This window comes from Asparagus officinalis, unplaced genomic scaffold (assembly GCF_001876935.1).
Source record: "Asparagus officinalis unplaced genomic scaffold, Aspof.V1 AsparagusV1_Un546, whole genome shotgun sequence".
Lineage (NCBI taxonomy): Eukaryota > Viridiplantae > Streptophyta > Magnoliopsida > Asparagales > Asparagaceae > Asparagus > Asparagus officinalis.
In genome coordinates, this window is record NW_017972810.1 from 1 (window position 1) to 53,115 (window position 53,115).

The 53,115-nt window shown below is 38.1% G+C and overlaps 1 protein-coding gene across 1 annotated transcript; it reads left to right on the plus strand.

Moving 5' to 3' along the window:
- Positions 1-6: 6 nt before the first annotated feature.
- On the plus strand, positions 7-35,042 carry LOC109827912 (kinesin-like protein KIN-7E, chloroplastic; the record flags this gene model as incomplete). Its single annotated transcript, XM_020394934.1, has 25 exons — positions 7-74; positions 155-252; positions 2,078-2,167; positions 2,416-2,468; positions 3,658-3,723; positions 3,812-3,865; positions 5,220-5,279; positions 7,812-7,890; positions 8,927-8,994; positions 10,456-10,518; positions 10,645-10,749; positions 13,164-13,268; positions 13,482-13,589; positions 13,665-13,811; positions 16,552-16,734; positions 17,603-17,773; positions 24,561-24,800; positions 31,619-31,759; positions 31,923-32,048; positions 32,442-32,492; positions 32,567-32,614; positions 32,698-32,904; positions 32,991-33,668; positions 34,656-34,745; positions 34,974-35,042. Coding segments are annotated over 25 exons (3,120 nt in total), but the record flags the coding sequence as incomplete, so codon positions are not given.
- Between the last annotated feature and the right edge of the window lie 18,073 nt (positions 35,043-53,115).

Genomic DNA, 53,115 nt, shown 5'->3' on the forward strand with positions numbered 1-53,115 from the left:
CCGGCTAGTCCGCCTGATATTGTAGCGAAGTCAAAGGAGAACGTTACTGTTACTGTTAGGTTTCGGCCTCTGAGGTAAGTTAGTGATTTTTGTGGTTTTTTGTTGCTTCGGCTGATTGATCGAGCTTGTGTTTGTTTGTTTGTTTTGTTTGAAGCGCCCGGGAGATCAACAAAGGGGATGAGATTGCGTGGTATGCTGACGGGGATTGTACTGTGAGGAATGAGTACAACTCGTCCATTGCTTATGGTTTTGGTGAGTTGTCGTTGATTACTCTTTCTTGAGAGTTAGTGTTATGTTTATTACCTTTCAAATGTAAAAGAAAGTTGATGCACCCTATTACTTTTGAGAAAAAGGTTTAGTTTTCTGCGGATAATGCGTAGTGGAGTTGAATGGCAATGGATTCTTCAGTTTTTTTTGGGCCAGCAAATAATGGAGTATCTTCAATGCATTAAACAGACGTGCTAGAACAATGCAACATCACCCCCCCCCCCCCCCCCTCCCGTTGGGATAAAATAGAATATGGATACGAATATGAATACGTAGTGAAATATCCATATCTGAAATATCCGAATATGTGTTGTCATACGGTTGAAATTGTTTTTCAGTGGACTTGAGGTTAATTTTGATGATCGAGACCTAATCATAGCATTTCTCATATAATGAGCATATTAATGGACTCCCTTGCATCATATGACGGGGTATGACCTATATTTTTTCAATCTTATATGCTCTTCTCATATCCGTTTTATATCCGTATACATTTTCTCTTATATTAATTGTTTCTATTTCCCATTTGGGCGGATATGAACATGAGTTTTCCTTACTGAGACATATCCTCCTCCATGATTGGTAAGCGGATATGGATATAGTAATTAGTAAATATCGTATCTGATTTTTGCACCCTTACCTTTAAGACAGTTGTTGTTAATGTTTTGATGAAGTGGGAGGTTTGGCTGCATTCGGTTGTGTAATGATGGGAAGTGAAATTTAAATGGTGAGGGAAAAGAGGGGTACTACCGTACCAGAAAATAGACACCATAGTATTGGGTGTGGGTTCTTAAATTTAGCCCCTCTAACCATTACACTAAAACCCTAAAGTTATGGTGCAGATTGAAAATTATAGTTTTATGTTAATTCTAACATGCCCCCGCAAGTTGAACGCCTTTTTTATGGGCTGAAAACCTGTACTCACGAAGCGGTAACAATTTTTTAAAATCCCCATTAAATTCGTGGCCAACAAGATTCATACCTGGGTTGCTCTAATACCATTTTAAATTTAGTCACTCTAACCATCAACCACTGATACCATCTTTAATTTAGTTTTTCTAACCATTACACCAAAACTCCGAAGTTAAGGTGAAGATCGAGAATTATAGTTTTATATTAATTCTAACATGGGTGATTTTACGTGTGCGAAGAATATAGTAATTTTCTTGGCTATTTTCCTTCAATTTTGATTGGTAACCTAAAATGTTCTTAGAATACTTTATTTGACTCAAGGTGGGTCCCTGTGTTCTTAGTGTTGTTGGAATATTGAACCTGAAAAAGTTCAGTTGCCACGAAGATGTCGACTATGAATATTTTATAAGCATATGCTTTCGACAGTTTTATAGTTTGTTATCCCTTTTTTTTTACTAAGCTGAATTCCAACTTCACATAATATTCATCCTTTTTTTTGGTGATTTGATTTCCAGCTAGGAATTGGAAACTAAGACGTGGTTGTCATGAATATGTTGACTATGAAATTTTTATAAGGATCTGCTCTCGGCAGTTTATAATTTGTTAATAATCCCTTAATTCCAACTTCACATAATATTCATCCATCTCTTGGTGATTTGCTTTCCAACTAGGAATTGTTAGCTAAAACTTGGTTATCTGCTTTATACACTTTGAAACATGGAATATAATACATGTTTGAATCACCAATGAAGTATAAACCTTTCCTATGCAGTCTGATGCGATGATTTTGTTGGACTGTAGTTTGATTTGCGATGAATCCATTTGTCCTCTCTTAGAATATCTTTATTCAGAGCTCTCCTCTCATAGAGAAATATCTCATGCATCCCTTGCTTTGCAGATAGAGTTTTCGGGCCAGCGACTACAACTCGGCATGTCTATGATGTTGCTGCTCAGCATGTCGTAAGTGGTGCTATGCAAGGAATTAATGGTAATATTTCTCAGTTTACATTTAGATTTACTGGCTATTTAATATTTACATTAATTAAGATTCTTCCTGTACATTGTGCAGTAATTTATTTATAAAATAGTGCTAGCATATCTGTAGGAGGCTAGGAGCATCTCCAAATCTTTTAATGCATTGTTTTCTATTATATGAAATATTGCTCTCCCCCCCTCTCGGTATCAAGTAAATGCTTGTTTGGATGCTGTCTTGCTTACTTATTTGGATTATCACAGGTACTGTATTTGCTTATGGTGTTACTAGCAGCGGAAAGACTCACACCATGCATGTAAGTTCTTAAAATTCTCAGGCATAAAAGGAAAAGCCTTCAATAATTTCCTAATACAGGATTTTGTTGCATCTGTGGAGTATCTGTTTGGTGTATTTCCTATGTGATTACTGTTTTATGTTTTGTTGTAACTCTTGGCATTGCAAAAAATTACGACTTTGGAATTTGAGTAGAAACTGATTTATTGTGCAAAATCTTAGTGGTTTGAAATTTTTTATTATGGATCAGGTAATCTTTTTGATGTATGTTTGACTGAGATTTTGTTTTACCTTTCATACATGTAAATCAGTAATTTTTCTATGCTCTATGTAGCTGTGAACTATGTGCATTTACTTAAAATTTGAGGATAGGTACTTAAGATAGTAGACGATAGGTACTTTGTCAGTGATACTTGCTGATTGTCATGAAAGACATGATCTCTATATGCCAAAGATTAATTGCATCTGATGGTTGTTTACAAATTTGCTAGGTTTAATGCTTCGTCTGCTCTTAAAATAGGGCATGAGTCAGAACCTTATCCTCTCTTACTGATTAGGAATCAAGTTTTCTTCAGCTCATTATTAGATATGATTGTCTAGAGTGGAATCAGTGTGTTAAATACACTACTTAAAGAACATAGTGGATGCATACTGTAGGGGTGTGCAAGGCATGGATAGCAGTCAAGTAGCATATGATTCACGATTCAGAAGGTTTTTAGCCGATACCTGTTCCTACCATATTCACCAACATTACCCTATGCTAGACTATTCAGTCTATTTCAAAGTTTTTTTTCCTTCCTAATTTACTTTGAGCATAGTTAAGTTTGTTGTTGAGCAACCATAGTATCCAGGCCTTCAGTAAGCATCCCTCCTTTCCATCAGAATGCAAGAGAAAGAAGACATAACAAGTTAACATCTCCTTATTTCCCTCACTTTTGTTATGGATTTAACCAATTGAATTCTCTATTTATACACGAACTTTCTAGAACTCAACCAAATATATGAAACTTCTCTTACACAACAACTCTTTTCAAATAGAATCTTGTTGTCTGATTTATTTTTTTAATACACGTCTTATCTAATTTTCATGTCTATGGTTGGCTTCAATTTATTAGCTTTTGCATGAGAAGTATCTGGTTTTCTTAATGATAGGATGCTATTTCTAGATGTAACTTTGCTTGTGTTTACATTGTGTCTTATTTAACTTTCAGGGGGAACAAAAATCTCCTGGGATTATTCCATTAGCAGTGAAAGATGTATTTAGCATCATTCAAGAGGTAACATATGCTGATCTTCATATTTAATGAAATTTTGCATGTCTTCCTTGTTCTTCAACTTAATCTTGTCTTCTCTCTTATGTTTCAGACACCGGGGCGAGAATTTCTTCTTCGTGTTTCATACCTTGAAATATACAATGAGGTAGCAACAGAACTTGAAGTAGTGATAACTTATAGATTAATTATATTTTATTGTCATGAAGGCATATTAAATGCTTTGTATTTATGTTGACTCATATTCTGACTACTGTTCCATTTATTCTAGTATCCCTTGGCAAATTATAAGTTGCTTCATCACTCTGGGGAACTTAACTAGAACCTTGATGGGCTGTTAGTGTTTACATGGAAATTCAAATAACACATCATTTTGTTTGGAAGGGTGGTGGTTGGAATCATTTCTTTCTTTCTTTATTGTTTTTTTCGTGTTGGGGTGTTTTTTCTTTTTTTTTTTTGGGGGGGGGGGGTGAATCATTTCTTTCTTTCTTTATTGTTTTTTTCGTGTTGGGGTGTTTTTTCTTTTTTTTTTTTGGGTGTGTGTGTGTGTGTGTGTGTTGAGGGGTTAAGCCTCAACTCTTCACTGAAAATAAGAAGGAACATCCACCAGTTCTGCAAAGGAATTCTATGAATAGATGTGCTTCAAGGCTCATTATTGATAGTTTTGTTAGTTTTCATAGGTGAAAAGTGAATACGAGTCCAGTCTTAGTTGAAAAACCTAATGAGTTCAATACTGTGGTGAGAGAAAGAGGTGACAGTTTGAAATTTCATATGTCACAGGACAAACTAGTTTTCAAAAAGTTCCTTGAATTTTAATGGTTTACTGAAGTGTAGGCAAATCCTATTATTTTTCACATCCTTATGATCTGCTGCCTTGTTACTTCTGAAAATCTTCCTTCTTTGTATATATGATTAGATATTGACCATTGATTTAGGTCAATACTAGACATTTGTAATTTCAAGGCATCTTTCGAACTGGAAGAGAACGGAGCATTATAAGCAACTATTTCCCATTTTATTTTTTCAATCCCTCTCATGATACTGATCAGATTTATGCTCTATTTAAAAAGATGTGGTCAAACAAATTTTCTTGTAAAAGGTCTCGACCAGTAGGTTATGAAGCTCACAAAAATATGATCAAGCGAATTGATTTCCTGTGTATAACCCTCTGGTTGCATTCAGTCCTTATTTAATTTCTTCATTGTGGTTGGTGTTTTATACTTTTTTCTGCCCCCTCGTCCTCTTTATTTGCTGGAGAACAGGTATCTCTTGAGCTTCTTCTCTTTTGGCTGCCGTCTAGTTCTAAATGCAGTTCTAATAACCCATCCTGTTTTTTAAATGGAAACCCAATTACTAAGCATTATCTGTTTCTATTTCCGGGTTATAAGTTTGCATATTTCAATTTAATTGTACATCACACAAAGCTGTTTATCTATATTTTGCATGGAGTAATGGTAATTAATTTATGCAATTATTGACTTAAATACTCTTTTCTTCCTCAGGTTATTAATGACTTGCTTGATCCAACAGGACAAAACCTTAGGATAAGAGAAGATTCACAGGTAACATAGAATAGCTAACCAGGATTACCTTACTTGGTAGTTCATGACTTTACGTTTTGTTGTTTGTCTCCATAAAATGCAGTACATCATTTGTATATGGGAGAATCCTCTCATATGGCTTATGATATTGAAGATTTGTATAAAAGGCTTTCCCTGGTTAAGTGTTTTGATTGATGAGTAAGTTCTGTTGGATCTAAAACTATACGATGTGGTTCTTTGTATTACAGGTTTAACAGTATCATATGCAAACTATAAGATATAAATATTTTTCCCAGTGGGACTTTATAGAGTGATTATTTTCCCCTAGTTACACTGTTCATTATTTCATGTACTTACTTCAATCTCAAACATGACATGTTTATGTGTATTTATTTTATTTTTGCGTTTTGTTTTCCTACTTGTTGAAATGCTTGCTTGTCTTTGCTCTGTTTAAGCGCTATTCTTGGTTTGGTTCACCAAGCCCAAGCCTAATGTCTAAATCAGGTTCATTTATCTTGTTTTTTATCACTTGGTTTTTTGGACAGTTCTATTTGCCAATTGTATGTTACGCCTCAGATACGGGTATGATCCTCTATTTAAAAAAAAAATTCGTTACTCCTAACTCTGTGAAGACTTTTTTACTGTCTAGAAAAATCTGTAAATTGCATTTGGTTGCATGGGAAACTGTATGGCCCATTGGGGTTAGGTTCACTAGCTGCCAGCTGTTTTTTTCCCTTTTTGCAAGCCCCTCTTTCATCCTTCCTTGATTAGCAATTCAGCACCAATTCTAGGGGTTAACATTTGTTAAGGAATATATTATGTAGATCTATGATGTTATAGTTATATTAGGAATATATAGTTGAGAGATATTAGAGATGTGATTGAGAGAATAAAAGGAATATGCAAAAAATATGTTTAGCATATTCCTAATAATATGTAACATCTATTTAATTCCTGTTAGTATGAATATAAGAGGTCAACATAGAATTGAGTCTCTGGTTTCCCTTAGGATTAATTTCAACATGGTCTCAGAGCCAAGCAAATCCTAGTTTCTACTTTCTACAAAACCCTAGATCCTCACAAAGCTGTAGCCCCCCAATTCCTCAACATTGAACTCCTCCCTCTGTCTTGCCACCTCCTTTCTTTCATGTACTGTTCACTGTGAACAGTACCTCAGTGACTGTTTGTAAATACTTCCTCGGTGACTGTTCATAGAACGGTGAGTCTTTACTGTTTATAATGAACAGTGTCACCTTGCTCGCCTCATTTCCCCCTCCATTGTTGATGGTCAAGAACGCCGTCATTGATCGTGATAGTCATCCCCAATGGACATGCCCTCCTCATTGAAGTTGGATCTTGATTTATAAGTGTTTGGATTTTTTATCTTTGAAATTGGATATGAAGTTATGAAGTTTGTTATGTATTGGTTGGCTTGGTTAAGAATGGAAGGAAGGTGTTTGGCATTTGGTTGGTTTGAAAGGATGCTAAGGCTGTGCTAGGCTTAACATATTTTGTGATTAATACAACGAAAATTGTTTTGATGGTTTGGTTTGGGTTTTGGAGATTGGTTTGGTAGAGATTGTTCCGTTGGTTATGTGTTAAGAGATTGGTGTAGTGAAAATTATTTTTTATTTTGGAGATTGGTTCGGTGAAGATTATTCGCTCATCTTCATTTGTCTAGTAGATTCCTAAATAGGGATCATTCGTTTGGCATATATCTGTTTGTTAGATGTCAGAGAGGATCATTTGGTTGGTGGATCCATAAGAAGGATCATTTGTTTGTTAGATCGTTGAGGATCATTTCAGATTCATTTGTTTGGTGGATCCGTGATGAGGATCATTTGATTGGTGGATCCCTATAAAGGATGATTTGTTAGGTGGATTCTAGAAAGGAGCTTTTGTTTCATAGAACCTGAGAGAGGATCAATTGATTTGAATTTAAGTGGAAGATTCGAAGATCAAGACTACTGCAAAGAGGTCACATACTGAATAGTTTGACTTTTTGAGCTATGTTACAGATTAGAGTGTGCACTTTATTTGTAATAAGCCGGACATATATGATATACATGCTCCAGCTTAAGGGGGAGTGTTAAGGAAAATATTGTGGAGATTGATGTTATAGTTATATTAGAAATAATATATTAGGAATATATAGTTAAAAGATATTAGAGATGTGATTGACAGAATAAAGGAATATGCTAAAAATATGTTTAGCATATTCCTAATAATATATAACATGTATTTAATTCCTATTAGTTTAAATATAAGAGATCAACAGAGCTCCAGAGTTGAGTCTCTTGCTTCCCTTAGAATTAATTTCAACAACATCAAACTGAGCTTGTTGCAAAAAAATATCAAGTATGTTTTACCTTTCGGGTCTTCACCGCTACTTCTTTGCTTTTGGGGTTACTTCTTTTTTGTGTGGGGATGGGGGTGGCTCTGTTGAAAGATGGTTGATATCACCACATCTAGTTTCATCTTTCTTTACATCTATTTCTCTGGACGTTTATTTACTTGTCTATAAGTTCTTTCTTATGTTGAAGTATGATGTAGGGAACATATGTTGATGGAATTAAAGAAGAGGTCGTTCTATCACCTGCTCATGCTCTTTCTTTAATAGCATCTGGAGAAGGTATCAGCCCAAACACACTGAACTTCATCGTCCTATTTACTTATTTAATAATATTTGCTTGCTTTGTATTATGCTGTCAAGGTCTTTGATTATTGTAATGCGTGGGGTAGTTTGCCTCTCTTCCCAACTTTATGTCTTCATCCCTTTTCTGCTTATTTGCTAGAAGGAAGCCTGAGAATGAACAAGTGACATGGTGCCTACCTAAGAATGCAATGTGCTGGACAATGTTGTGAGGCAATCCCATTCCTATATAAGTGCCTAGGCAGTTAGGTGTTCTTAGATACACTGAGCAATTAGTTCGTCCAATGATGTGTAGTAGTGCCTGGAGGGATTAAAGAATAAAAACTCCCTACCTATTTTACTCTGTTTCTCTAAAAACTGTTCAATGAAACACCCTACAGTTTGGCTGGAGAGGGTGTGGGAGGGGAGGTGGGATCTTCCTGACATTTCCTTCAAAAAGAAATTTCTTATTTTTCTTTTCTTGGGGCTGTACTATTTTTTATTGTCTCTTTTCATGTCATGTCCATGGCTTGCTGTTTTATATGTTTTCTATGGAGGCATATTGCATTATGTTGATGTACATGATAAGCTAAACAATGACCAATAAAAGATCTGTATGGTTTTTCTTTTGGAAAATTTCCTTAAACCATTCTCTCGCCAATTTATATTAATCCACCAAAATAATATTCAATAATTCTTGCTCAAAAATTTCTTTGAAACCACTTCAGATGGAAAAGCGGTAACATGTTATTTTTGTTATCATGTATAACATTCTACTTTTATGTTTAACATATATATTGTGTTTTCTAAGTAACCATTTGGAAAGTTTTGGCCATTTGGTAAATGCACAGTTTTTGGGACTTTTGTCAAGTAGAACTGTGTAGAGTGTGAACTTGTTTCTTTCCTTTTTTTTTTCTCACACTCTTCTCTATTCTTCTTTCTGCTGTTTTTTTTTCCCTATTGATGTGATTAACTTCCTGTATGCTTATTTTTGGAGCCCTTGCTGTTTTTCACCTCCTATAATCTGTGGTTGCAGAGCACAGACATGTGGGTTCCAATAACTTTAATCTCCTCAGCAGCCGAAGTCACACTATTTTCACCTTGGTAATTATTTTTCTGTCTCCATTAGCAAGTCTTTGATGTGTTATTTGCTCAAGTTTAACATCTTTTGTAGAGTTTAAGATTCTGTACGCTGATATCTTTACTTGATGAAAAACTTCTTTGTGCTAAGGCACTGAACTTTTTGATTTAATAGTTTGCGTGCCAATCTCAGAGCTTTGTTACCCTTTGAATCATTTGAGTGTCTGCTGGGCTTATAGTCTCTTTGACTGTTTATAGTTTCATGGACAAATGGTCCATTATTAAAGGTAATTATGATGTTACTTGGTGATTTATTGTTGGTACATGACCATACCTTCAAGATTGTTTCTGAAACTTTTACTGTTTGAACGACCAAGAGATTATCAACAAATGATTAATCATTAACCTTCACGGAATCACAGTTGAAGTTCCCTGTAACATGATTGTGAGAACCTCACATAGAAGAATCCAAACAAGTCGTGACACGAATTGGCATGTGTGTCATATAGAACATGCATGGAAACTCTAATAGTAAGTGGGTAGAAATTGTCAAACTCTTACTTGATCCCATTACAAGGATGCTGTTAGTCGCTGACATAACTTGTTGTATACATTTCTGGGATTATTTTATGAATTCTCAATTGTCATCTGTTCATGTCATTGGATGATAAAGTAGAATAATTTTTTTCTTAGTTTTGTTCTGTGTTCCTCTGGTGGTTCTAAGGCTTCTATCGACCATGAGAAGGGTAAAATTATTGTGTTTCAAGACACATCAACCTTGTACAAAAGAAATATAAATATAATAGTACTCATAATAAATCATGCCCTTTTTCTTAATGGATGAATATTTTTTATGGACATGGAAATTATGGCATCTCACATTCCTTTTTCTCATAAATGCTGTTAATAATCTGGATGGAATTTTAAACCATGCAAATTTAAGTAGAATGTCTTATGGTCACTTCTCACAGCTATCTGAATATGCTGTGCCATTTACAGACGACATGTCAGTTTTGAAGCATTATCAATTTGAAAAAATTCTCATGAGATGCTTGTGAGTTCTGATGTTATATTATGTTTCTTCTTTCGTTATGTGTTACCAATTGTCTATTTGAACTAACAGTGATATTATATTGGCACTTTGCTGGAGATGGTAAATAAAAATATTTCCATTTCATGGTATCATTTCCCTTTGGAAAAAGCACATGCATAGAACCTGCTTGTTTATATTCCTGGTTTTGGGTCGTACGTTTAGTTTCGAGCATCTGTGGCCCTTTCTTCATTTCTAAATTTTGCGCTCTGGTTGGATTAGCAACACTTTTCCATGCTACTGTTTGTAGGCAATAAAAATTGCCTTAATTCCTAGCAAAGAAGCTCAAAACTGACAAAAACGCTAATATCAATTTTTCGACCCTACAGTGTTTGACTTAATTAGCCCTTGTAGTTGATGAATAATACACTAATAGTTGATAATAATCTCTGCAGACTATTGAAAGCAGTCCATGTGATGAAAGTCATGGGGATGAAGATGTCACCTTGTCCCAATTGGTAAGGTCGTTTATGTGAGAAGTCAGTTATATTCATTCTGCGCTTACCTCCATTAATATCTAAATTATGTCCCTGTACTCTGTGATTATTTTTGGTCAGTTCTACAACTAAAGTTCTTTTTTTCAGAACTTAATTGACCTTGCAGGATCAGAGAGTTCAAAGACTGAAACAACTGGGCTGCGGCGTAAAGAAGGCTCATACATTAACAAAAGTTTGCTTACTCTGGGGACCGTAAGTTGCTTTTCCTCTCATTGCATCAGCTACCTTTTTCCTTTTATAAGCTAAAATGAACAATCCATGTCAGATGTTGGAATGTCTTTCTCAAATTTACCTTTTAAATATCAGTGCATAGAGGTGTCCTGACAGGCTGAACATCCTGTTTATATTAAATGATGAACTAATGAAATCCACCAGAGTTGGAATAAAGAGAGAGAGGATCAAGGGTAGAAGCAGTATCAAGACTTTTACAAACCTCCACTACACTTCAAGCGTATAGCTACATACTTGGAATCATTAGGTTTCCTAAATTTTGACATACTTGGAATCATTAGGATTCATAAATTTTGACAAGTGTGGTAAAAGTTCTTAGGACGACTTTTCCATGCGCGCGCTCATCTACACACACACACACACACACAGACATATGGGTTATTTAGATATTAGTCCCTTAAATCTTCAATAATTCCGTATTAGTCCCTCAAATCTATGAACTTGCTCCTTAGTCCCTCAAATCATAGGTTTATTGCAATCTGGTCCCTCAATGGCTATATCTAACCATTTAAATAAAACCAATATTAACTGTACCTCTCTTGTTCAACCATTTAAATAAAACTAATATTAACTATACCTCTCTTGTTCAACTTGCAACATTAGTGGAGAGGCTGGTTAATGTCAGAGAGGAGTTCTTGTCCATTGGCAACTGAAAAACGACTTTAGGTCCATTGGCGAGATTGACAAAGGTTTTGACAGCGACTGAATATTATGAGTCCGGTTATATGATGAGAGGGAAAAAGAGGACAACTGGATGCCATTGGTGAAATTTGATATGAAATACCTATAAAGGTATGGAAAAGAAAAAAAAAACGGACAACGGGATGCTGCTGGCGAGATTTGATTTGAAAGATTTATAAATGTATGGAAAAGAAAAGAAAGACTTTATCATTGATTTAGCTTCAATAATAAGCTTTTATCCAAATGTGAACACATTCATTTTTGAGTGAAAAGGTGAGCAGACACACAAATTCATTGATATATCAAATTATCAATCTAAAATAAGTAATACGTTGTCCTGTCCATTTATATTGAGAGACAAGAGAGACAGGTCCGAGAAAGGAAAGACCACAGAGACAACACGATCAGAAAACAAAACTAGAGATACGCTGGGTGTGGGGGGAGGGAGGGAGGGAGAGAGAGAGAGAGAGAGAGAGAGAGAGAGAGAGAGAGAGAGAGAGAGAGAGAGAGAGAGAGAGAGAGAGAGAGAGAGAGAGAGAGAGAGATGTGTGCCAGAATTGGGGATATTAGATTTGATTATTCTTATTTAAAGATTTTTTTATAGTGATCGTTGGGTTAAAAATGGATGGCTACGATGTGTGAATCTCATATCCTACAGGAGACTTGCTTGCATACACACACATATACATATAATGATAGTAATGAGGTGGCGATTCATTTTGCTAAGTGAGTTACCAAGAAATAGAGTGGTGAGATCCACACCTTTTGATGTGACTAGCAAGGTGCGCGTCAGCACATGACTATCTCTTGGTAGCTCATTTAGCAAAATGAACAGTCATCTCATCCATTATTTCCATACACACATATGATCTATTGCAATTAGCTGCGTTGCTACCCTGTTGCTTCATCGACTGCCCTGAGGATGCTTACGATCATCGTGATCTATTGTAATTAGCCGCATTGCTGCCCTGCTGCTTCTTCAGCCGCACTGAGGATGCCTACCATCTCGATATCATGCACGCCACTCTCGCCTGGTGCCTCATCCCCACTATATTTGTCTTTGCAGCCATGGGCTCCATCCTCTTACTCAGTAACAAACCCTGTAATCATTCAGTAACCTACCATGTGCTCACTTTTAGTGCCGTTGTCTGCTTTTGCATCTCCCCTAGGCCTTATCTGTGTCACCTTCTACTAGGAATGCCAGCTGCTCTGCCATACCCTTCACTTACTGGTTTCTACTAAGATATAGTCTCATAACAGCTAATGGGGAAAGATCAACAGAGGTCAATAGATTATGAACAGGGCAGATAAAACCTAGTATCGAGACCTAGAAGTTAGAATGTTCACTTTGGTGCCAGTGGAACGGGCATCTGGATTGTTTGGTGAAGGGAAATTCAGCGGGTATTCACCGTTGTCTTCGATACATTGAAAAAACAAAATTTGGAGCACCTATAAACCAATGCTACTGAAAAAGCAATGTTTTGACCCCCAGAAAAGGGGTCTGTGAACAGAAACAAATGTTAAGAGTATAAAATACTATTCCCTCAACCTGCAGCACAACTTCGGAGTCTATAGTACTGGGGACTTCAAGACATGCTCATTCTTTTGCTCCAATTCCATTTATTTAGAATCTCTCTTTTGTCCAGTGAAGCTCCTATACGTTTCTAGATTTTGTTTTTGTTTCCTTTATACAGGTGATCTCTAAACTAACGGATGGTAAATCTACACACATCCCCTTCAGAGATTCAAAACTCACCCGTTTGCTGCAGTCTTCTCTTAGTGGACACGGGCAAGTCTCCGTAAGTGTCCTTTCCTTTTATCTTCAAAATTTAAAGCCTACTTTGGTTGCTTTATTAGCTGTATGCATATCATAATAAAAGTTGTGGTTTGATACTATTAATTTCAATTACCACATTTGCGTACTTAGCTATGGTCTTTCAGAAGTGAATGACTTGTCTTCTATTTACAAACTTAAGCAGTTAATTCATCTCTCTCTCTCTCTCTCTCTCTAGCTGATCTGCACAGTTACACCTGCTTCAAGCAACAGTGAAGAGACACACAATACGTTGAAGTTTGCTCACCGTAGCAAGCACGTGGAAATAAAGGCGTCTCAAAACAAGGTGGTAGTTGTTCTATTTGTATGTGGTAATTTATTTATTTTTTACAAGTAGAACTGATTCACCGAATGGTTCTAGATAGTGGACGAGAAATCTCTTATAAAAAAATACCAAAAGGAGATTTCCTGCTTGAAAGAAGAGCTGCAGCAGTTGAAGCGTGGTATGATGGAGAAACCCCATTTAGTAGCTTCCGATCAAGAAGATCTTGTCAATTTGAAGCTTCAGGTTTGTTTTTCCAGCTAAATCAAATTAAACATGGTTAATACCTTATTACTACTTACTGCTCGACTATTTCCCTGTTTCAAATTTCTCACCGCAGTTTCTTATATTTCCTTTCTTTTGGTTTCAGTTATACCTTCTTAATTACCCATTTTGGTGTGTAAACTTTTGTACAATTGCCTCTACTATTTCACCGTGAAGCCCAACAAGTTGTGGTCGTGATTGTTTTGTCTCACAGCATCCTCCACTAGGGCAATTGTTCTCCTAGCTTCATTGATGTGACTATTTATACACATGATGATGCATCAACAGTTTAACACAGTTTCTTTAGATACTAACCCAAGTTTTCAATTTTTTAAGCTAATGAATTTGCCACTCTCCCTTACATATAATATCATTTCCTCTGGGGATGTAACAGATACAAGCAATCATATTCAAATTTGATACAAGTATCCAGATCTAGACAATATGGATATTTGTCTTACCTGTGTGTAAAATATGGATATGGAAATGAAAGTGCTAAACTGTAGGATATGGGGAGGTTTTGTGAAATTAACCCTGTACATTAAGGTTGAACTCATATTTTCTTCAAACTTCAGTCATAATCAGTAATCTTCTGTTAATATCTGAACTTAGTTTGAGCACAAATTATTTTCTATCAAATGTGGATAAGTTTTCTATTTCTACTAGGGTAATATCCATATCCGTATTTGTATCTGCTAAATGAAAAATGGATACAAATATGTGTAGCAATAGTTGCTCCATATACACTCTTCATGTAGAAGGATTGACGGATACATCCAATGTGAACCAGAGGTTTTTTTTATTTGTCCAGTTTCAATTTTCTTTTGAATGAAGGCTATAATCTGAACCTATGTTGCATGGATGCAGATACGGGACACAATAAATTTGTAAAATATAGGATAGGGGGACATGACTATGTATATAATATTGGAATTAATAATATATATGAGATCGATATTATTTTTTTATTACATATTATGAGAACTAAAGTCCATATTACAGGCAGCATACCCCCTCTCTTAAAATATGGATTTTATCTTCTAAAAGAAGTTTTAGTTATTACTTATTGGCAAATTAAAGCAAAGTTCAGGGTTTTTTTTGTGAAATTAACCCTATACATTAAGATTGGACTCATATTTTCTTCAAACTTCAGCCATAATCAGTAATCTTCTGTTAATATCTGAACTTAGTTTGAGCACAAATTATTTTCTATCAAATGGGGATAAGTTTTCTACTAGGATAATATCCATATCCGTATTTGTATCTGCTAAATGAAAAATGGATACAAATATGTGTAGCAATAGTTGCTCCATATACACTTCATGTAGAAGAATTGACGGATACATCCAATGTGAACCAGAGGGTTTCTTTTTCTTTGTCCAGTTTTATTTTTCTTTTGAATGAAGTCTATAGTCTGAACCTATGTTGCACAGGTGCGGATACGGCATACAACAAATTTGTAAAATGTAGGATACGGGGACACGACTATGTATATAATTATTGGAATTAATAATATATACGAGTGATATTATTTTTTATTACATATTATGAGAAGTAAAGTCTATATAACTTATATTTAAATTCATCATTTAGAATCATACTTATATACATGATATGGGCTGAAATGTTCCCGATCCGAGTCCAACAAGTTGCAGAAATTTGATGTGAAGTGTAAGATATACATCCAAGAAGGGTACCACGAGTGTTTTAAACTATCACGAGTGTTTTAAACTAAAACATGTATTGTATACTTGGGCACATGTCTGCATAAATGTATGTATATACTCAAGAAGTGTCCAAGGAGTGTCCGACACAGACATGTATACGGGAGACAAGATGAAGTGTCTGGGAAACCTAGGCGGGAACTTTTACCTGCGCTCTATTTGATCCAACTCCAACCCACCCCTTTACCTATCAAGGTTTCAATGGCCATAGTGTTTGAAATTTAATGCAGACACACCTTTATTGCCTAAATAGTATAGTCAAGGGAAGTCATAACCATATTCACATGCGTGTGCACACACACTTTTGTTGCCTAAACAATATAATCAAAGAAACTCGATCTCCATATCCAAAAGAACCTGTCACTTGCATTTTGGAAAAAGAAAAAGAAATCGTGAACATAATGTGTTCTTTATGTAAATAACATCTGTTCCATCTAATTTTCAACTCCACAATTATGTCAGATATCTACCCTTCTACCTTTACCAATGATAGAGCACCTTTTTTTTGAGATTATGGATGACGATAGTGCACATTTTGTTCTAAGGGACCTTCTAGTTTTTAATATTCATTCTTAATTCTGAAATCCGGACTGATCAATGTGTGTTGTAAAGCCTGTCAAGCTATTTTCTGGGCAAATATATCTCTGGTTTTCTCCCTCAAAATGTTATCTTACATTGCTAAGGTTTATAAACAAAAATATGGCACATAAATACCCTTTCTCAAGAAATAATCCATGCATAATCCCCCTTTATAATGTATGACTATTTCCTAGTATTCCTAAATTGGAGTGTGCTGAAGATTAAAGATGTTTTATTAATGAACTGTAATTTTGCTTATGCACTGTTCTATATGTTTCTCTGAGCTTCTTGTGCTGTTGTTTTAAATGATAGTTTTGCTGCAACAGAACATGATCACTGTGACAGACTGCCTGAATTTGTTTGTTGTTCCAAGTGTTTTGATATTTTTTTCCTAACCTTTCTTTTTTGAATTATGAAAGCTTGAAGCTGGGCAAGTCAAGTTACAGTCCAGATTGGAAGAGGAGGAACAAGCAAAGGCAGCTTTAATGGGTAGAATTCAACGGTTAACGAAACTAATATTGGTCTCCACGAAAAATACAGTATCTTCAAGTATTACAGAAAAGGCTGGGCAAAGACGAAGACACTCTTTTGGGGAAGATGAGGTGATCATCTAACATATACTTTGTTTCTATTATCTTATGTACGTGAACACATGTTTATGGACTCCTTGCGCTTCTCATTAAGGATAAGTTGGGATTGTATTGTATTATTTGAAATAAATGATTTAGACAGTATTTTGATTGTTTAGCAGAAGAAGGTTCTTACACACACACACACACACACATACACACACACACATACATACATATATGTATGTATGTATGTTTGTATGTACACACACACGAGTTAGGATTTTGGAAGCATTAGTGAACAGTTAAAAGGAAAACGTAATTTTTTTTCATTTGTTTCTCTTAGTGGTGCTACACTTGCTGAAAAGGAAATTTACCTTCCAACTTCCATGTTAGGCTTGCCTCTTCTGCAAAGTAGCCTTTGTCAAAATCTTGACGATAGGTAGTAATCATCTTGGCGTTTAATCAAGAACCTTAGTTTTTGGTGGTTATTGCCTGAACTTTTGAACCTGACTCATGTGGATGGGAATTTGCATGTTAGTTTATTTCAAATCTATTTTGGTGTAAGGACTTGCCATGGCTGATTGTGCTGATCTTCTGTTAATGGAAAACAGACTTAAGCGTAAGTGGGAACCATCTCTTCTGGGAAATTTAATACAGTAGGGGGTGTTGCAACTTCATGCTTTCTTTTAATCAAGCTTGCTATGCAAGCATCTCTAAATATACATAGCTTTGAACTGATTAAACTTCTAGTCTTGCCTGGTCATATATGGCTCCACTGGTCCAGCATGGCATAGGTCATGATGCATACACCAAAATCCACTTATAATGGGACATTTTTTCCCAAGTGTACTTATGATTATATCTAATATTATTTTATATTTTTTCCTTCTTGTTGCAGCTTGCTTATTTGCCTGATAGGAAACGGGAATACACTGCTGATGATGATGCTGTTAGTCTGGATTCAGAATTCTTGGCAGAAGGAAGATATGATACCAGCGGCCTAGATGATAACCTAAAGTTTGATAAAAGAAACCGGAGGCGAGGCATGCTTGGCTGGTTCAAATTGAGGGTGCATGCTCGAACCTCATTTGAAAAACTGAAGTTTATAGATTTCGTTGCAAAGAGATTTTGCTCTAATTCTTCTTATTGCATTACTTTTATAAGAAATGGCTGCATGAATATCAACCTATAAGTAGTTTGCATTGAGCATAAATCAGGGAAGCATCATTTGATATCATTGTCAATGTGCAACCTGGGCCCGTCATAGTGTATGTGTTTGCACGTCCTGCCACTAACCGTAGAAAGCACATAGTCTACCAATTAAGTTCAGCACGGATGATTTAGTGCAAATTCAAATTCAATTTTCTCTTGTTCGGTAGAGAGTCAAAACAAGGAGTTTAACAATCATAATGTTGCTTTTGTGGATAATGCGCCCCCCTCCCGCTCCCCCAACGCACCACACGTGGGGGGGAGCTACAATGCGTGTGCCATGTGGCAGGCGGGGGGGTTGGCTAAATGCGCTTGCTTGCGCGTCACTTTGCATTACCTTTTGAGGAATTTCGATTTACGTGTACATCTTGATTGTCGAACTTGGTATCTTGAGACTAGTATCTGGAGCATCGTCCAGGAGTATCTTTGATGTGCTCAAAATGAGCGGTCTTTATTGTTCAATAAACGCACAATTTTTAAAATGTTCTAACAAATTGTAACTTTGTTAACAATTAAAGAGCCCACAATTCAAATTTCAAAGTGGTTTTTTGTTGATCAAAACTTCTTGCAGGCTATAAATCTGTAACTCACAAGGTGATCTTCTGTTGGTGAAAAGTTCTCGCAGACCATAAAATTTGAAATATCTCCTCGAATATCTGTATTTTGATTTTACGAGCCATGTGGCTGCTGGACTGGAAAGGTTCTCTTGAAAATTAACCTGATTCCTATCACAAAAACAAATTTCTGGGTCAATCAATGATTGTTCCAATTCCAGCTTAGCATTTCTGTTTAAACTAGGCCTCCAATTTCATCGGATTGGCTTTTTCAATCCTGACCTATCCTTTCCAGCTCGTGTTGGCTCTTCATTACTTGATATGGAAGTCAAAACTGATATTTTTAAAGAATATATAGTCATCTAGGCCCTTATGTTTTCAGGAGAATTATGAAGTTAGCAATTCCACCTATAGATTGGTAACTCTTAACCAAAGTTGATATGGACTGATGTGTTTTCTAACTTTTCTCCAAAAAACTTGAAAGAAATCTTGATTCCTCCACAACTTCCCTTTTTTTTTGTGTAAACGAAAAATTCCATTGTGTTTCCCCCCTAGAAACTAAAAAATCTGCACAAGAAGAGAAGAGAATTGTTAGAATAATTGTTGTATTTTCTTGTGTATTTCTGTTGTACAATTGCTCCACTATTTATACACAACTTAATCCTTCATACAACTACAAGGAATCTAGAGTGATTTAAGTTACTGGTTACAAGTACTAATTACAGCAATCAAACCATGGCCAAACCATGTGCTAAGTGTGTGATTCATGAGGGATTTTATGCACTAATCACTGCAGGACAGCCATGTGATAAATCTATCAAATTTCTGTCCTTCCATCTTTGGATTCATTGCCATTTGAAGCCACACAATGAATCTGGTCAACACTCTCCCGCAAGTTGATGGGCTGTTCACAAACCATCAACTTGGATGTAAGTGCGACAAAACGAGATGTAGAAAGCCCTTTGGTAAAAATGTCTGCTATTTGATTAAGAGAGGCAGTAAAGCTAAGATTAAGCTGACCCCGAGCCACCCTTTCACGAACAAAGTGATAGTCAATCTCAATGTGTTCTGTGTGAGCATGGAACACTAGATTGGCTATAAGATAGTGGATATGTTGTCACACCATAAAGTTAGGGCAGTTGGGGGACGAACCCCTAATTCGTGAAGGAGACTTTGCATCCACATGACTTCACATGTAGCATTAGCGAATGCTTTGTATTCGGATTCTGTATTTGACCGGGCAACTGTACGTTGTTTCTTTGAGCTCCAGAATATCAAACTAGAACCAAGAAAAAACTGTATCCAGTATCCACCAGTGGAGCGGCGATCATGAGGATCATTAGCATAATCCGCGTTAGAATAAGCATGAAGGTAAGGAGAGTACCTCATTGAGAAAATCAGGCCATGATTTATGGTGTGCTTGAGATAGGGAAGAATTCTTTTCACTGCCATCTAGTGTAGATCGGTAGGAGAATGCATGAATTGACAAGCTTGATTCACAGCATAGTCGATGTCTGGACGAGTTAATGTGAGATATTGCAAGGCTCCCACAATACTCTGATATTGTGATGGATCAGAAAAGAGATCAACATCATTAGAGGATGACTTGTAACTAGGAGCATTTGATGTAGAGATAGGCTTTGCACCATCCGTATGACTCTGTTGGAGGTGCAAAATGTATTTGGGCTAAGGACTAGGTCGGAAGGAGTGTTGTGGGTTTTAACTCTGAGAAATAAATTTAAAGGACCTAGATCTTTCATTGCAAACTCCCGTCCAAGAGAATTTATAAGCTCAAAAATAGGTGCACTAGGACTGCCCGTAAGGATTGAACATAGACAAGCATGAAGACGATATAAGTAAAAGTGTGCTGGATAAAAAGAGAAGCGTCAGCACGAGAGCTCACAAAACCGATGTCTTTAGAAATGGACTGAGAGTCTGAGATGATTGAACCATGCATGAGGAGCTTGTTTTAAGCCATATAGAGAACGTTGAAGACGACACACCATCTATGGATGCTCTGGATCAATAAAATCGGGAGGTTGTTTAAGACTTCAAGTGCCACGTAGGAGCTTTAGAAATGGACTGAGAGTCTGAGATGATTGAACCATGCACGAGGAGCTTGTTTTAAGCCATATAGAGAACGTTGAAGACGACACACCATCTATGGATGCTCTGGATCAAAAAAAATAGGGAGGTTGTTTCATGTACAAGACTTCAAGTGCCACGTAGGAGGTTGTTTCATCCAGTGCCACGTAGGAAAACATTTTTGACATCAAGTTGTCGAATGAGCCAACCACCAAATATAGCAAGAGAGCACAATCCTGATGGTGACTGGTTTGATAACCGGTCTGAAAGTGTCGTGCTAATCTACCTTATCATGCTGATTAAAGCCTTTTGTAACAAGACGAGCCTCATATCGATCTATTGTCCCATCTGGCTTCTTTTTAATTTTGAACACCCACTTGTAACTAGTGATATTGCTATCCTCTAGTTTGTGGAACAAATGTCCATGTTCCATTGTTGATAGGACTAGGAGCATTATATTCTTTAGCCATTGCCTCACGTCAACGGGGGTCAGTGCTTGCTTGAGAAAAGCAAGTTGATTCAACATTATCAACTTGACCTGAGAAGACTATTGGGTACCGAGAAGCAACCAATACACGAGGGTGAAGAGTCCCATCTTTAGATCTAGTAATCATTGGATGAGTTGAGCCATGAGAAACAGATGAATCTGGGTTAGAAGATGTTGCAAGTTGTTTCTGGTCTTTGATTAGAAGGACGAAAAGAATACACCAACAATGGTTGTTTGGAAGTTGCATGTGCAATTGTAGATTCGTTCTCTAGCAGGCTATCCTTTTGTGGACTTGTATCACAATCAACATTATCTGAAGAAGATTCAATATTAGTTAATGAATAATCTTATGGATTATTATTACAATCAACACTATTAGAGGAAAATGAGAATTTAGTCGATGAGTCTTCGGGCAATGGAGGTACTAGAATATTAAAGGAGGGAGGTTGTGGGAGGAGAAGATTTGTAAGGAAATGTTTTTTTATTAAAGAAAATATTACTAGATAGAAAGATACAACCTGTTTGTGGTACTAGACATCTATATCCAACATAGCCATTTGGATAATCAGGAAAGATGCATGGTAGATAACGTGACTCCAACTTATTATTAGTCTATGGACAGAGATAAGGAAAATACAAGGAACCAAAAGCACAGTGATTATTGTAATCACGAGTGTGAAATAGAGTTTTTGATGGAGTTGAGCCCTTAAGAGTTTTGTAGACAGACGGTTGATAAGATATACACTTGTTTCAAATGCACAATCTCAAAACTTCAAGGGAACTCCACAATGATATAGAAGGGCTAAGCCAGTTTCAACAATATGGTGATGTTTGTGTTCGGTTGTACCATTTTGTTAAGGCATATGTGGCCATGAGATTCTATAACCATTCCCATGGAAGATGAGTTCATTTTGAAAACGCTGAGAAAGAAATTCATCAGCACCATCAAACTGAAAATCTAATCTTAACATTCAAAATGTTCTCAATATGGATGTGAAATTCGGTAAAAACATCATACATATCAGATCGATAAACAAGAGGATGGAACCACGAGAATTTAGAATACTTGTAAAAAATGAACATAATAGTGAAAATCATTATTTGATGTTATAGGAGCAGGTCTCTAAATGTCACAATGAATTATTTCTGGAGGAGCACTAGTAGTGGATTTGATAAAGTAAATGACAATTAATGACATGTGCTCATAATACATGATGATTAAAAATCATTATTACTAGTGCAAAATAAAAAAAAATTGCGTGAGAGAATTGTTCGAACAGTAGGCATTGCAACATGTCCAAAATGATGTTGCCATGTTGCAAGGGAGGGTGACTCAGATGTTGAAGCTAGGAGAGCAATGAGTGATAATCTTTAGAAGGTAGATAGTAGAGATCGTCATGAAGTAGTCCTTTAAGAAGAATATTGTCCGTGCGATAGTATTTCAGAAGACAAAAATATGGGTGAAACTTAGAAACAATTATCGTTAGCAAATTTGGAAACAGAAAGTAGATTTTTTTTATATAGACTTATAGAGGGAACATGTAAAAGTATTAAGAAGATAAAAGCGACGATGATTGGCAACAAAAGAGGAAGTGCTCGTGTGAGAAATCATCAAACCCGAGCCATTACCTATTTTCACTTGTTCAGTGCCACTATAGTCAGATTGAATAGAGAGGTTGCCATGACCATATGTAACATGATGTGCTGCTCCAGAGTCTAGAAACCAGTTATAAGCATTGTTGATGTTTGAAGGAGTAGGAAGAAGAGCCACATTAGGTTGTGGAGTATTATTGTGAGGTGAGCTATGTTGGTAGGTTGTATAGTATCGATGATGGAACACAAGAGCAGTGTGGCCAAATCGATTACAAAATCAACACTTGTTCCCTCGATTTCCATGACCGTTTTTATTTTTGTAGAGTTGTGATGGTTGAAAGAATTGTCGACCATTTAGTATCATGAGTGCAGATTGTAGTTGAGAACTAGAGGATGTTAATGAGGCTCGAGGGTGGAAGTTAGTGAGATGCGCCATTGGGGTTGTTACTGAATTTTTAGAAGCATAGGTCAAATCAAGTAGCAATGAGGCTTCTTGCATCAACAACACACCATGAAGAGAATCGATCATGTGTGTAATGCTAGAAGCATTAAGTGCCATGCGAAATTGAGCATACTCCTGGCAGCCAAGTTATCAACAATCATCTTTGAACTATTGAGATACTTAGCCTTGGGGAGAGAGCCTTTGGTAAGTTGGCAAAGTTGAGTGCTCAACTGCATCCTATAGGCTCGATTTTGTTGCGAGTAATGATGCTCAAGAGTCGTTCAGGCGTCATGAGAAGTATCAACGCCAATTTGTCGAGAACGATAGAATCATAAAAATTTTGAATTAAAAGTGAGTCCAGGTAATTGATTGCAATAAAAAACTATTTAATGGCGATTTACGTATAAATTGACAATCAAATGTAGTTTCCATAGGATGACCCTGTTTTAAAGATGATTTCTAGGAATAAACCCAATTCCATTCAACTAAATAGTGTTAAGTACATATCTAGCTAAGTCTTACTTGAATTTAAAAAAACACTAGGAACAGAGTTTATTCTATATACATCATGAAAACTACTCATAACCTTCACAAAACCAACTCATCCTTATAGGATACAAACCAAAACAGCTCACAAAGACCGAACCCACTACTGATACCTTTAAAGAATTCTACAGCTATAAAGGGAGATGAACAAAACAATTTGGATATACTTTGCCAACTGACCTGGTTGTCTTTTCTCCTTGCCATGATCTCAGAAATTTCTTTCTTGCCAAAGAGTATAAACAACTGCAGCAAGGGCAGCTCTTTTCATACTCCTATCCTCCACCATCTCACTAGCCAAATGCAATCTTATTATTTTAGGTACTAGTCTTATTTGGGCCATTGACAACAAGACCTTTTTTAGCACTTGCCCCACATTGAGTTTCAAGTTGCTCTTGCAGATCCCAGCCTTAACAAGACCTTTGGTGAGTAACTGGTTAGTAACTACATGATATGGATTATTTTGTCGCTACATGACGAAGAAAGATTGGTTTCTTAGAGACAATTGACTTGTCTATCATAACTTATTTACCGTAGGAAATTTGAACCTACCTATTTGTCGTGGCGGCTTCTATAGAAAAAAAATTGGTTAGAAGAATCCTATGTCTATGCAATTTTAATTTATTTATGTAAAACAAAATTCTTCTAGAAGTGTGTAGCTTTGCCAATCACTCTTTTTATCTTCACGAGTTGGTTTACACTCATTAAACATGAACATGTACAATAGTACCCATCCTGATATGGATCTTCATGTTCTTTCACATTTGCTAATGTATCTGGTTCCCTATAGGCATAATTCGGTGGTGCCTAATCAAACTTCTACTGATTTTTCATTCCGTTGCAAACTGAGATTTTAGTCTTATTTTCTTCTTTTAAAAGTGACTTGCAATATTTCTGTTCATACCAATAAAATAGATACATGACATAAATGCATTTGATGCAGAAACCTGAGTATCTTTCTGGATTTTCGCCTAGTGCTGATAGTGAGAGTTCTACTAGTGGATCCCCATCCTGCTCACAGTCATCACATCAAAAACATAAGTCAGTTGACATGAAAGATGGACGGAGGAGATCTGTAAGTATAAAGGGAGATGATCCTTCTGTAGTCATTGATACATTCCCTCAAAGAACACAAGCTGGCGATCTATTTAGTGTAACAGTCAATGGACGTCGACCCCCACCGGTGAGGCTCTTCTCTGGGGTTAATATTTGTAGCCTAGTAATATAACTAGTCTATGATGAAACGTCTTGTCCAGATTTCATCATGAGACTTGGTTTTCTTAATTTGTTGGTTTGGTTCATCTACTTGTTCTGGCTTGGCGTCCTATATCCTTCTCACACTAGATAATTTACATTACGGTAAATCTCTGAATGCAGTAATAGTTCTTTTTTTGCTCATGTTTACTGCATTGGAGTTTTCTCCCCCATCATCTGAAACATTTTAGATGTAGTGATGGAATATATAACCATACATGCCTTTAATCTTCATTAGTTACTGGTTCAAAGTTTTTTCCATGATTATATTGAATAAATTATTGTTACTGACTCTTTCTTAGCTCTTATCTCCTCATAATTATTGCTGATGCTATAAGCATTTCATATTGCTACTTGGCCTGCATAATGTTGGGAAATATCAGTTTCAATGTAACTTGATCTATTTTTGGTCTTTCATTTTCCATTTTCTTTATTATATTACACCCCGAAATGTTGGGACTAAAGGTGAAAGAGACCGAAAAGCACCGGACACAAATGGGGCAGGGCAGTGGAGGAGAAATAGTTGGATAAGATAACATATTCTTATTAGTAAATACAGAACATTTCCTGTCCATTTTAGTAAGAAGCTTGAGAATTCTTTTTTTATATGGATAAAGTATGTCATTATTGTAGAGAAATAGAGAAGACAAAGTTATTATTCATGTAACCCTAACCTCTTTTAAATGGAGACTGGGAGGATATTACAAAATAGGCATGAGATAAAATCACATCTTTGTATCTCAATAATATCACATAATATCTCTTAAACCTAAATACTGATAATATCTAACACTCCCCCTCAACCTGGAGCATATATTACTATGTATGTCTAGTTTGTTACAAATCTAAATAGAACAGCTAGTTGCAAGAGTTTTGACAATGTCATCTTTATTCAGAATACTTGAAGACGTTAGTGAACGAAAAATTGTAGTAACATGTCAGGAGATGGAAATCAGTTGATTGAAGGAAGAGAATCAACCGATTTAGAGATAGGACTGATATGTAGGATAGGATTGATACACAAAGGAATAAGAAGCAGGAGGGCCGACATGCAAAGTGAAGAGGTTGATATGCAAAGTCTATTAAATAAGGGTCATTTGTAATAAATGTTTTGTTCCAGCTCAAACTGCTTCAATTGTTTTCTGTTAATACTGTTTGTGCACGTGTACATTCTTGTAACTCTGGATTTGGTATAAGTAACAAAGTGTAACATCAAAAGAGGATTATGAATGAAATAAGTTGTTCTTCTCTAAACTCTCAATTCCAATCTCTGTTCACCTTCTCTCTCAATTCTCTCCTACGCAAGCTCTCCTTGTTCGTTTCAGGCTCATCATGGCTAGAAACAACACCAAAAACATCGATCGAGGTTTCAGAACCTCACAATTGGTATCAGAGCTTTATCGACCCCAATATCAATTGAGAGCAGCAATGAATGAGTTGTCTTCTCAGTTTCAGATTTTTGTCCAAGAATTCAGGAATTCCAAGAATCTGGACCAAAGAATCGTGGGATAAGAGAAGAACTCTCATAGACAGAAGGGTGCAGATCAGGATTCACAACCCAATCGAATCCTCTTAGTCACTATTCACATAATGCTCTATTTTATAACGATGGAAGTGCTGCATCAAGTGTTTCTCCATATGAATTTGTAGAGAAGATCGTCACCTTTCAGAAGTCAGTTGGCTTTCAAGCTCTTATACAATTTCAATCACAGCAAAATACGGTGGAAGCAATGAATTCTCTACAAGGGCGCAATATTTATGATAGATGTTGTTAATTAGCCATACAAATTTCCAATCTCAGTGAGCTGCAAGATAATTACAACAATGAGCGATCGCAAGGACGTGATGATTTCAATGAAGAATTTCAGCCATCTTACAGTTTTGATGGAGGTATACCAAAAGCAAAAGCTAAGAATGATGTTGCTGCTCAAGACGACAAGAATTGGCGAACCCTCGGAGACATAGGCAATGTAGTTGGCGCTCGTCCTGCCGTCGTCGAAGGAAAGCCATTACATCAAATTCGCGTCCAATTACCAGAAACTTTCGTGCTCAACTCCTTGCGAATACTCAAGCTGATGCTGTCAAGAACAAAGAAGCCAGTGGTTCTTGCTGCTGATGGAGATACAAGAAAAGCCCTTATCAAAGAAGTTAAGCAAAAGACAGTTACAGTCAAGCCTAAGCCTACGATTGTAATTGAGATCAGTCCTGATACCCATAAGACCTTGAAGGAGCGACCTGATGCAAGGATGAAAAAGACGAAGAAGCCACAATCTTCTCGTCTCCACCAAAAGTCAAAGCTTAAGAAACCGCCATGACCAATCTTAAGCAAGAGGAAGCCAAATCTCAAGAATCCGTCATAGTCAATCTCAAGTAAGAAGAGGAAACTGTCGCCGCGTTCAACTGGGAAAAGGGTCCAAGAGTCTCGTCGGAGCGGAGTCAGCCTCGGGCCGATGGGAATTTACTGAAATTCCACTCCGTTACGATCACAACAGAAGCCCAGCTCCAAGAAGCTTGAATTCGCTTCTAGCATCGGAATAGGCCACGGGGAACTCGAGATCGTCATCAAGAGTCTCTCAGCATTCCAATTCATCGAGTCGCATGGTGTAAAGAAGGACAAATGATTGTTGACGGAGGAAGCGAAGTTGTATGATTTAAACGGATCGTCGGAGGCTCAGGTTTTTTCAGCGGTGCCTCCTGAGGGAATTTCGAGGGCCGAGCTCGAGGAAAAAGTTGGTGGTTAAATTTTCAAGATTGGTTTGTCCCAAGCAGTCAAGAATAATTGGGTGGAGATTGAGAAACAATTGGTCTCCATAAAGGTGGGAAATGTTGAAGATACCCTTAAAGATTTGCTCAAAAGTATTGAATATGGAATGATGGCTGAATTGAGCAAGAATGATCCACGAAAGGAACAAACTCCTCAATCGCAAGGACGTGCTAATGTCAATGGCAAATTGGTTGGTGGCCTATGAATTTCCAGAAACAATCATGGTTTTTATGAGCATGCACGTTCATTTCTTGTGTAGCCAAAAGAAGGCTTCGCTGCTCAAAACCATTAGGAAATCTGCTAAAGAAGCTGCTGGTGTAGATGTTGTGATACATGTTAAGGTAAAGAATAATGATGGTTCTACATCAATAGAACAATTATTGGGTGTGATTTGTTCTCAATCGGAAGATTCAGTTGTTGGTTATATAGCAAAAGAGACACCTGAAGGGAAGCTCCTAGAGACATGGTCAGAAAAGCTAATCGGCTCGGGGTTAAAGCTTACCAATGTAACAAATGGGTTCGCTGAATTATTTGTTGTCAAGGATGCTACTGAGCTTACCTGTGTGAAGAAACCTGTCCATTTAACTTCATCAATGTTTAAACATTTTGTAGTCCCGCAACTCGAGAGAACTATTGATAAGGAGAAAAAGGTTAGTCATTCATCGCTGATGGGTGCCGCTGAGAAGGTTATAATTGATCCGACCAAGGTCGAAGTGAAGCTGAAGGCAGGAAATGTTGATATATGTTACCCGCCAATATTTCAGAGCGGCGGTAAGTTTGATCTGAAGCCAAGTGCATCAAGCAACGATGATAATCTGTTCTATGATTCGGCTAGTGTGATCATATCCGCAATTAGATCACGATATAGCAGCTACTGTTCGAATATTACCAGAACTTTTATGATTGATGTAACTCCAACTCACACCAAGGAGTATGAGGTTCTTCTCAAGACTCATGACACTGCAATCGCCATGCTGAAACCCGACAACAAGGCTGGTGCTGCTTACCAGGCTGTTGTTTCTGTCGTGGAGAAAGAAGCTCCAGAATTCCTCCCAAATCTTACCAGGTTTGCAGGAACAGGGATTGACCTTGAGTTTCGTGAATCTGGGTTGAACTTAAACAATAATCACCTTTTAAAAGCCGGCATGGTTTTTAATGTGTCCCTTGGCTTCCAGAACCTTCAAGCTGAGACAAAAAATCCGAAGACTCAGAACTTCTCTCTTTTGCTGGCTGATACAGTCATTGTTTTTAGTGAGAAACCTCCAGAGGTACTGACTGCAGGGTGCTCCAAGTTAGTTAGGGATTTGGTTAAAAGGTTTCCTACATTTGACCTTGAGACAAGGCCCAAATTAAGGAGAGGGAATTGTCAGGAGCTAAAAATCAGTTGATTGAAGGAAGAGAATCAGCCGATTTAGAGATAGGACTGATATGCAAGATAGGACTAATACGCAAAGGCATAAGAAGCAGGAGGGCCGACACGCAAAGTGAAGAGATTGATATGCAAAGTCTATTAAATAAGGATCCTTTGTAATAAATGTTTTGTTTCGGCTCAAACTGCTTCAACTGTTTTCTGTTAATATTATTTGTGCACGTGCACATTCTTGTAACTTTGGATTTGGTATAAGTAACGAAGTGTAACATCAAAAGAGGATTATGAATGAAATAAGTTCTTCTCTAAACTCTCAATTCCAGTCTCTGTTCACCTTCTCTCTCAATTCTCTCCTACTCAAACTCTCCTTGTTCGTTTCAGCTCATAATGTCCAGAAACAACACCAAAAGCATCGCTCAAGGTTTCAGAACCTCACATAACAGCCAGTAGAAACCCTAGGCGAGTCAATCAATAGAGAGAAGCCTTAGACGGGTTAGTCGGTAGAACTTCTAGACGGATCAGGCGGTAGAAACCTTAGGCTGGTCAGCCAGTAGAAACATTTGGTCGTTTAGCTAGTAAAAATTCTAGGAGGGTCGGCAAATAGAAAGTATTGGCGTGTTAATTAGTAAAAACCCTAGGCGGGTGAGCCGGTAGAAATCCTAGGTGGGTATGCTAGTAGAAACCATATGCGAGTAAGCCAGAATCTCTAGAAGGATAAGCCAGTAGAAATTTTAAGCGGGTCTGCCAGTAGAAGCTCTTAGCGGGTCAGCCAATAGAAACTCTTGACGGGTTAACCAGTAGAATTCATAGGCAGGTATGTTAGTAAAAACCCTAGACAGGTATTTTAGTAAAAACTCTAGGCGGGTATTTTAGTTAAAACCCTAGGCAGGTAAGCCAGAAGCCCTAGGCGGGCGGGTAAGCCAGTAGAAACAACATTGAAAGAGAACTGCTGTCGTAGCATATAACTACCAACGACGCTGAAGAGTTAATAGTAACTCCGATTACTCTTCATATATGAGCTGCAACTTCGGTGTTGTTCATCTCGTGAACAGTAGATACCTAAGCCAGAAGCCCTAGGCGGGCGGGTAAGCCAATAGAACCAACATTGAAAGAGAACTGCTGTCGTAGCATATAACTACCAACGACGCTGAAGAGTTGATAGTAACTCCGATTACTCTTCATATATGAGCTGCAACTTCGGTGTTGTTCATCTCGTGAACAGTAGATACCAACCTTGTTTTAAAGGTTATTATGTGGAGGGTGTTTGATAAGATCTAGAAAACAATGATGCTAAAGTGAGGAAGAGAGGCCTTCTTTGAACTGTTGTTGATCGAGCTCGTGTTCTTCATTCACCCGGATCTTGAATGCCGGCTGCGTCACGACGGCGTCGGTTGCGATGCCGTTGGCTCCCACTGTGGTCGCCAGCTTGTTTGCGGAAAAAGTCGCTGTATTCATTGCTGCATTCATTACAACTTTGATCGTTACAATGAAATAAAAAAGTAGTCTTTTTATAAGACCGGTACACAATGAAAACAAAAGAAATGCAACTCCTTTCAAACAAACGCAAGAGCTGTTTGTCATCTCTTGCTTGCGTGGGTCTTTGGCCTGTGACGGGGATGTTGATATCCGTGGACCACCGGGGCAATCAGATCTGTTCCGAGAAAATCGGGCAGAGCTTCGTCTATCCGTGGAGGGATTTTAGAAGCAGAACTTCGTCGATCTGCGTGGGATCGGGAAGCTATAAGCGTATACCTCGGCTAAAGCGAGGTAGTAGCTCTTCTTAGTATTAATGCTAAGGCTAATACTAAGGCTCGGACGGGTGATGAAGGCTCTGATCAAGAACTCTCCTCCTCTTGTTGAAGCGCACGGTAACTCCGATTACTCTTCATATATGAGCTGCAACTTCGGTGTTGTTCATCTCGTGAACAGTAGATACCAACCTTGTTTTAAAGGTTATTATGTGGAGGGTGTTTGATAAGATCTAGAAAACAATGATGCTAAAGTTGTTGATGTTGAAGCCGTCGATGCCATCAAAGATATTGTCGTAGCCGCCGAGGGGAGCATGAAGGCCATGCAAAACCCCATCGATGACCTTGAGATTTTAGAAAGATGGGAGAAGTTGCTATGATTGAGTAGGCTCTGATACTATGTAGAGAAATAGAGAAGGCAAAGTTATAATTCATCTAACCCTAACCTCTCTTAAATAGATATTAGGATGGTATTACAAAATAGCCATGAGATAAAATCACATCTCACAATATCTCAATAATATCTCATAATATCTCATAATATCTACTAAACCTAAGTACCAATAATATCTAACAATTATGATGCATATATTTGATTTCCTGATTGTATCTTGTCATGTTCATTTTAGTCTGTGTACACTGTGTCCTTCTCATCAAGCTTTATACTGTTTGAATATTCAGCTCAAGTCTTTTTTTAATCTTATTCTGTTTCAATCCTTTGCTACCTCCTACTTGCAATGTAACATCTAACCGATGATCAACTTCATTACTCAAGGCTTTTCTGACTGGATACCTATGGTTTTAGTAGTATCACTCACTGAATCTCATACTGTAGTTATTTACAAACATGCTTGACTCTCGTGCAGACTGGAACAACCATAATAGATCAAGTGGATCTTCTCCGCGAGCAGGTCAAGATGTTGGCTGGCGAAGTAGCACTATGTATGAGCTCTCTTAAGAGACTGACTGAACAAGCAGCCGGCTACCCAGAAGATTCACAGATTCAGGCATGTCAGCTATCCTTTGTTTATATTACAAAAGTGAACAGTCTCAACAGCTAGGTTCCTGTTATATGTTGGAGGTCAATTTGGTGATTTGTGTTATTTATCAAATTATGAGTGGCTTCCTGTAATGGGTTAAATATCAAATGCTTTTTCAATGCTGATGCAGGAGCAAATGCAGAAGTTGAAGGATGAAATCAATGAAAAGAAGATCCAAATGCGCATACTTGAGCAGCGGATGGTGGGATCTTTTGAAGAGACTGCACAGTCGTCGAGCAATGTTGACTTAACTCAGGTACCTTTTACTTTACCTGAAGTGTTGAGGGGCCCTTGAACTCTTGTATGCTGATTATTGGCTTTAGAGCTTGATTGGAGATATTAAAGGCAATAAATAAACTAAATAAAGATGAATCTTGGTTAGCATGAGGCAAGGTGGTGGTGGTGAGTGGCTATGGGTGTGGGCGCATGTGCATGTACCAATTGTTTGTTTTCTCTTGTGATTCCTTCTAGCGTCTTCAACTGTTTTTAGTTTATCACGTTCTATTAAATGAATCATTTTTTAATGAGGTCTTGTGCTTTTGAGGTGAAAAGTCACTTCATATAGGTTGATTATATTCGATGGGTTATGACCTTTTCCATTCACATTTCGTTTTTCTATCATATTTCTAATCATTGTCACCTTCTGCAGGCGTTTTCAGAGCTGACTAGTCAATTAAGTGAGAAGACATTTGAACTTGAGGTTTGTCCACTACTGCCTCTATGGGTATCTTTCTTTTGTGTTTACATTAACACACCCTTTCCACTTCCTTGTAGATCACATCTGCTGACAATAGGATTCTTCGGGAACAACTACAAATGAAGGTGAATCAGCGTATTTTATGAACATCCTTTTGGTCTGTAGTTGTAATACACCAAATTATGACAAGCTTTCATAACTGTGACAGATACCTGAAAATGTAGAACTTCAAGAAACTGTAACGTCACTAAAGCAGCAAGTCCGCTCCTTGCTAGATAAGAGCAGTCATAAGGATAGCCTGTGTAAGATTTGTGCCGCTGAATTATCTATCGAAAATGGTGACCTATCAGAAAGCTTTGTCTCATGCAAGGATTCTGATGGTGACACATCTGCGAAGGCTCAAGTTCTCATGCAGGTAAATTTATTTCCATCAGTTACAGTAAACTTCTTTAGATTGTTTGTTAAGTTCTTAAAATATATTCCTTATTCATTCTGATGCAGGCTGCTGAAATTGAAAATCTAAAGCAAGAGCAGGTGAGGTTAGCTGAGGAAAAAGATGGGCTTGAAATTCATAGCCAAAAACTAGCTGAGGAAGCATCTTATGCAAAAGAATTGGCTGCTGCTGCAGCAGTTGAACTTAGAAATTTGGCTGAAGAAGTCACAAAACTTTCCTACCAAAACGCAAAATTGACTGGGGACTTAGCTGCATCAAAGGATTATCTCTCCCTTGGTAGATCTAGTAATGGTCAGAGGGATAGCGTTTTCATTGAGGAGTTAAAGAAAGAGATTGTTGCCAGATGTAAGAAAGAAGCTTCTTTGGAGGCTGCATTGTCAGAAAAAAATCGAAAAGAAGCTGAGCTACAAAGAAGAATTGATGAGTCAAAACAACATGAAGAAGACTTGGAAAACGAACTTGCAAATATGTGGGTTCTTGTTGCAAAACTCAAGAGGAATGGGATGCTTTCTAATGAAACCTTATCTGAAGGGTTGAATGACATTGATTTTCAGCATAATGGTTTTATTTCATCACACGGCACTTCTGGTGTAAACTTTATGGGGAACAAACCTTTTGTTGGGATGCCTAATGATGATATAAATGGTTCACAAGAAGTAAGTGCTGCTTATGCATATGAGAGAGAACGATGCAAAGAACTAGAAGGCATTGTTTCTAGACTGAAGGTATGGAATTTTTTTTCCTGCCTACAAGAGTATTTAAATATATAATAGCCATCCATTTTTTGTTTACCTTTTTAGCTGCAGTAACTGATTAATCTTCTTGTCTTGTTATTAGCTATAAAACCTATGTGTTGCTGTAGATCTCACAGAATCTTATAATTCTTTTGGTTAAATCAAATTGGACATGATACGAATTATAAAACCTGGCATAGATGTATGGATGCATAAGTAGCAAGTTGCCAGATATGAAATGCATCTTTGAACAAGACCTGTTGGGCGTAGATTGTAGTTCTTACTGCATGCAGATCATGTATGACTGATCAACCTCTTATGATCTTATCTTCACTCCCTTTAAGTATCTTGTTCAGAAAAATCACTTGAGTCACCAGTTTTGTGTGCCTTGATAACTTGATTCAACACATTCTTATTTTACACTTACATACTCTGGAAGGACCTATTATTTAACTCTTCTTCCATTAACCTTTATCTCTCTCTTTCTGTTTTACTTTTGTTTGTTTGTTGAAGCATTATCCTGAAAAATTCATCATATAATCCATCCTTGGTCATTAGTTCTAGGTGAATGCTGGTTTGGTCAAAGTAGTTTTTGAAAATATCATTTTGTCACATAGTTATAGGGTTGTTTTCGTCTTTCTTTGATAAAAATGAAATTTCCTGTAATATGATAAAAACTGAGAATTATTGTAGTTTTGGGATCGATTTAGTTCAACGACCTGTCGAGAAATATTTTAGTTAATCTATGGATGCTTGTTGCTGGCAATGGCTTGACTAATTTTGCTTAATTGAGGACAGAAAGTCTTGTTAACCGAGGAAAATCTGTTCGATCTATAGAACCATGTTCTCTGTTTATGATATCTTAGTTGGCTAATGGCTAAGCTGTACTGGTAAATGTTCTGATAAAAGACACAAACTGTAGCCTTGGCAAATTTTAATTAATGAGTACGACTGAATTCACTTTTCTCGTACATTTAGGGGGAAGATCTTGATGGTCTAGATGTCAGAGCTCTTGAAGAGTTGCAAAGTTTTCATGTTGAAGCCTTATCAAAGATATGCAAGGAAAAGGTGAAACTTCAGTAACGTTGACCCTTGTAATGTATTTTGTGTATTGTTCTCCATCACCTTTTGTTCCATATTTTGAGTTCTTTATCCTGTAAAAATTTAACAAATCTCTCTTCTGCTAAATTCTACCTGTGTGTTTTATGGATTAATAATATGTTTAATTTAAATAAGCTATGTTAATGAAGAATATCTTCTTATACCTTTATTGCTGTTCAAAACTTGGTTTTGTAGTTGACAAACCGGGTCTCATAGCTACTGGATTCACTTAGCTCGGAAGAAATTATTTCTCCCTAGGTATGTATCTGAACATACATCAAAGTCTATTCTCTCATCCATAGCATCTATCTTTCATCTTTCTTTTATATGAAAATTAAAATAATATCTCTCATACCATGCTATGGATTTATATTTAGACTTAAGAGTTGACAATGAATTGTTACTATTGCTTATGATCCTTGTATGCATGGTTGAAATTGTTCTGATCTTTTAGCAATTCTAATAAGTAATAACAAGCGGTATTGCCTCTGAACTTAAGGCTTATGCATTGTTTTGATAATAAATTAGAAATAGTTATTAGATAGTTCTAAATTTAATCCAAAACAGATATTTGAGTCTTTCCTGCCTCTCAATTACTTCTGCAGATTTGGTCAGATCGGGTTTTGTCTTGATTAATTAATTACAGACGGGTGTTTGATAACGGATCAACATAGACAAATAGTTATTAGATAGTTCCATATACAATTCAGAACATATAGTTGAGTCTTTTATGTGGTTGTTACTGTGGTCGTTACATGTTACAGAAATCAAATCAGGTCAAATTTGTTGGACTTATTTCCTTGATGTCCAGGCACCCATTACATTCCTTTGACGCTTCGGTTCATGTCATTATAATCTTGTCCGTGGAAAATGGATTCTTGTGCACACTTAAATTTTGTGGTAAAGAATCCCTCACAATGATTGAACACAGAACAACTGCAACAGCAGTACTGTTTATTATGTTTGGATGCCATGGTGATTTTATATGGTGTTTTTAAAACACTGGTGTTTTTCTTCAAAAGTGTTTACAGAACACCACGATAAGTGTTTTTGGTCAACAATAGTTTGACCTTTTATAACATTAATATTAAATGTATTATTAATATATTAAATATTAATTATAATATAATCTATTTTAATTAATATATTATAATATTATATATATTTAACATATTATAATATTATATATAACTAATAACATTTTCTTTTTATAATATAATATAATATAATTATATTATGATATTCTTATATTAATATTTGTTATAATATATGTGATTTATCATTAATAAGTTATTTACTTTGTAATATATAATTATTTTGTCATTATTTTATTTATTGACAAATTTTTAAAAGAGACCTATTTGCAAACTTAATCCCCAAAAACGATCCCTTTCAAGTTTATTTGTCAAAACCGACCTGGTTTCAGTCCAAACCAGGTCGGTTTTGGCGAAAAAAGTTTTCAAACTTTACGGGACTTGAAGTTCAGTGAAGTTTAGCAGACATTTTGTTAAGCTGCTAAACTTCACGAGACTTAAAGTCCCGTGAAGTTTCAAAGTTCAAAAACTTCACGGGACTTCAAGTCCAGTGAAGTTTTGTTTTAACGCTGAAACTTCACAAGTCCCGTGAAGTTTCAGGCTTATTTTCCAGAGAATCGCGGCTCTAGAAAATGAGAACTGCAACTCCACGGGACTTGAAGTCCCGTGGAGTTTTCGCTCTGCCTATATAAGGCAGAAGCGATGGCTGACCCGTAACCTAGCCCCACTCCTCTTGAGCCCGACTCCCTCCACATCTGGCCCTCACCCCCTCCCCTCACCGGTGTCGCCTTTGACCCTGTCGTCGCCCCTCCCGTCGGCCCTCACCCCGTCGTCACCGTCAGAGTTCACCGAAATTAGGGCATCATCAATATTAATGTAAAATCTAAAAAAAATTCAATTCAAAATTTTTGTATATTCTCACAATTTCTTGGTGATTACTTGTAAAAAATTAGATTTTTGAATAAATTTGTAATTATTTATGAAATTTGTGAAGAAAAAATAATATTGTGTATGAAGTTAGAGGGGAAATTATCGAAATTTGTAACCGTGAAGTTAACAAAATGTAAAGTTTATGGGTTTTTAATATCGATCTAAGAGATTTAATGGTTAAAATTATGGGTTTCTAATTATGTGTTTCTAATATTGATATTGATTTTTTTACTCTTGAGAGGTAACGATGAACGATCGAATCGTAATTCTTTGTTCATATGATGGGAAGATTAACTATCTCGAAAATAATATGTCCATTTATGAAGGTGTACGGAGCCGTTTATATAAAAATCGTTATACTTTCGATGAATTGGTTAATGACTTACATTAACCAACTCATGTGAGTATCACCTCAATATTATTTGCAATTATCCTGTTAGGGAGAACAAAACAAGCGGCGTTCAAATCTCAAGTGACTATGATATGGGTCTCATTGGAGTGTTACACAACGAGAAGCGTTCGGTGGAATTATTTATTGAAAAACATCAGAGAAATTTGGGCAATCGGTGAATCATGACGGAATATACTTACTAACACGGTCCATCTAGATGATAATGTAAGTGTCGAATCAGAGGATGGTGATGAAGATGATGACTTACAAATTAATAGCATGACGTGTTTGATTGATCGTGATGAAGGGGACACCTAACACATTGACGGATGTTATACTAATAATTAGTATGTCGTGTTAGAGGATCCGCCGTCCGATGAAATTCATGGAGAAGAATGGATTGATAACTCTACGATGAAAAGTATTCCTATCGACACTAGTATCGTTGATAATACACAAGACGAGGACTTCTCATTCAAGAAGGGGGATTTATTTGAAAGTAAGGAGAAATTGATCCATGTGCTTCGTTTGTGGGTAATTGAAAAAAAATGTCAAGTTTAGACCAACAAAAAATAACGTAACAAGCTATAATGTGGTTTGTTTTTATAGCAAAGATGGCGAAGACGAGGATAATGGTGGACACTACGATGGCAATGTGAAATGTCCTTGAAAACTTAATTCACGTTTGGGTGTAAGAGTAGGCGGACAATTTAAAATCACGGCTTATAACAGACTCCACACATGTAGCAATCCCCGATTAGAGATGAATAACAAGTATGCGTCCACATCTTTTATATATCGATTTATTTTACCTAATCTAAGGGAGGATCTTGATCTAAGGCCAAAAGCTATTCGTCTTTTAGTGCATTAAGCAACCAAATTGGATGTATCATACAACAAGTGTTGGAATGCTAGGAGGAAATCGATGATAAAAATATTCAGGGATTTGGACAAATCTTATGAGATCTTATCACATTATCTCGAAGCACTCAAAAGAGGAAATCCGGGGACTATCTATGAAGTATCATCAAACCCTGTTGATGATGGAGAATAATGGTTCACAGGTGTATTTTGGGCATTTGGTTCTTGTATTGAGGGTTTCAGATATTATCGTCCTCTTCTTAGCATTGATAGCACTCACTTGTACGGTAAGTACAAAGACGTTTTGCTTGTTACAACCGGAGTTGACGTAGATAGCAGATTATTTTCTTTGGCGTTTGCAGTGGTTGATATTGAAAACACAAAGAATTAGACATGATTTTTTGCATGCATTAGATATCATATCCCTAGTGTGGGGGCTCGGTCGATTACATTCATATCTGATAGGATAAAATGAATTCCAAGAGCACTCCAACAACATTTCCCGTCGTCACATGAACATCGTTATTGCTTGCGACATATTAGGGACAACTTCAAAAAGAAGCATGGAAACAGGCAGGTTCAAGATCTTTTTTAGCAAGCCGGTTGTGCAACAGAAAAATTAGTTTATGATCAAATACGAGAGAGGATTAAATTCATTTCACGAGCTGCACATGAATGGATTGAAACTAGTTTGGGACCACACAATGTTGATAAGTGGGTTTTATTGTGAAGATGGCGGCAAGCGGTTCTGTATGATTACGAACGCTTCTGAGAGTTTCAATGGTGTGCTTAGGGGAACACACGGTATGCCAATACTGTTACTAGTTACTAAAATATTTTACAGACTTAATAATTTATTTCTCTAACGTCGAGAACTTGGTGCAAATATCTTCTCAGGGCTCACGCTAAAGGTTGAAGAAATGTTAGCGGCTCGGATTGTCTCCGCTCGATCATTTCATGTCGTAAGATATAGTTTTAATGAATGAGATGTCATTAAGGGAATATCACATAGAGAAAGTTTCTCGTACAAAGTCAATATGCTTGTGGATCACACGTGTACGTGCACTTGCAATGTACCACAACTACAATTGATACTCAGATCAAGCGGGCAAATGTACACGCGACGACATAGGTCCCGTGACGATGACGATGGAGCCGACACTTCACATGCTGATGGAGCAAGTACTTCTCAGCCTCATGCACAACCAAATACTCAGATAATCAGGGCTCATCAGCAGAAACGTAGGGGGCGGGGAAGAGCGAGGGGGAAGAGAGTGAGAGGAACGAGAGGAGAAATTTTGGGTTGTATGTTATAGGCGTTAAAATTACCTATGGGTCCTCGCACGTAGTTCGAAACAGAGAGGAGACGATAAACGTCACTATTCGAGTCACAGAAGTTTAATTGACGTCGATGAACGCATGAAGTAAGTCGACGAACCGGTGTCCATAGACAAAAAAAAATACAGTTTGTGCTGTTTTGAACCGTTTTTTCGACTGTTAACTGTAGGCGTCAAAAAATGCTGAAAGATATCCAAATACAGCTCAAGAGGAAATCATCCAAAAAGGCAAAAGAACACAAGTATAGACTGTCTCACAGGCGAGACAGTCTTTACTGTCTCACCTGGCGAGACAGTCTTTACTGTCTCGCCCCGCGAGACAGACTTTTTCTGTCTTGTCTCGCCCCTGCGAGACAGTATTTACTGTCTCGCCGTACGAGACAGAATTTACTGTCTCGCACACGAGACAGTTATCAGTGGTTCAAGAAACTGTTTTGCAACCGTCGACACGTGGCCACTAACTGTTCAAGAACGTGGGAAACGTCGTGGGCGAGAATCACGTTGATAACTGCCAGAATAACGGAATTTAAAACGTGGGAGAGCGGTTACAATGAGAAACTACATTTTCCGAGACAGTATTTACTGTCTCACTGGGCGAGACAGCAAATTTACTGTCTCGCTGGGCGAGACAGCAAACACTATCTCGGCCAGCGAGACAGTTTGAATTTATTGTAATCGACTGAAGATATAATGAATTCCATGACAAAACCAACTTTTGACGCAAACATCGGTATTCCAAAGGCTTTCCTCTGAAGCGTCAAAGTCTAAGCCAAAGCGTTTACGCAAGAAACGAGCGGCCGTTCAAGGTGACAAACTTCCAAAAGTCACAATTAATATGGCTGATAAGGAAAAGTCGACTCGACCTTCTAGTTTTGACCTGATCATATTGCATCGTCTAACCCGATTACGATCGGGAACCATTAGACAAAGGGATTATCAGAGAATACAGATGGGATTATCCTCGGATGATGAAGCATTAGATGCCAACTCTGTAATTACTTCTGAAAATACGGTATCCAACCCAGGACAATCCAGTGATGCACTTATGATCAACACCAAGCAAATGACAAAAATCATCGAGGATGCTTTGGCTAAGCAAAAAGAGAGCTTCAAGTTCGAAGTAGAAATGGCTATGCTGTAGATAAGGGAATAGCATGACCAACAGATTCGGGCTCTGTCCAATCAACTTGGTGAATCCAGTCATCGCAACATTGCTAACCAAGCAGGTAGCGATTCAGATATGGACGAACACCTCGAAGAAGACAACCCTTCGGCTGACCAAAACGCTGGGGGTGTCCCTACTGAAGACAACAACACTAGGGATGGTCCCACTGAAGATGACAATGTCAGGAGTGACCGTGTTGTTCCTCTTAGAAATCGTCCAAAGCATGATACAGATGAGGAAAAAAAGATGAAAGATCTCGAGAGCAAAATCAATGCTCTGATGTATGCTCGAGAGGTGAAGAAGACCAGTATTCCATGTCTCTATCCAAGAGAGTGGGAGTCGATCCCGTATCCAGCGAAGTTCAACCTGATCAACTTTACATCGCTCAACGGGAAGGGCTCCCCTACTAAATACTTGATTTATTTTAAGTCCCACTTAGGAGTGATCTCTAGCAATGAGCCTTTGATGGTCCGGTCATTTCTTAGCACCCTTCACGGGCCTGCCTTCGATTGGTACCACCGTCTCAAGCCTAGAAGTATCAACAGCTGGGACAGAATGGAAAGCTCATTTCTCGGTAATTTCTTTGATGATGACACTAAAGCATCAATCAGGATATTCTTTAAGGAGAAACAGGAAGACAAAGAGACGGTCGATGACTTCGTCAAGCGCTTTAGGAATGTTTGGTGGAAAATTTGTAATAAGAAAAATAATAAAAGAATCGTATTTGATTTATTCTCTCTAACTGCTTAGTAAAAGAATGATTATAACCCTCTCAATCTCGATTACAATTGAATTTCCTGATTACAAAAGAGAGGAGAATGATCTGAATTCTCCCCTTTGTTTAATTCTGGGGTCTTCACGGTGGCGATGGTGTGTCTCCCTCGAATGCTCGCGTCGAGTTTGCTCTCTGTTGATGATCCGCACGTCTTGATTCACTGGAACGGTATCTCCTCCTCACAATTTGACGCTGTGGAGAACTTGCGTAGCAAGTTTGAAACTCTGAAAGAGTTGATAACTCAGAGCGAGTTTAAACTCTTGAAAAAGAGTAGATTTGAACAGAAAGTTTGATTAATAAGCCAAGGGAATGCTCTAAGAACTTTGTTGCTGTAAGAAGCTCCAAGATGCCAGATCGAAGATTCCCCCAAAAAGTCAGCCAAATATCTCCTCCTCCCTGCCAAGCTCTAGGGTCAATCCAAGCCAAGAAGTTCTAACCCTTAACTCGGTTGAGTTTCTTCTTATTTATAGGGGATTAAGAGGGTGTAACTGCCCCTTAAATCACTCCTAAGTGGGGTGTAACCACCCTCAAATCATGGGAAACAGTTTTGAAACTGTTCAAGGGTTTAAAGGGTGTAATCCCCCTTAAAATCTCTCCATAATGGGGTCTAATCGACCCCGTTAAGTGGAGATACGGTTTAAAAAGACCGTTCATGTTCTGTTTAAACCCGTTAAGTGGGGTCTACGTGAAAGTATTCAAATTGTAACCTTATGGAAGTCGTCAGATTATAACTTCCATCATCGGTGTTTGATGGGAATTGGTTATCTGTTGTGATTTTACACAGCCTATACAGAATAAGATGATGAATTGCTAAGATCCGGTCATAGAGGACTTTATCCTCCAAACCTGTCATAACAACATGTCCATTGATATCTTAGAAGTTATGGGAGTAACACCATCCAAGACTTAGAAAGAGTTGAAGGTGCACGGAGAGCAGGCCGAACGCCTCCTCAGAAGAAAAAAAGCCGAGAGTAGCCAACCGACGGCCAACCCTCCGAACTCAAGTTTCATCTCCCGTGGTAAAGGGAAGGCACCTGCAGCAGTTATTGACGTTAATCAAACATCGTAATAATAACCCTGAAGACAACAAAAGACTTCGGATTCAAGACTCCAAAAAAAGTACTCCTTCAAGGATGAAGACGTTCCAGCCATTTTTGAATCCCTCCTTAAGAATAACAAGATCAATCTACCACCTATCGCAAATTAGGAGAAAGCTGACAATACTACGGATCCAAAGTACTGTGCGTACCACAGGAGGATCCTTCATCCTACTAAGGCTTGCTTTGCTCTAAAAAATAGCATCCAAACCCTGGTTGAAGCTGGCGTCATAACGCTAAATTAAGCCGAATGCACACTCCGAAGAGTATACGAGTATAAACTACTTCTCAATCCTCCAACAGGTGCATAAGGATAAACTGCTTCATGCACACTCCAATAGGTATATGAGTCTAAACTGTTTCCTTTCTTTCATAGGAAGTTCTTAAAGAGTGACATGCCTGGTATTCTTAAGGATAACCCGGCCATCCAACTAAGTACAATGTTAAACCCGGTTTCACAAAGGAAGCTGGGGATGAATGATTCATGTAACGGGAAATTCCCGAAAGAATGCTATATGGTGTATTCTTAGGGATAAGCCGGTTACTACAAAGAAGTGATAAATGAGAAACTCCCACTCGGACTTAGAATGTTCAAGGGTGAAACACATCTCATTGTCGGGATCAATTCCACCAACTTCCAAGCACTCTTTTGCTGAGATGAGATTTGATCACTTCGTTGGATCAATCTTCCCTCATAAAAAACTCCCACTGGTGTTGACGATTTACAATCTTCCACCATAAAATTCCTCACTGATCAAATTAATTGATGGTGGGTCGACTAAAATTCTTCCTGGTTTAATCCACACAAAATCCCGTTGTGTCTGTGCACTCAACACTCCCACTATTAGAGTCCAGATATAATGCTTGGAATTTTAGTCTACTAATCTTTGACAATTGTCAAACCCCTTCGTGTTAAGTCTTTATCACTTGATACCAAGAACCCCTACTGAGTGATTTGTATAAGTCAACACTCCCCCTGTGATTTGTACTCCCACTCCCACTGTCCACTCGGTCAAACATTCCTACAGTTAGGACCACAACCAAAATCCCTCTCGATTCTTTCCATGAACGAGAGGTCCGTAAATTGAACGATCAAACCTTTAAACAGTTAGGATCGCTCAACCCCCCCCCCCCGCCAAAGCCAAAATCTTCTCTCGATTCCTTCCATGAACGAGAGGTCCACTTTCAAATCGAGTGATCAAACATTCCTACAGATAGGGTCACCTCAAACTCCTGCTTAGTCAAACATTCCTACAGTTAGGGTCACCTCAAACTCCCGCTTAGTCAAACCTTCCTACAGTTATGGTCACCTCAAACTCCCGTTTAGTCAAACCTTCCTACAGTTAGGGCCAAAATCACAATTCACTCTCGATAAATAAGAAACTCACCTTTAATTTGATAATCAAACCTTCAGACAGTTAGGATTATCCGAATCTTTTTGATTCTCGGGATGGAGATCTCACTCTTAGTTTTACTCTTCAGATTCTCGAAGTAGAGACCCCACTTTGAGTTTTCTTTGCAACTGGAGATAGAATATAAAATTCTTTCTCTCCAGCATCGGGTTCGTCTTTGTCCCAAGAGAAGATACTACTTTTCAACTCCTAAAATCTGCGCCTTACATGCGTGGGGAATTTTATCCCGAATCCTAAGTAGGGATAAGTCAGCGCCTAATACGTGCTGATAATTTAGTCTTTCATCGATTGAAGAAGACACCAGAATCTAATTCTGGGGACTTTTTATCCCGAAACACTGTTGCCAAGATAATCATTTCGGTTTCTTGATTCCTTCGCGAATCAACAAAACTCTGGATTGATCTGATCATTTGGTAGTCCACGGATAAACTCCGGCACAGGCAAAGATCTCACGCAAACAGCAATAGGCGATAAATATTCTCTGATGTGTGTTGTTTGAAGGAGATTATAATTTTCTTTTTTTTTTTGTGTAATATATTATAAAAAATCAACTTTTTCGGACTTATTTTAACACCCAAAGTTGTAATGAATACCTCAATGAAGAAAACATCAACTTTCCACCCAAACAGTGTTGTGGAGATAGTGTTGAGATTGCAAGTGCACAATCCATTTATAATATAGTTATAATATCGTTCCTACAAGGAAGGTGTGTAGGAAATATTCTAAAAATGTTCTAGATGTATGTGTGGACAAAGAGGAGTGAAACTGTAAAGATATGGAGAGTGTGTGATTATTTGCAAATAAAAGAAAATTAGAACAAGAGGGGAAAAAGAGAGTGACAATAAAGGTAAATGAGAACAAACAAAGGGAGAAAATAAAAAATAGAAAAGAATAAAATCAAAGAGAAAGGAAAAATAATCAGAAAGAGCAAAATCAAAGTAGGTAAAATGAATAAAAATCAAGTAGATAAGATAGGAATCTAGAATTGAATCCATTAGTTGATTTCATTTAGGATTTATGAACTACTTTTTTATCGTATTTTACTTTAGATTTATTAAGCATACACTATCAAACCATTTAAGAAAAGTATAACCTATCAAATTATTATCCAAGTAAAATTAATATTTATGAAAAACACAACAACTAGATAGTAATTCTAGAATTTATAAACATAAGTTATCAAACTACTCAAGATAAGCATAGATTATTAAAATCTTCTTCTAGTAATTAGTCTCTTGTTAACTATCCTAAACATGATTATTTTGAGCACAAGAGAGCAATCCATAAATCATAAAAAAATCAAACTAGTTTTATATGATTTAGAATTCCTACAATATTTAATTGCAAATTTTTGAAAGATAAAAATAAGAAAATAGAATCTAGACTAGAAAGCATAAAAGAAAAAGAATAAAATAAAACTGACTACAAAGAGAAGAACAAGAATAAAGAAATAAAGATCTAAACTATGAGCATAAAGAAAATCTAACTAACACAACTAAAAGAGCATAAAAGTGAATTTATAGTACAAAAGAAATAAACAAGAAAATAAAAGTGCATAAAAGTAAATCTATACTACAAAAAATGTAAGAAACTAGCAATACAAAAATAAGAGAGCATGAAAGTAAATATAATCTAATCCAACAAAATAAAATCCTAAAACATGAATTACTAAAAAAAATAAGAGAGAAAAAAACTTATATTACAAGAGGGTGACCTCTTAAAAGCGAATCTTCACCTTCATCTCCATTAACAAAGAAGAAGAAAAGAAGATTTAAAAGGTGGGGAAAATTATTTTCATTAATTGCAAACAAAGTTTATAAGTTTGAAATGTATTCTCAATTAAGAGTAACACTTCTCTCCAAATAAAGATTATTATAAAATTTTTCACACTCTCAAAACTTCATTTTGTCTCACTATTTATAGATAATAAGAATCTCTCACAACCTTTAGATTTGTGTTGACCCCCAAGTAACTCTCTCAACCACAGAATTTGGCTTAGACCCCAGGCAACCCTCATAACTATAGGATCTTTCAAAATAATCTATACCACTGATTCAATAGTTGAGAAATAGACTTTATTTCTCTTGCATTTAATTCATTAAAACTCTTAGGCTTCTCCTGAATGCTCTTGGGCTTCTTAGGATTTATCTTGGGCTTTAAATAATTGAATATATATTACTTAAATTTGGATTTCTTTCATAACCTGCTATAGCTGATGAAATTTCTAAAATTTGCCAACCTAGATGGCTCCGTCTCATTAAAATAGACAATTTTCATATATAATATGTTAAATTTTGCTTCGTGGATTAGAAGATAATGTATTTTCTTTGCAATTGACCATTCTGAGCACAAATTTGACTTTGTTTTTTTCCATATTTGAGATAATGCTCATTTACAGACCAAGTTATTAATAAATACTAACCAAGAAGATGATGAGTGATAAGATTTTGCTTCTAGACTTTGTCGTGGGCTTTAGATTTAGAATTGAGGCTTCATTAGAGAACTTTTTGGCTCAAGGTAATCTTCATTTGAGCTCTTATTCGATATTTTCTTATCACATGCAAATTAAGATAAAGAAATATTATTACAGAAAATCTGAAAATGGTTTTAAAAAGAGTAAATTTTTGTTTTTATTGAATAAACAATATTTAAACCATGTTTATATATGTTTGGGATCTTGATGATAGATTTTAAATGTCTAAATTCGTTGTCTTTTGTTCTATGACTTTGTAAAAATGTTAGATTTACATTATCACAGAAATCATCAAGTTAGTATGTGTTTCGAAGCTGACAAAAACTCAAATCTGGGTTTCTGTCTGCTTCGCGGTCGACCGCGTTAGACGCAGCAGTCGACCGTTGGGCGCACAGAAGGGCAGAGTCTATCTGCCCTCTGCGTGGTCGAATGCGGTGGGATTCTGTTCTATGACTTGGGATAAATGTTAGATTTATGTTAAGATGGAAATCGTCGAGTTTGTTTGGGTTTTGAAGCCGACAGAAACCCTAACTGGGCTTCTGTCAGCTTCGCGGTCGACCGTAGTGGACGCGGCGGTCGACCGCTCAGAGATAGTCTCAGCAGAATGTTTCTGCTGTTTGAGCGGTCGACCGACATGACCACAACGGTCGACCGCCGATCAATTTTGAGCATAGTGGTTTTGGCGCCGTGAGCGGTCGACCGGAGTGGCCTCTGCGGTCGACCGCCACACAGTTTTGGCCACTGTTGTTTTGTTGTATATTTTTGGTGTGTTCGAGTATTCGCCTCACTTATCTGGCACTAGTTTATGATGTTAGTGACTTATCTACACATGGGGGTTGACTTTTGACACGAATTTAGACCCGCACATTGAAACACGTGCAAGAGTGGGATATGTATACCCTTCCACGTATGCTAGTGACAATTACACTTATTTGTTCTTAATCCATGTGTTGAGCATACATTATTATTAATCTCTGTGTTGGATACTTATCATCTTAGTCCATGTGTTGGACATGCATTCTATTCAGTCCATGTGTTGGACATGCATTACTTTTAGTCCATGTGTTGGACATTTTTGCTAAACCTTGAGCATGATTCACATTTGAGTTTGGAACACGACCTATTGATAAAATTGGGACATGATAGCTACCTAGGCTGGGTATGACACTTATTGTAACTATGCACCTTTGACAAAACTGTGATTTTTGGTAGAGATGGGATTGTTGCCTTTTCTTTATTGTTCATGTATTAGACTCCGGGTTCGGTACTTAGGGATTTTCAATTTGAGATACAAGGTATATACATGAGGGTTTCCTTGTTTGGATTATTTCGCTTTTATACATATATGATTTGTGTTAACTGTACTTTCTGTATACAACGAGCCCTTTCCCTTGGGGTTGGTTGTGATGTTGCTCGCTAGCGCTTTGACGCTCGTTATCCCTCTCCCTTTCAGGTAATGAGCCAGGAGCCCGGAGAGTCGCAGGTTGATGGCGACACACTTTAGTGTTCAGCTATCTATTTTAGCTATGTTTTATTTTGGAGCTCCATTGTAGTTATTGTTAGACATTTGAGGACTATATTTAAGATGTTGTAAAGGTTGTATGCCTCATTTCCTTTACTCAGACTTGTTGTATTTGAGACTTGTTAAGAAACTCCAGTTTATTCATTTCAGACATTGACTTTGTATTTCTGTATGTTGGATGATGAAATATTATTTTGATCTCTACTATTTCATTAGTTATCTCTTGTGTTATCTTTTACTTGCGTTTGTATCTATACCTGTTATTGACTCTACTAGAGTGATAGAATTGTGATGGTGAAACATGTTATTGCACGGTGTGGTGCATGGCAGGTTTGACATTCTTGGTTTTACCTTGGACTACAGCCTTGTGTGAACCTAGGGGCGTCATAGTTGGTATCAGAGCTCTATTAAGATCATCCTATGTCGAGTCGTGGAGCTAGGATAGAGTTTCTTAGGATTCATGTATAGAGTCCGTAAGAAGTCTCTAGTATGAGTGAGGACGATATATGCGTATATCTCAAAATTTGAGAATTTTTTTATGATAACTATTTTATGTAAATTTAAAAGTATTTGTACGAATACTATATGTTGAGAAAATTGTATTGTGATACGTTATTTATAAAGGTCTATTTTGACTCATAAACTCTTATTTTCTTATCATCAGAGAGAGAGATAGCAGGACGTGGTAGGCCTCGTACTCAGAGAGCTGGGCAGGCAGAGTCACAGCAGACTCCATCTGAGCAGCAGCCAGCTCAATCCGAACCTCAGCAGGTACCACCCAAGCTACAGCAGACTCCTTAGTATTTGGTGGATATCATGGCTCCTCTTATTGCCCGGATGATAGCTATTGAGGAGTTGGTGATGACTCATATAGCACCACGGGCACCACTACCATCGGTAGCTCAGCAGTAGGGGATACCCGCCATTCCTGTCAGAGAGATCCCCAGAGATCACGCCTGTAGCTGTTCCTCTAACAGTCTCAGATAGAGCAACAGAGCAGGAGGCTCGGCTCCGTATGGTAGAGAGGTACCAGAAGATAAGGGCACCAGAGTTCCAGGGATCACCAGACCCTCTTGCAGCCCATAAGTGGAAGGAGGATATGGGCTATATTCTTGACATACTCAGTGTGGATTCAGTTCAGAAGCCGAGATTAGCATCCTACAGCCTGAAGGGAGATGCCGGGAGATGGTACCGACTTCAGTTTACTTCAGAGCAGAGGACGACCCTCACATGGGAGGACTTTATATACTTCTTTGATGGACAGTACATTTCTTCTGCAGCACGGACTGGGAAGGAGCTTGAGCTGTCCCGGTTGACTCAGGGGGACATGGCAGTTGCAGATTTTGAGAGCAGGTTCATGGAGTTGCTACATTTCACGGGTATGTGGCAGACAAGAGAGCGTCAGACTCAGATGTTCTTAGCAGAGCTTCGCCCAAATCTCCGCTGGTACCTCATCTCGAGGAGGTTCTATTCAGTTAGGGAGGTAGCTGAGGCCGCCACTTCACAGGAGATTGAGACTACTACGTTCCAGAAGGATAAGAAAGGGAAGGCCAAGGCAGGACAGAGTGGGGACAAGGGAAAGAACAAGAGACCTTTTTCTGGACCTCAGCAGCAGCATCAGAACCCTTATAAAAAGGGACCCCAACAGGATCAGAGGGCGCATCAGTAGCGCAAGTTCCAGGGATTTTGTTATAACTGTCGTAAGGTGGGACACAAGGTATCAGAGTGTCGTAGTGCACTAGCAGGAGCTCAGCAAGGCAGGGGTCCGAACCAGCAGCAGCAGCAGCAGCGACAGCAGGGCAGAGGTCAGGGCCAGCAGAACAGGTTGAGGCACCACCAGCAGCTCAGAGGACTGAGGGACAGATTCGAGCAGTTCAGGAGGTTCCTCAGGGGCAGATTGTCTCATATTCTCCAGCTCCAGTAGCAGAGCAGTCTTCTGTCACAGGCAGAGCATATGCAGTAGTTCCCCGTGATCATGGAGCTAGCGGAGCCGTAGTGGAGGGTACGTTCCTTGTGGATTCTTTCCTCGCCCGTATTCTTTTTGATTCGGGAGCTTCGCATTCTTTCATCTCTCATACATTTATTACTAGACTCCAGCTCATAGCTCAGCCGCTAGACACCCCTTTATCAGTTTCCACCCCTTTAGGTGAGGTATCGCTTTTGGAGAGCGTTTGTAGGAGGTGTACCGTCAGTTTAGACGAGTCGGAGCTCATAGTTGATTTGATAGTGTTGCATATGTCCGAGTTCGATGTCATCATTGGTATGGATTGGTTGTCTTCCTACCATATCAGTATTGACTGCTTTACGAAGACAGTCAAGTTGCGAGCGTCTGATGGGTCCGAGATTATTGTAGCCACTTCTCAGGGCAACCGATTTGCGGAGTCATTTCTGGCATACATCGAGGAGGTGATGCGACGGGATCAGGGTGTCGGTTTATTGGAGACTAGAGTTGTCTTAGAGTATCTAGATGTCTTTCAGGACATACCTGGATTACCTCCTGTGAGAGAGGTTGAGTTTTGTGTTGAGTTACAGCCAGGCACAGCCCCGATATCCCGCGCACCCTATCACATGGCACCAGCTAAGATGAGGGAGCTTCAGACCCAGTTGGATGAATTATTAGCTCAGGGTTTTATTCGTCGGAGTCATTCTCCATGGGGCGCACCGGTCCTCTTCGTGAAGAAGAAGGACGGTAGTATGAGATTGTGCATAGATTATAGAGAGTTGAACAAAGTCACTATCCGGAATAGGTACCCATTACCTAGGATTGATGACTTGTTTGACCAGTTGTAGGGAGCGTAGTATTTCTCGAAGATTGATCTTCGTTCAGGTTATCATCAGTTGCGGGTTCGGGAGATGGATATTCCCAAGACCACTTTTCTTACTTGATATGGATCTTTTGAGTTTTTGGTCATGCCATTTGGATTGACTAATGCACCCGCGGTATTCATGGACTTGATGAACCGGGTTTTCTATCCCTTCTTAGATCAGTTTGTGATCGTTTTTATCGATGATATTCTTATATACTCGTGATCGGAGACAGAACACAAGGAGCATCTACGGATAGCTTTGAGGACTCTACAGGAGCATCGGTTATATGCTAAGTTAAGCAAATGTGAATTTTGGCTTTCAGAAGTCAGATTTCTCGGCCACGTCATCAGTAGAGAGGGCATAGCAGTTGATCCAGCTAAGGTTACAACAGTTCTTGATTGGGAGCCGCCGAAGATAGTGACCGAGATTCGCAGCTTTTTGGGTTTAGCTGGATACTACAGAAAGTTCATTCAAGACTTCTCGAAGATTTCGACGCTACTTACACACCTTACGAAGAAGGGTGTACAGTTCATTTGGAGCATGGAGTGCCAGAAGGCCTTTGATATTTTGAAGGCTAAGCTGACCACGGCGCCGGTTTTGACCATTCCGAGCAGCGATAGGACTTTCGTCATGTATATCGACACATCATTAGCAGGCTTAGGAGGCGTATTGATGCAGACTCAGAGGGTAGTAGCCTATATCTCACGGCAGCTGAGGGTGCATGAGCAGAACTATCCCACTCATGACTTGGAGTTGGCAGCAGTGGTATTTGCACTGAAGTCATAGAGGCACTACCTCTATGGAGTGCAGTTTGAGTTGTTCACAGACCATCAGAGTCTGAAGTACCTCTTTTCCCAGAAGGAACTCAACCAGAGATAGAGGAGATGGATTGAGTTTATCAATGACTACGAGTTCACGATCCAGTATAATCCGGGGAAGGCGAACGTCGTAGCAGATGTTTTAAGCAGGAAGCATCGACATCGGGTTTCGGCTTTGAGGTGTTCATTACATCGGGATCTTACCACACTTAGCCAATTTGATTTTAGACCCGAGATTGGAGGAACCAGTGTATTTTTGGGAGCTGTGTCAGTGCAACCATCTTGGAGTGACAGAGTTGTCAGAGCTCAGTTGGGGGACTCTTGGATTCAAATCCAAAATGAGGAGATTTTCAAAGAGTCTAAGGCTGATTGGACCATTGGAGCAGATGGAGGTCTCCGGATGAAGGGTGGACTAGTTATGCCATCCAGTGCCGAACTGAAGAGAGAGTTATTTGATGAGGCACACCGTTATAGGTACACAGTACATCCAGGGACCACTAAGATGTACAAGGACCTGAAGAGGCACTTTTGGTGGAGTGGTATGCGTAGGGAGATTGCAGAGTATGTGGCTAAGTGTTATACCTGTCAGCAGGTGAAGGCAGAACATCAGAGACTGGCAGGGACACTTCAGCCTTTACCCATTCCAGAGTGGAAGTGGGCAGACATATCCATGGACTTCGTTGTAGGGTTGCTGAAGTCGAAGAAGGGGAATGATTCAATTTGGGCGATTATGGACCGGTTGACGAAGTCGGCACATTTCATTCCAGTGAGGACCACTTACACCGCCGAGGCATATGCGAGGATATTCATCCGGGAGATAGTTCGACTTCATGGAGTTCCAGACACGATCGTATCGGATCGAGGGTCGGTGGTCACTTCGCACTTTTGGAGGAGTTTTCAGGACTCTTTTGGTAGCAGTCTATCATTCAGCAGTGTTTTCCACCCCCAAACGGATGGTCAGACAGAGAGAGTAAATCAGGTGTTGGAAGACATGTTGCGAGCTTGTGTCATTGATTTCCAGGGCAGTTAGGAGGATTATATTCCACTGGTAGAGTTCGCTTATAACAATAGTTATCAAGTGAAAATCAGTATGGCCCCGTATGAGGCATTGTACGGGAGACCTTGTAGGTCACCGATATGTTGGGCCGAGCTGGAGGACAGCTTGATGCTTGGGCCGGAGCTGGTGAGGCAGACTACTGAGAAAATAGCCTTGATCAGAGAGAGGATTCTAGCAGCTCAGAGTTGGCAGAAGAGCTATGCTGATAAGAGACGAAGACACTTGGAGTTTCAAGTTAGAGACTCAGTTATGCTGAAGGTATCGCCTATGAAAGACGTGCAGCAAATCGGACGACGAGGGAAGCTTGCGCCGAGATATATTGGACCATTTCAGATTCTGGAGCGTGTTAGAGTTGTGTCATACAGACTAGATCTTCCAGCATCGATGTCTAGTATACACAATGTATTTCATGTTTCTATGCTTAAGAAGCACTTACATGATGAGGAGCAACAGAGAGTACTGGATGCACCAGAGGTAAAGCTTTAGGAGGATTTGACTACTGTCGAGATTCCGGTTTTGCATTCTTGCCAGGGAGGACAAGAGACATAGGAACAAGGTTATCCCTTTGGTGAAAGTTCAGTGGAACCAAGGAGGCATTGAGGAGATTTCTTGGGAGCGCGATGAGGACATGCGTCGCGACTACCCACTCCTGTTTGA